This window comes from Cryptomeria japonica, chromosome 1, assembly GCF_030272615.1.
Source record: "Cryptomeria japonica chromosome 1, Sugi_1.0, whole genome shotgun sequence".
NCBI lineage: Eukaryota > Viridiplantae > Streptophyta > Pinopsida > Cupressales > Cupressaceae > Cryptomeria > Cryptomeria japonica.
The window spans coordinates 234,317,108-234,389,196 of record NC_081405.1 but is presented as its reverse complement, the minus strand read 5'-3'; the positions used below and the strand labels follow the sequence as shown (position 1 = coordinate 234,389,196).

Here is a 72,089-nt window from a genome sequence, read left to right as displayed (position 1 = left end):
GGTGTCTCAAATATGCCACCATCATCGCAGGCAATTTCCCCTTCCTCTAATTCCTGAATTAGGGTTTCTTTTTCCTTCCTATCCATTGTATTCCTACTCGAGTCTGATTTATCTATGGTAGCCTCCATCAAAGTATATATGGTGAAGCCCCCTCCTTCAGGATTGAGAGTTAAGACAATCTTATCATTAGGGGGTGATGTTGGACTTCTTTTTCCCGGTTGAGGGTTGGGAAGAGTGAGATCTAGAAGGATAACTTCTTTTGAGACCACTTTGCCTTTAAATAATTCTGGTCTAATCCAATACAAAGAGTGATTTGTTATAATTTTAATAGGCTCAATGTTAACAGTTTTGATTGGCAATTTGACCATCATCCTGATGGTTGCAGAATCTCTAAAATTTTCTTCTAATCCTTCAAAACCCTCAAGTGAGTCACCTATTCTGAAAAGGAAATGATTGTGAATAAGCTCTACTGGGAGGTTAGGTAGCTCTACCCACCTTGGGACAGAATGATCTTCGAAAATCTTAGGGGAAAATTTTGATTGCCATTTAAAAAAGGAGAAACATTAACCTTTAAAGAAACTAGGTTGAAAATTTAGTAATTTATCCCTTAATACTGATGATTTGCAATGAATAAACATATAATTGTCTTCTAGGGTTGTGATACTTACCTTCCCTTTGGTTGTGGAGATCAACCATTGGATAATATCCTGGGTGGAGGCATCGAAACTGCACCATTTGCCAAAGAGACCTCATCTTTTGTAATCCTCCCAAATATCATTTGTGTACTGGTTACTTATGATAATTGTGTTCTGACCAGAGCTGATATGAGAATTGACTTGCTTCTCACTATTATGATTTTGAGACTTGCTTGCTGAGTTAAAAGCCTGAGGAAGGGCCATTGGTGGTTTTGGCAAAGACTCCCCATGAGACCTTTTTTTTCCAAGTTTTATCCTATTTGCACCTGTGGCAATAGAATTTTTAGTAAATCGTGTTAGTCCTTGTGGTGGCCACCAATTGTCCTTCCTTCCCGAGTGGTCCTTGTGGTTTTCCAGTGCCGATCTAGGGTTCCTTTGTTTCCCCAACCAATCAGTATCTACTGTAGCAGATGCAGAGATATCCTTATTTATTATAAATTTAGATTTATTTTGGCTGAATGGGGGGCCACTTGGAACCCTAGCTGCATCCTTGTAAATTTGACTCAGAGTAATTGGGATCGAATTTACTCACGTAGCACAGGATTGCATAGATGAAAGGGCTTCAAATCTGTTCGCTGAACCCACCTTGTTTTTGTGGGCATTCTGAGAAAATGATTTAGCTTGCCTTGGGGATATCCTCTTTGTCCCCTGGATATTTTTAGGGTGAAGGACGGACTTCGCATGTGGATGCGATTTCTTGATCGCAGGATATTGTTTACCACTTGTCGTGGTTTGGGTGAAATTTTGCAGAGCCATCATTTTTATTTATTTTCTAAAAAAAAAAATTTAGATTGTCTCTCTTTTTATTTATGGCATTTAATTATATTGGTTTTGGGTTATTTTATTGAACTTGATTATTTATTGATTGATTGTTTAATTACTAGTAGAGTATTTATGTTTGTTCGTACATTTATTTATTTATTTACCTACCCCTTGTTATGATTGGCCCTCTTGGGAGTTGTGATTGTGAGGATATTATTATTTAATTGTTTATTTAATTATTTATATTATTTGTGGTTTATATTTAATTGGAGCATTTATTTATATTGCCCTTGATTTATTTTATTGGGATTTGATGTATTATTTATTAATGGATATTATATTATTAATATATATCCTCGACCCGTTCATGGGTTCCCCAGGGTTAATCCTGTTAGTGACCGACTGGATAGAGAGATGGTTAAATGGTCAAAAACAAAGAAGGGTGGGTGAAAATAAATTTTGATGGAACATCAAAAGGCAATCCAGCGATCTCAGGAGCGGGATGTGTGGCTTGTGATGATGAAGAAAAGGTCTTGTGCAAAGGGGCTAGAAGACTTCAAGATGACACTAATAATGAGGCAGAATTTCAAGGGGCGCTACTTGCTGTTGATTTAGTAGCTAATTTGAATGTGTTGAAATTACATTTAGAGGGCGATTCCCAAAGTGTTGTCCAGGATTTGGTTAAAGGACATACTCCGTGTTGGAAATTAAACAAATATGTAAATATAATAAGTGAAAAACTGAAAAATGTTCAATAATTATTGCATCTCACATGTGAAAAGAGAGGGAAACGCTCTTCCAGATGAGCTATCAAATGAAGCATGTGGCCTCGAGCCAGGGGAGGTGAGGTGGCGGAATGACAAAAATGAAACTGTTAAATGGAGTTAAGATGCATTGCCAAGTTGGTACGACAACAAATCCAATTCCCTTGTCAAAAGCTGGCTTTTTTCTTGCGCAAGTGTGTTTAATGAGCAGTTATTGCGACATACTCTGAATTAGCGGTGATGGTGGAGAGCCATGCATTAAATGCTAATTTTGTAATGCCGCACTGATAATGAATAGACCTGGAAAGTTGGTGAAACCAGTTTCATGTCTGGTTTTTATCATAAATCTCTATAATTTTTCAGAAAGCTCAAAAATGGAAGCTAATTTCACTTTGGAATCTTTCAAACTGATGTCGGCATTTCATGGTCCTGTTCCGCCAAAGAAACTTGAGAGAATGTTTCTCATTAAAGACACGTTGCTTTTAAAAGCAGTTCAACTAGTTTTAGGTGAAGAGGTGGTTGTCATTGGTCACCGCTACAGGTGCAGAGCAGACATCTACTCGTTGCTCATGGCTTGGGGTCTAGAGATGGGAAACACAGTTGAAGAGGTGTGAAATGTGTTGCAGAGACTAATTCCAGGGGAATATCTGCTAAATTTGGAATCCCTGTTGGAGTGGTCGGTTTCGGCATGAGGATTTAATCTTACAGAAGGTATCTCGAAGGAAAATGAGGTGATGAGGGTGCGTCACTCGCGCATTTAGTTTCTTCGACGCCATGAGGAAGTTAAATTGCGCTTCAAGAATGATGTGAAGAGAGGTTGGGAAGGGCTTTTAATCTTCGTACAAATTATGGAGATAGAAGAAGTGATCAGACAGGAGGGTGGCGAGAGAGCGGTGGAGAACGCGAGCCCTAGGAGGCGGATAACAAGGAGACTATCCGCGAAACTAGCTAAACAAGCGGGAGATGATGCAAAAGGTGGACGGGATGGCAGGGTGGTTTCTCCGAGCCGACGAGGTGCAACAAGTAAGAAGGCAGAAGGAAGAAGGAGGTGACAAATTGTCGGAAGAGGAGGCTCTCACCGTAATTGGCTGGCTGGTGAATTGAGTGCCTCGGCTGCAAGAGGTGTGAAGGAGGAATCATGAATAGGTTATTACAGGCACGATACCCATATGTGCCATTTTTCTTTTCTCTCTTTTTCAATTAATTTTACAGTTGAACTTTAAAATTCAGTTGAAGTGCCTATTTTTTGACAGGCAAGATGTAATAAGTTTTTTCATACTTTTTTAGTATGGGTGGTGGATGTGTGGGTGTTGGTTACTGGTTTTGAAATCTAGTTTTTGGGAGGGTGGTGATGGCAGTGTCATGGATGTCTTGTTTGGGGAATTTTTTGATAGTCCATTCTCTTTCCGAAGTTGTAATGCTTATATCTCAATTAAATACAATATATATTTTACTGATCAAAAATTATATATATATCCTCTTGTTACTAATTGGGAAAAAAAATATTATAGAGTTTACCTACCCTATTATTCTAGTGGATAATTGTGTGGAGGTTTTATGAGCATTCACGGGGGTTGGCTTACGAGAGTTTGCTCAAAATAATTTTGAAGGAATCTTTCTTAGGTTTGGATTTTGGATTGCATTTGAGAGCTTGTTGGATTCATAACTTTTCTTCATCAGATTTCTTTTGCCATTGATTCAAATTTCCAGGTCGGTTTTTTTGGATACCCAATTCTCAGTTTTGCTTTAGGAAAGATTGCTTGCCAGTGTCTGCAAAGACTGTTTTGGGAAATTTGGCAATGAATAATCATTATATTTTTCAATAAATTAGAAAGAATAATTTGGGAAAAGATTTATATCTGATTTTGTGAATTTGAGTGTGTATTGCTAGGAAAATCCCTTTTCAATGTGTTATTGATTTGGAATTTCCTATGAATGCTTTGTGGTCTTGAGTTAAAGTTATTTGATGTGGTTTTTGTCTTGTGTATCATTTTTTAGGACCTCTTTGTATCATTTGATTCTTCTAATTGAAATTTTAGGAAAGGTTTGTGTTTGCATCTCAAATTATGCAATGTATTATCAGTAAATGTTAATTAGTTATTGTATTTGGGTCTCATTGGCCTTAGTGAAACTTTATTTTGATTTAATTTTGTGTTTTTAGACTTTTTGGGTTTATATTATTCCTTTGTGAATTCAGTATTCAATTTTGGGCAAGTTTGAGTCGCTCAAGGTTCCATTTTTTAGTTTTTCGCATCCTATTACAAAAGCACCACTCTATGCTACAATAGCATCATTCTGGTGTCAGTGGGTTTTTTTGTTAGTTTTAGCCTTCCAAAGTTGGTTTATCCGATTGGTTTTGACTCCAAAGGCTTTTTTTATGTGATTGAGTTTTTGGGGCACTGTGTTATTCATATTTGATGTATTTGAAATTCTTTTGAGCTCTAGCAAAAAGTTTTGTACTTATCCATTGAGATTTTGTATTGTTGCTCCAACGAGAGGATATGGTGTGCCTCACTGTAGAGGATTAGGTGGAACTATTGGCATTATATTTGCCTCTATTTATATGCATTTGTCTTTCTTGAGGCTTTTGACTATTGTTGTGATTTGGCAATGTGAGCTAGAAGGCTTGGTTCTTGATGCATAGTTCTTTGTGGATGTTTAAGGCTATCATTCATGGTTTTGGATTAATGTCCATGTGATTTTATTGTTATGATCACCCTAAGGTCTTGGTCCATGGATAGGGAGAGTGGGCTCTTGCATGTGTAGGACCGGGGTCATGAGCAATAGGCTTCTAAGAGGTTCCTAGAGAGGATGCTTAGGGTCTATACTTGTCATGGATCCACATGAAGATTTTATGATTAATTACAAGTGATAACCATAATAATTTATTAGTGGGTTTGGGTAATTAGGAATTCACATAACCAAGATAATGAATATGATGTTGTTATGCCTCACCTCATAGCCCTTGAGTGTTGACTCGGCATGAGCTTGGGAAGACCGTTAGAGTGGTAAATAGATCTCCCTTGATTGGCTCCAAGGTGGAGATGGTTCCACATGTCTATCAAGGTGTGGCGTGTCCCCTTCTTTGTGAGGATATCATGTGATGACACTCTTCCCTACATGTGTCCATTATCCTTATGCCTTTTGTTGATTATGCCTCTAGGATTTTATTGATTTATGATTTGCCTTGTGATGTGATGTAATTATTTGTTATGGTTGTTGTCTTTGTGGATGTCATGTTGAGTCCCTTGGTTGTTAGGTGTTTGCCTATGTCTTGAGTGTGATTTGGAACCCCTTTTCATCTCCTAGCACAGGGGGTGGTTCCTATCTGGTTCCACATAGTCAGGTGGTTTGATGCCCTCTTCTATTGGGATGTTCTTTGTTGGATTATTGCGCGTGTGGATATGGATTTATATTATCTCATCATTTGGATGGATATTTGGAGCATAATTCATGTAATTTGAATTGATATCATGTGTTTCTTGTATCTTGAGAAATATGTAATAGTAAAGAAAACTATGTAATTAATATCTTGTGAACACATGTATCAGGACTTGTAGTAGGTTGATTTTAAAATGAGGTGTAGTGGATGAGATTGTTCTAAATGGATATTCAATGTGTATGCAATTCCATATTAGAAGGAATTAAATTATTGAGTGGTACAATTGGATTATCTTATGTATATCTTGTGGATGGTATTGGATGTGTTAATGATCATATATGCTTTGATTGAAAGATGTTAATCCTTAATGTTAGTTCTCTTTGGATTATGGAAGAAAATGAGTAATTGTATATTTGTATGGGCTCTGTGATTCTTTTTTACGTAGAGCTTATTTCTACGTATTGAGATAGTATATTGATTCATGATGACATTGTAAATGAAAAAGAGGCTATTTACTTGTACCATGTATTCTTATGTAATAGGACATGATGATGAGGTAGTCGAGATTATGATCTTGTAATGGAATAGGATGTTGTATTCATTGTATGATACATGTTGAAAGAATGTTCATTAGGTAGAAAAGAGGTAGAGATCTATATGGAATAAGATTTGAAATGGTTAGCTATGCGTGTCCTTATTGTAGGAAATGGTGTGATTAGATAATCTTGTTATAAGTAATCTCATGTGGTAAGTAACTAGTATTGTTGTATAGACTTGCATGTGGTTGTGTATATGTTATCTTGATGAATGTAAGAATAATTTAATGAGGGAAATGGATTAGATTGTTTATATGTTAGATAGTGCTATTTGGATTCATATTGAGTTAGATTGTTAGTGAAGAGATGGGAATTAGGAACATTTGGATTTGGTGTTTTAAAATGAACTTAGAGAGTTAATGGGGAATATGATAGGATAAGTGTTTGAATCTCATGATAAGAGAGATAGTAATGTAATTATTATAATAGATGTTAATAGTTTTATGATATTGATGTTTTATGTGTGATTGCTAGTAAGTAATGATGTTAAAGTACCCTAGGGAAAGAATGAATAGATGAATGGATGAATGATTATAGGTACGCATTGAGATGATAATTTTTTTAATGTTGTTTCCCCTTGCTTTGTATGAGGTTATGGTTATCTTCATGATGTTTTATGAATTCATGTTATGTTAATCTATGATTTGGAGTAATGATAGTTTACTATGTTGCATTAGTAGATGTTTTTTTAAAAAAATCATCTCTATTTGTTAGTTATTCTAGTTATTTTCTCTAGGGTATTTTGGTGGGCTTTACATTGTAACTGTCATCTTCTCCATTTGACAGTAAAAACAAACCTAGGGTGTTTATATTTGTGTGTGTGAATAATGAACAAGAAAGGGAATGTTTTTGGAAGAGAAGAGTGTTGTACGTGAGGATATTATAGAATGATCTATAAAACATAACAAATGTTCTTTTATGAAATGTAATGATATGTGTGAATGACTATTGCAGATATTGGTTATAAAGGTTAGAGTGATTTAAAGAGAATGAGAATATTGTCGACCAATGAATATGATCAAAAGTGAAGTAATTGTATAAGCTAACATTGCCAATGTTATTTTTTATTTGTTTTATATTTGATACAGTGAGGGTTTGATAGTATGGGTTTTGGTAATAATAGTGTGTGACAGGTAAGCATTGTATATTGTGACTTTTGGATTGATTGTAGAGATAATCATAAAGATGAGAACAAAACAATGATTACCAAAACTTTTTTTTTTAAGAGCAGTTTGTCATTGTAAAAATTACAAAACAAAGATCTAATTTCTGAGACATTTGAATGTGAATGGTTTGAAGAGTGGCAGTATGTCAAATGTTTTGTATAGAAATAGAGTAATCCTCTAAGATATTCATTTTGTGGTTTTGTAAGGAGTGGGTGCTTCTTCACTTTGGAGTTAGTGCTCTTAAAATTGCAAGGGGTTGGTGCTCCTGGGATAGTTGTCCTGAATTCAGCTACTGAGGCTTGGAGTTGGTGCTCCTAATTTGTAACCGGTGATTTTTTTCCAATGAGGCCTAATATAAAACTTGTTCATTGTTTTGTTTTCACCATTTAAGTGTTTTCCACTCAAATACTAGTGTAATGGTGTTAAATTTGTTTCTTGAATCCCTTGGTTGCATTATCCAATGTTGTTGATGATTCCTATGATCTATTGCAAATGTTAATATCTTTAAGTTCAAGTTTTTATTGTTTAAGAGTCTTCTCTTGAAAGGGTTTCAACCACATAAATCACTGTGTTGTGGTATGAATGTTATTTATGTATAATTTATGTAATTTTTGCCAAGATCTTAAAAGTTTTAACATAGCCCTCCTCTCAAGATCAGTACATAGTAAGTTGTTCTACTACCTTAGCTTCCTTGCAATATGAACAAGGAATCCTAGAACCTAATAAATTTTATAGGACTATAACCAAGCATGGATTAGGATTTATATCTCGGTATGGATCTCTTGATAACCTTAATTACTCAAAAAACTATTCATGATGATTTATATGATGTTAATTGTGTTAAAACCATTACTCAACATGACCCTTATGAATATTTTGCTAATACCAACCTCTTTCTATATAATTTTTTTTCCACCATAAGCCTTGAATTTCAATGTCCTAACCTCATTTATAGGGACCAATACAACCATATACCATTAATTAGATAAGGCCCGAATTGATGAGGCTATCTTCAAGTTACTTAGTGCTAGAGATCCTATTCCTCTAAAAGACCATAATAAGGGATTTGATGTTGTTCTTCATAATTCAACATATTTTGAGGAACAAGTAGAATCCTTTTATCCACATAATAGAAAAAAGTCTAAGAAAACATAGAAATAAAAACATAAAATACATATTCAAGCACGAATGATGCATTGTTTGATTATGGGACAAACACGGGGCCTTCACTTAGTGAACCTGGGTTATAGCACATGCATTCATGGCATACTAAAAAATCCCACTATTTTCAAAATATATTGCCCTAAACTACTTTTTTGTCACCCCCTCCCAATACACAGCCTGAATTAAAAGCCCCCTATTTTGCCAAATATTGTATTTTTTCAAAGTTCGAATAAAATCCCCCCCCCCCTATTTTCACTGATAGGCAATATATTGTACTCGTTTTTGAGATATTAAACCCCCCAATATGAATGCATGTGATATAATATTGCCTAGACAGTGAAGCCCTCGAGGAGACAAATCAACTCTCTTAATAGAAGATGTTAGTAACATAAACCTAGGTAATAATCGCAATCAAAATTTACACAAATTCTTGCTAGCATGAACTTAGAAGAATAATAGCTTCATCAGTATATAAATTTGGTATGTGATGTGGCTAGTCCCACTTCCCTCTACTATCATGATATCCATACTTACCTCACTACCCAAACTCTCCCACCTAACTTATCTATTAAAAAAGAAACATACATCCAACATGCTACCCATTTTCCCCTTCTTGGTGTACCTCTATTGTATATTTTTTGATGGTAAAGTATTGTGATGCCTTAACTCAGATGAATCTAATTCAACACTTGTGATGATACTTGAAAAGCTCACATTAATAGTATCACACGTTCATAAAAATAAATTATGAATCTACAAGTTCTCTACACCACATGGCTATGAGAAAAATTAATCCATGATTTTTTATCACTGTCCATAAAAAAAATACCAAAAAAAATTAAATACCAAAAAAATTCAAAAAAATGGCAAAGATAAAATATTACCCTCCCTTGGAAAATCATTTCTTTGACACCTTGGGAAAGCCCATGATGAAAATTTATTTAAAATTTGGCAATACTCATGTATGATATTCCATATTACCCTTATCTATAAGCATTCCTCACACTTAAGGGCATTGGGTTTATCTGTCTGTCCAATTACCACATCCTTAGCCATATGTAACATACAAAACATAACTTGAGATCAATGTTTCAAAAAACTCTTTGGTACAACACATATGTGTTATGGTTATTATGATCTAAATATTTTAACACTATTTTCCTTTGGTCATTCAAGTTTGTAGATATTATCACTTATTTTCTAATAATCAACCTTACCATGTCATACTCCTAGTATCAAATTGAAGAACAATGCTTGCATATTGGTGCCACATTATTACTTTGGTTTAGATGGCCCAACTATCCCTATTTGTATCATGATAGCTAGAGAATAATATATTCCATAGTTATTTTGATTTTCTCATGCTTGGATTGGTTCCCACAACATACTTCCACAATGACATCATAGTTCCTTACACTATGACTTTCTTTTATATATGTTTTTTATCATTTCTTTGATATATTGTTTTGAATTATTCCTTTAAGTATATGACACACCATCATCATGATCATTTATATTATTATGGGTAACAATTATACAAAATAAAATTTATTCTTCGAACACATAAGAATATCCTCATATATACCTAAGCTTGAATACACAAAGAAGATATCATAATCATTTATATCCATCTCCATAATCCTAAGATCTAATATTCCATAGTTATTTTGATTTTCTCACTCTTGGATTGGTTCCCACAACATACTTCCACAATGACATCATAGTTCCTTACACTATGACTATCTCTTGAGGTTATGCTTGCTAGGGCATTTGAGTCTTTTCTTTTATCTATGTTTTTATCATTTCTTTGATATATTGTTTTGAATTATTTCTTTAAGTATATGACACACCATCATCATGATCATTTATATCATTATGTGTAACAATTATACAAAATAAAATTTATTCTTCGAACACATAAGAATATCTTCATATATACCTAAGCTTGAATACACAAAGAAGATATCATAATCATTTATATCCATCTCCATAATCCTAAGATCTAACACACTCATTATCCCATCCACATATTTACCCTCACCCTATTCTTATTGTGTCCCCCATACCTACCATCCTAATTTATGTTCATCATCTTTACTATTCTCCTCCTAGTCTTCATCTCTATATCATCCTACTTCTCTTAATATTCTTCCAACCTTCATAGTATCTTCTCTCATCCTAATCAATCATATATTTCATCACTCCAATCATATTTATTAAACTAAATTCATCCTTGCATCATTGCTATTATTATTGTATCTACTTTCAAAGCACTCATATTCTTCCAACCCAAATACCCTCTTGAGGGGGCATAATCAACTAATTAAATTCAATATAAAAAATAAAATAAATATTTTGAATCTAAAATCTATTCAATCATTGAAGAATCTTTTGATCCAATCATCCAATCAATCAATCAATATGATTTATGCAATAAATCTAACTAATCAACTCTTAACCTTTCATGCTTGGGGTATTATCTCTCATCAATCTTGACACACCCTATGTCCATATCTATTATCTTGGAAATGACATGTTTGCTTCTAATTGCAATGGCATTTCAAAGAGGGACAAAATGTAGATATTGAGATCGAGTATACACTATTTTTTGTAATACCATATCATGTTAACATTTAATGCACTTACCACCTCATATTTCATTAAAATAATTAATATTATCCCAAGTCCATTAATTTATTGTAATTAAATTTATTAAAAATATTATGGTTCAATTAAAGTTTAATTTCAATCTAAATTTAAATTATCTATAATAAATTATTTTAAATATTAAATTGCACCTCATGAGTTAATTATCCAATCAAAATAGCTAACTAAATAATCGATTTATTTAATCCACTCATCAAATCCATGACAAGACAATAAATTTGGCTAACTCAAGATCACAAATTAATCAAAAGGTATATAGTTATCTATTCACCAATCAAATGAGTTGACTACCTAGTCATCTCCATCCATTTTGACATCCAACAATTATGGATCCAACTCATGGTCAAAGAATAAATCATCACTATTCAATCAACTTTAAAAAAATCTTTAAATTGGAGCTTAATCTTTCATTTAACCATCTTGAATCTAGCAAGTAGATGTTGCAACATTGGGTAATGAACATCCTAAATCATTTGAGTGCATCCAATCCATTAACAATGATGGTTTGCATTGACTTGTCATTTATAGTTTGTTTGTTTTGATGCAAATTATTATTGAGCTCAATTGGAAGGTGAGAGTTGACTTTATTTATAATTTGATTTTATCATTTATCCTCCTTTATGTTTCTATTTGATTTCACCTCTCACAAGAAGTTCAAGGTATATATATATATATAAGGAGTATTTGGTGAAATGGAAGGGCAGACATGAAGGAGATTCCAGTTAAATTTCTAAAGCTAATGTAGATCATCTTACTTTCTCTCTAGACACTAAAAAGAGAGATTCACTTTTCAAATTACCCTAAGTGTCTAATATAGGAACATCCTAGGGTGTAAGATAAATCTTACATCATTCAAAAATATTTTATTTCAATTTGTATGTGTGTTTCAAAGCTTATGGTTACATTCCAATCATTAATCAATCATTGCAAATTCTAATACATTTTACTACACTTACACATTTTATGCCATGCTTGAGAATATACACTCTACATTGATCCTACAATTTTGAATTTAATTTCTATAATTTTGTGATCACCACAAACGTCTATATCAACATTTGACCTACTACCAGACATAACATGCAACCAACCAATTCATTATTCATAACCTATGGTAACTTTCTAAATATTGTGATAATAAAGAAGCACATTACGATGTACAATGGACCCAAAAGATTTTATGTTGTGAACCACATCAAAATTCTTCAATCCATAATCATGACATTGATTTTTGGAAATCCTATCATTGTTTGGGTGATTACATGTTTCAAGAGTCATTGATTTCTATGCTACTTAACTTTGACTAAGATCATTCCTAAGGATGGAAGTTGATATATAAACATCCTTGAAGATCATTAAAAGCTAGCAAATATAATGGAAGATAGTTTGGCATGGCATTGTATTGCAATACATTTCTAATTATATTTTTCCAATTTGTAATCAAACATTTAAGGCCTAGCATGTCCAAATTCCAGTTTAGTATAATTGTAGTTATATTGTGACCGCGAATGAATAAATAACATTTTTTTTTTGTTTCATTGTGTTTTATTATGTATTTGTTCATTTGGATGCATTGTTGGATAATCCTTCATTGGATCCATTGGCCATGATTACATCAATAGGAAACCCTTTATTAAACCAAGGTGTGTTGCATGTATATTCTCAATAATAAATAAAGAAATGGACCATATACCATGTAATAATTATAGCATAAATATGCAACAAATTTGCTTCTATATTCATTATTCATTTGCAGACATTAATATAGCCTTGCGTTGATCATTTATAAAATGTATTATCTCCTTTACTCACCAACTTATGACATGAATCTCAAATTCTTAACAATAAATTGGATCGACATGCTTATATAAACCTATAAGACCACCCTTTACTTTCAATTATTTACACCTACTTTATTAAATATTTGTGAATGTAAGAAGCTATGCAAAATCAATTAATGTAAAATATTTACAAGAACGTTTAGCACTAATAGCTTAAATATTTCTTATCTAGCATTCTTGGCCCTTACTACTTTATCATCATCCTCAACATTTAGAGAAATATTAGGGGCATCTTGTTGTCCCTTATCACATGCTTGCATCTATTTTTTTTAGTTGTCACATGATGCTATTTATGACTATTGTTAGATAAATATTCAAATGTCCATAATCATATCTTTTATATGTTACTTTTTATCTTCTCCTTCAATTTCTTGCATCCTTAAAATGCAACCAACTAAAGGGGACATATAGTATCACTAACATTATTTTGATGGATCCTTTGCAACCCTACAACATTTTAGTATGACTATGGTGGCTCCTTTGTAGCCTTGCATTGATCTTTGCTGCTTACGATGGCTCCTTCACAACCCTATATCACTTTCTATTATTGGCTTCTTTGCAACCCCGTATTCCTTTTTTTTTAATTTGAAATCTCCTTCATAACCCCACTTCTTTCACAATCCATCATATTTTTACTTTTACACATAGTTATTTGGAATTGTTAAATAGTTGTTTATGCGTATTTTAAATTGCTATCAAATGATATCATGGAATTTTGTGCTTGTATATTTTAAGATAAAGTTTATCATCACAAGGAGTGTATATCAATCATTATCCATATCTATATTCTTTCAAGTGCTTATCATTTACTTTTGTGTTAGTTTCTTTTTTTAACTTTCGCTTGCAAGATTTATAGTAGTTTTCATGTAAGTCAAAGTGTAGGTAAAATGTAATAGTGAAAAGTGCAACCCTGGCACTTTTTGCCATCCGTTTTGGACTCATTTTGGTTGCTCGTCCCAAATGTATTAACTTAGTGTCAAAATCACATATTTATTTGCAATATTTCACATACAACATCTATCTTATCAAATATTAGATCTTTATCCCTAAGTGGTCTAGGCTCGACCTCCATTTATAGTGTCCTTTATCTTGGATCGAAATCAAGGGTGCAATTCTAAACTTGGTTTAGAACCACAAGTATAGTTTTGAGTCCCTAAAGTTCCAATTTATAATGGGCCCAAGCCAACCAATCTCTTAATTCGTCATTACTCATTGGATCAAGCATAAAATATTTGAATTGTAGTGCTAAAGTGTTATATAAAATACCAACCCTAACTTTGACTTAGATCATTTGATATTCATAAAGAGAATTCACATATCTTAGAGTATTATATAAGGAGTGTCATGATAAAATATGATTAGGAAAACATAGGTATCTACATTTTGCTTGACATGTATTCCAATTTTTTGTAGTCATTAAATTGATCCAAGGATTTGACTAAGGTAAAAGTAAAGAAGAACATCAACTCTCTCTCTAAGCACACCAAGCTCTAAGAGTGTCTTTAGGCACCACCAGGATTACAAGTGGTCATAATTTTAATATGAGTGCAAGGCTCACTTCTAAAAATGTAGCATGAAACATGAACTAAACACAAAACATTTTTCAAAATATTTAAACTATATTATCTCAAGTTTGATAGTAAAAACTGGGATAGATCAATGACTAAAAATTGCAACAAAATATTTTGATATCACAAATGAAACTAAGTACCCTAATCCTCTTTGTAAATTTTAAAAGTGTACTTATGCAGTATTTGTGTCTTGAATAATTAACTTAGGAAAGTACAATTGTATTTGTTTGTTACATTTATTTGATGAATAATGATGAACAACAGATACTCCAACCGGTATTAAGAGGGGGGGTGAATCAGTATAGGCAAAAACTTTCTCAACAACTTATCTGGTTAAAACAATACCAACTAGTTGTCACCATCACTGAACTTAACCACAAAAATACCAGTTAAACATAGTAAGACATCATACACCATAAACTAATAAGTCTGAACACTTCAAATATGATCAATACTTGATATCAACTTCACCCATAAACATATGCATGTGGTATACCAATAATACCATAACCTATTAATTCTGCATGTATAATTATTCAACCAAATAATACATAATCATCACATGAAAAATGCATAACACATAACACACAGATTTTTCACGTGGAAACCCAAATGGGAAAAACCACGGTGGGGATGAATACCCACAAGCTTATTTTTGAACTCTTTTGAAGCTCGCCCTGTTAAGAGCCTAGTCTGGTTAAAGACTATACAATAAGGTTCTGTTAGGAACCGATCCTGTTAGAGATCACCCGGTTAAGGGATGGCTATATACCCTGTTAAAGGTTAAAACCCAGTTAAAGGTTACCTCGCTAGAGGATTTGAAGAACTCAATGATCTTGAGTCACCTGGTTAAAGGTTTTACAATAAGCATGTTAAAGCTACCCGGTAAAGGGATTTTCCAACTATTAAAATGATTAGAAGACAATAGGTAAAACTTTTGATCTGATAACAGCACTACATGTCAAGGCAGATTCTTTTCATTTCCTCTACTCTGCAATCACACTCTGTAGTTTTCCTCTTACTGGTCTGGCAAGTATCTCATCACTCGGATACACACACAACATTTGCCAACAACTTTGCAATAACAAACATCATCGAACTTATAGACATCAGTTTGGTCGGTAGCATAAACCCTAAACCCTAAGCATCTTAGGTTTACAACACAGGCGGTCCAATCCTGACCATCCAAACACATTGCATAGAGTATTATGATTTCAAACAGATCACAAGACAATCTGTATCGTTCATTCTTCACCACACATGGGAATCAGTAACCCATCACGATCTCTTCTCATACCGCCAAGAAGAATGATCATTCTCAAGGTAGACTTCAAACGCAATCGATCTTCTCATGCAAGATCCTCAAGGAAATCCTTCATGCGCACAAGGTTGACGTGGCACCTCAATCTCACTCATATCTCTTAGCTAACTCATCACAGAGTATCACTGGTTGCATCGCACAAGCTGGATTGCCAAACCGATAACCCTAGAGTTCACTTGAACCTATTGACATCAATGACAACATATATTATCATCATATCAGCATGTCGGTTCATCGTATGCCAATAACATCCAACATTATTCACCTAGCCTAAATTAGAAAATAACTTTATTTCTTTTCAAATATGTGGATGCATTTGTCACCTATACCTTTAAGCATAGAATTAAAAGAGGTTGCATGGTGTGAATAAAAAGAAAGGGTGGACATAAATAACTCCATTCATGACATATATTAATTAATCAAAGTCTTTTGATAGTATTATACCCTATTCTCCGTCAACATCTTTAAGAAATCATACACCTAATAGTTTAGAAGATGACTAGGTAAAAAGTACTCACATTAGGAATAAGACCTCTAAATTGACTAAAAATACAATAAGGAAGGATGGAAAATAGAGTATACCAATTAGAATTAAAAGGTTAAGGGATGCTACAAATTTTGACCTTGTAAAGAATGTGAAACACTTGTGTAAAGATCCATATTTAATTAAAAGGCATATGGAACTTGGCCTTTTACTAATCGTATGCCTTCAATTTTAATGATCTATTCTCTTTTTGGAGTCACAAATATGTGGTGCATCCATCAACCATATACAAAGGAAATAAGGGTTTTTTGTATATATTGTTCAAAGAAAATGGACACTCAAATAGGGTTGTTGAGCATGGTATTCATATTTTACCATTTTTAGGTATAGATTATAATTTTAATATTGCATAAATTTAAGTAAATACAACAATTCATAATTCATCATGTCCATGTGTACCATAGGTGTAAACCCAACATCCCTCAAGTATAAAATTGGCATAGAAAAATAGGTGTCAAGGATGCATAATCATATATATGATCATCCTTATGCATTCAATAGTGAGATAGGTATGTCATTCACCTTAAATTATGAATGTTTGAAATTAATTATTTAATGATATTATTTATTACTTGTGAGCCCACATGCAAAAGGGTGATCCACATATAACTTGGTCATTATGTCGTTTGTATGTCTTATCATGACATGAATAATAGTGTGTAAGAAAATATATTGCCATGAAATATGTGTAAGAGCATATTTGACAAAGATAGTGATGTAAGAGATATTAAGACATATAAGTGCATGCTGGTGGGGGAGCTACATTGTTGACTAGGAACCTTAACCAACTTTATGACACAAATTATGATGTGTCGTAGAGAATTATGATGTGTCCTAGAGAATAATTTGAGGGAGATTATGGAGCCAAAATGGAGCACCCAATTTGGTGAGTGGATTATGATGGTTATTGAGAATTATGACAATGTAAGGAGATCTATTGTTATTAGCATGTTGACTCATTATAGATGAAAGCATTGGAATTTGGGTCGTAGATCTGGACACCATGATTGGGTCATGGTTTTGACCCATGGCTTGTGGCTTACTACTTATGATTTATTGTATTGGATCTCATTTATATTGGGTGCTTGGATTGAATCCAAATATGGGGTTGTGTGATTGATTTGAAGGTATTATTATGCTACCAAAATTGGTCCAAAATCTTAATGTTGGTGATATTCTTGTCAAGGTATGATCTAATATTTATATTGTAGCTTCATAGTCATTTAATAATTCAATTTTTTTTTCTCTAAAGTGTGGGGTTTTCTCTCAAAGGGGTTTTTCACATATCATCTTGTTAGGGTATAATCTCTTTGTGTACTCTTTTATGTAACCATATGATTGATTTTTTTTCCCAATGCCTTCTACCAAAGTTTATTTTAGGAAGTGTATTAGACACTAATGTTTCCTTTCATTTGGTATCAAACCTTTATTGTCTCATATTCTAGGTGTTAGGGGTGGATTTATTTCATATGTTGCTAAATATACATGAAGGAGCCACTACAAAATCCCTTTAAAAGAATTTGAGAAAAATTTATCAAGCTAAATCCCTAGCGAGTAAACTTTTCCTAAGAAAGAAATTGTTCACCTTCAAATGGAGGATGGTACTTCTCTAGCCAAGCACATGGACATGTTTAATATGAACATAACCTAGTTGCACTTTTGTTGAATTGAAAATAAAGAGGATAATTCCATGACACTTTTGTGTTATTTGGCAAATTCATAGGATCATCTTTTGATGATCATCAAGACTGCTACCTCTAAGCTCAAGATGGACAAGGTATCGATATCATTACAAAGAAAGGAGATGTAAGGAAAAGCTTCTAAATTAGCTAAGGAGGCCTTGTCAATTAATGAAAGACCAAAGAGAAAGGCAAGAAGAGAGAAAAGTCAAAATCTAAAACTTGTGGGAGATTCAAATCTCCTAGAAATTCCAAGGCTTAGTGTTGGAGTTGCAACACACTTACGCACTATCATAGGGACTACAAAGAGTAGAATAAGAAAACAAGAATGATTTAGAAGTAAGTCTAAGAAGTCATCTTTAGATGATGCGGTTTCCTTTGTTGCAACCTTGGCAATACATGTTGGAACTACAACAACTTAGGCAAAAGGAGGAGAAGAAAAAAAAAACAATAATTTAAATGACAAGTTTGAGAAGTCTTCTTAAGATGATGTAAATGTCTTCGTTGCAACCTTGGAAACACATGTTGGAACTGCAACAAGCTTAGGCAATATTACATATACTTAAAAAAGGAGTAGAAGAAAAAAAAGCAATTTAAATGGTAATTTTTAGAAATTGTCTTAAGATGGCATTGATGTCTTTGTTACATCCTTGACAACACATGTTAGAAGTTGTGTGGTCGACGGACTTAGGTTCTTCCTTCCATATTCAACTTCTCATTAGGAGTGGTTCTCTAAGTATGAAGAATGTGATGGTGGGAAAGTGTACCTTAAAGACAACTCTCACCTAAAGATTATTAGTCATGAATAATGTGGGTGTATAGGTTGTTTTTTCCAATGGAAGGTGTAAGCTGGTGTGAGGAGTTGTGGCACTCACTAAAGGTGTTCACATTGGCACTTTATTTTAGTTGGATGCATGCAATATGCAATGCAATAGTTTCTATATTCTTATAGTCAATAAATTCAAAAATTCTAGATTTCACCATTGGAATCAACAACAAAAAAGAGCCTTGTATTCATAATCATGCTTTTTGAGTACCTAAGTAATTTATTACTTCAAAGAGCCAATTACAAATGGAGAAGACAATGCTATGGCACAAAAGAATGGACCACTTATGTGAGAGGGTCCTCGAGACCAAAAAAATATTGTGAAGGGTTTAGTTTTACTCAAGTACTCACAAAATATCTTGGGTTATTAGATTTAATTTATTCTAATGTATTTGGGCATGTAAATGTACCTTCTATTTTTTTGTACTATGTATCTTTTAAAGATGATTATTCTTAGAAGATGTGGGTGTATTTCCTCATAAGTAACTATGAATTCCCTTGTAGAAAATCAAACTAGTAGAAGATTAAGGCTTTCAAAATTAACAATAGCAATGATATATGTTCAATAAATTTTGACTAATTTTATAAAGAGCATAACATTGGAAGACATGATACAATTCTTTATGCCCCTCAACAAAATGAAGTTGCTTAAAGATTAATGTATGTATTATTAGATGGTAAGTGATTGTTTCCTTGTTATCACATGGTACATAGATGACAAGTTATTCTTTAGTAACAATAAGGAAATGTTTCGTGATTTGAATCTTTATCTTTCAACACTACTTGACATTAAGAACTTGTAAGAAACCAAGTACTGGATATGAAAATTAGAAGAGATATAATGAATAAAAAGCTTTGGTTGGGCTAAAGCAACTATGTGAACTCAATTTGGGAGATAATAAACATGTTAATTTGTTGGCCCTTGAGTGCTCCTATTCTGATGGGGACAAAGTTATGTGTAAACTACTATCCATATACACCTAATGAGATAGAAAACATGGCTCAAGTGTCTTATTCTATTGTTGAAGTTTGATGCATGTTATGGTTTATATAAAACTAAACATTTCCCAAGAGTGGAAAGCCTTGGCCATTAGATGAGATCATTATATAATTAAGAGCATTTTTAGGAATTTGTTGGCTGGCTCCAAGTACTTTGTTTATTATTATGAAGATCCTACAAAGGATCAATACTTTATGGATATTCATGAATTTGTGGATTCAAATTGAGCTACTAATGTCAACAACAAAAGATCCACCGATAGTAACATTTTTAATTTATTTGTTAATATTATCGTAGGATGAATAAACAATAGGTTATGGTCGCTTTGTCCACTACATAGCAACTACTCATCTCTATAAGGTCATTTAGCTTAAGAGATTGTGTTCAAATGTGGGGTGAAGTCAAGGAGCTATCAATGTTCTTTGTAGTAGTTAGAGTGGAATATGTATAGCTATCTATTACATTTTGTTCTTGAAATGGAAGAGGGTGGGAATGTGATGCTAGAAAAAGTTGATACTTAAGCAAATGATCTAGATACATTATCGAAGCCTACGATTACAAAGAAGTTCAAGTGGTGTGACGAGTCTATTGGCCTCACAAACCCTAACTAGTTGACAACATTAGTGTTCCCCTTTGTTCTTAAGAGCTATATGACGAGTGGGAGAATATTTGAATAGTTTTGTCCTACATCTTCTAATTCCAATATTCGAAACTAATTATCTATTTTTATTGATTATTAACTCGCATGGAAAAAATCATCTTGTCTATGACTTGGTCATCATACCATGTGCATGTCCTATTATGACTTGAATAATGGTGTGTAAGAGAATACTTGTCATAAAGGACGAGCAAAAGATAGTTGACAAAGATAGCAAAGATAGCAAAGATAGCAAAAGATAGTTGACAAAGATAGTTGACAAAGATAGCAAAGATAGCAAAAGATAGCAAAGATAGCGATGTAAGAGATATTTAAATGTGTAAAAGCATGATGATGAGGAAGATACATCGCTCTCTGGGAAGCTTGACCAACTTTATTACATATATTACACTATTTTATAAAGCATCTTTTGAGGGAAATTGTGGACCATAATAGAACACCCAATTCGGTAAGTGGATTATGATGATGTCGATGAGCATTATGACAATGTTAGAGCATCTAATATCATTCATGTTAACTCACCATATGGGGGAGTTCAAATTTGAGCCCTGGATTGGGACATTGTATATGGGTCATGTTTCTAACATATGATTTGTGGTTTACCGCTTATAATTTCTCGTATTAGATATTTATATTGGGTACTTAGATTGGTATCAAGTATAGGGTTGTATGATTTGTTTTCATGTTTTGCTATGCTATCATAATTGCTCAACACTATGATTGTTGATGATACTGTTGCAAATGCATAGCCTATAATTTGTAATATAAGTTCATGCTTGTTTAATTATACAAATTATTTTACTTCAAAGTAGGACTTTTCTCCTAAAAAGATTTTACCATGTAAATCATCTTCTTGTGGTATAATATCTTTGCATATGCTTTTCTATAACAACAAGATTAATTGCTTTTGCACATACCTTCTCTCAAAGTTTAATGTTGAAAATATATTACGTACCATTGATTCCTTTAATTTAAGAACATTATATGATTTCCTAACAGCTCCCACAAGCGGCATATAGCTATCCCCAATTGTCAATTTATAAGGTCCATCAATAATTATAAGAATTGTACACCTAAGATGAAAAGATTGTTATTGTTTAAGGTAAAAAAATATTTAAAGGTGGTTGATGAATTGTTAATTGATTTTGTTAATAAAAGATGTGTAACTATTTGCTTATGAATTAAATAAAATATATGCTTAAAGCTATTAAATGTTTGGAAAAGAAAGACAATGAAACATATAGTTTTTATATGATATAAGAATATCATATCTGATTTTGTATAATTATGAGATTTTAATCATATATATCTACAACTATATTGTAACTAATATATTAAAGTTGATACATATGCAATATGCAGTGTGATTATATTATATCATGAATTGTATGTGTTTAGGAATGTTTGATTACAAGTCATAAAATTAAATCAAATTGTAAGTCTTTACGTAAGATTGTCATTGCTTGATATTAAAAAAGTCCTTATTTAACCATGCTACATATACTATTTAAACTCAGAAATCTTTAAGTCACCTCTAACTTTTAGATCGGAATTTGCACAAACCGCTAGTTTTGCACTAAAATTTGTACCAAATTTTGAGCTCTGCACTCAAAATCCACCACCGCTAGTTTTCCACTCACTCAAATTGTACCAAATTTGGAGCTCTGCACTCAAATCCACCACCGCTAATTTTGCACTCAAATTTGTACCAAATTTAGAGCCCTGCACTCAAATCCACCGCGGTCAAAGATTTTCTTCACGAGTAATTGGCTGTGGGAAGTGATTACGAATTCCTTTCAACCTTGTTATATGTGCGTTTTCCTTGTTCCCAACATCTTTGTTTGTGCAGGTTATCTTCCTGCCTTCTACATCATGCACCTTGTCGCCAATGACTGCACATCCAAATTTTCATCCACTCTTTGTGCTCCATTGATGTATTTACTTTCCTAAGAACAAAATAGTAATTAGGAAAACGCTATCATATATAAAGGTATTCCAAACACTAATATGGCACAACCCACGAGGTAAACTATGTCAGAGATTTCATCACAATTATACTATTTCGAGGAAAATTAACGTCAATATTATCATAGGAAGGAATTCTTCCAAACAAATAGAACTCCACAATTTGCGAAAATTTTAACCATTATTTGCAATACGAAATGTGAGAGCCAGGATACAAGTGTGTAATTTGCAGAAATATCAATGTTTAATCACTGTGAATAAATGGTCTCGGCCCTGTAGTATAACTAACATTTTCTCTGCACAAAATAATGTTAAATAAGTTCAACATTCCCTCTTATTGGTAGTTATTCGATGCTAGCTCTTTTCCTTTCTTGATAAGACGGGCAGTTTTGATGGCTTTCTGCTACAACCAGCTAAACAAAATTGAAAACATGATAAAGCTTGCTCTTGTACATATAGTGGATATTCATGTAAGGGTCGTCTACCAAGCATAAAAACTGTTAAAAAAGGATGGAGTGGAATCAAACACCACTCAAGCTTTTGTCATCTTAAGATAAATTGTGTAAAACCTTATCCAAAAAGTTTAGCAAATAGTATGCAAGAACTGAGTAGATGTGGGGATCCACCCGGCAATTCTTCCAGTCAAACCTCTATCTGCTTGATCTTGCTTAGTTTGAGAAAATTTTCTGTTATAGCTATCATCATCACTGCAAAGAACAACAATGCATATAGTAACATCCTAAAAAGTTTTATAAGAACATCAATTTGTTTTTGAATCATAAATACTCACATTCGTATTAATGTCATGCAATAAACATGAGTCATATTCCTTACAAATTAAGTGCTCACTAACCTATAGGGATTCAATTCAGAAGCAGTGGGATACAGAATAACATAGCAAATAAAGATAAACTGATTAACCAGCCCTTTAAATTGTGAACTACAAAAAATTCAGCAGAAGTTTGGATCTTTCACCACAGAGCAAAGAAACCAAATATAACAGTTAATTAGTAATTACAAATGGTTTGAATAGATATTCCCAAATAAGAAATATGCAAACCAGGCTAAGACCAATGACGGCTTATTTATTTTAAAATTTCAATGTGATGACCTCATCTAACCTAAAATTAATGGACACAAACAAACAAGCACATAAATACTTCTGACTGAATCATGATTACCCACAAAGAAGCAGAAACGTGGATTGTCTAACAGAAAACCTGATCATAAATAAGACCAGAAATAATCAAATCCCAGTATAAGTCCAGAGTTAAGGGTTAAGTATTTTCCACATATAGCATACAAGCCTTCGGCATACGATTTGAAAGATCATAAAACATGCCCTCCTGCAGTGTGGATTTTGCAGTGTGAGGTTATTAAAAAACCCATACTGCAGTAATTACAAGTGTTGTTTCAACCTCACAAACCCTAGCATTGATTAAGCTTGGTTTCACATAATCCTTCATATTCAGAGTTTAACAACTTCACAATGACACTGGCTTTTGTAATTTGAAAGATACCCCTCGCACGGCAAAAGTTCAAAAAGCTTTTCTCTTCACATTTCAGAACCCAAGAAGAGAAGATGGTTAAATCCCTCAATTGAAGTCCATATGTGGGATATGGATATGCAAACTATAATATACAAATTTCATGTAATAAAATATTTCCAACTTTTAATTTCAAAATTAAAAATTGTTCACAGATAACAAAGAGAAAGTAAATTTCAAACAATATTCGATACATCATTCAGTTACCTTTTGTGGATTACATTTGTTATTGGTTTATAATATTAAGAACACTAGCCACTGTAATAATCTAGAAACATGAAACAAAGATGTATCTTACCAAGCAGTTGATTTTTGAATCGGTGTAAAAAATTTAAGTCAATGTTATGAACTCCGAAATCATATGGCATTGGCTATGAGACCCATCACTTGGAGAATTACTTGAGTCATCCCTGAGCATGAGCGTAGTTATTGTGCACTTACATGGCCTAGAAAGCCTAAGAAGAAAGAACGAAACCCTTATAAAGCAGTGTGTCTGCCATGAGAGTCATCACAATCAGAAAACCAAGAAAGACAACTATGGTGTGCGTGGTAGGCAAACCTGAGGATTGTGCATTGCTTGTGTAAAGTTCTGGGAAGCAGATATAGAAGTATTTCAAATGTGAATGCTCCCAATAGTTAAATAAGTAATGAAAATGGTTCCAAATTCTTGATTCTCGTGATATTTGTAACTTACTCAAGAACAGCTGTCCAAAGTCATGAAAACTTCTTAGCTTTGCATGGTTTATTATTTAGCATATGCTATTTTTGTTTCTCCAAAGTCTCCTGACCTAGAGGCCAACAAAACAAAAAGATGAGGTGATGTTAGAGTAAAATAGGAAAATCATCTAATTAACTTATTAATCCTCTTTTACTTTATTACACTTAAGAGCTCAATTTATAAGTGTTTTTCTATTTTTAGGTCATGTGCTTTTATGTCTCATAACATAAAATGAAGATACTTGTCATGAACTAATTTAATCCTCACCTAGAGTTTCATATAGGGTTGCTTTTTTGCTTCTTCCTCTTATAAGGATTCATTATTCATCATTGTAATCATTCACTCTAATCCATTTAATACAGGTGCATATTCAGATACATTTTTGCATTGAATTAATTCTCAAGGTTGCATAACACACTATATGATTTTTTTCTCTTCATATGATAAGTGTTTTGGTTGCATGTGATTTATGGGAGCTCTGGAATTCAACAATCAACTCCAATATAATATCTGTTGGATATTTTGTCATTTATGTCAAAGGATGACGACCAAGGTTGTGTATATTTTGGAGGATTACTCGAAGTAATATGCAACCATGTTTGGCATTCTTGAAAAGAATTAGAATGAGATGTGTTTCAAGCTGCTGATTATTCACTAGATATTCACCAATTGTTTAGTCGAGCTACTTGGTTATCTACTTTAGCTGGTCGCTTACTTGCTCGAGCTACTTGGTTATCTACTTTAGCTAGTCACTTACTTGCTCAAGCTACTTGGTTGCCTGGTTGAGCTACTTGGTTGTCTGGTTAAGCTACCTATCTGTGTGTTTGAGCTACTTGGTTGTCAGCTTGAGCTGGCTGCTTGTCCAAGTCAGCTGCTTACTTGCCTATTTTTGTGCCAAGTTAGATTATCATGTCATCAGTTGTCTTTTTTTTCAAAAGTTGCAACAAGCATTCGCTGTTTTTACACAACGTTTTTTATTGCTTCAGGAAGTTGTGCTTGGCAGTTTCAATTGAAATGAACTTCATTAAGTTTTTTCTCTATATTGCTGCGGCGGCTTTGTTCCCTTTCCATAATGTCATGAGCGGATTATGAGCTGTGTCAAGATTCTTTCTGAGTGCTCTTTAATCACCGACCAAACTCTTAAATGAGCATAATGGGCTTGTTTCTTCAATTCTTTCCCATCCTCTATTGGATGTCAGCTATTTTAGAAGCTGAGTCAATTTCTTTCTGAAAACTTTAATTTGTTGTCAGTGTGACTTTGAATTGTAGATTCGGGTTGGTGTGTATTCTTTTCGAGCATAAGACATTGTATGTTCGTGGAGGAATGCAAGTATCATTCTATTCATACTACCAATTAATGGGTGGTGTGGTAATCTCATACTCAGCGTGAGACTTACATTCTGAGCGGAGCTTTCTCTGCATCTAGTGCATCTTAAAATAATTGAGTTGTGGCTTTGAAAAATATCACAGATATTAATAAAAGGGGTGATTTAATATTTCTGGTTGCCACAAATATTAGTTGATGCTCTGGCCATTCGTGGAATAGTGTTGCTCTGTGTGAGAAGCTTGAAGTTGAAATAAGACTGATGCTGAGTTGTTTTGCAGAAGTGACTCCCAGCACTGAAGCAAAATATATCTTGAAACAGGTGTCCAAAACTATCACTACGGGTTGCCTTGCAGATCATAATTAACTGTGCTTGATCATTATTTACCCTTGTTGTGGATGCGAGCTGCTCAGAATTTCTGTGAGCTGATTGTATATTGATGATTTTGTGTATTGGCTGCTGCATCGATTAAGGAGTTGGTCCGATGTTGAAAGCTTCATCAATCTGGTGCAAATGTATGTGCGCTGTGTAAGACATCTGAGCTTGTGAAGTGGCAAAAATAAGGAGGGTGTGGAGTCTATGTATGAGAAATACTTAATGGAGATGCATACGTGGATATGATAAGAGTTTTTGTGAAGATCTTTTAAAAGTTTCAGTAATTTCTGTGTAAGACATCTGAGCTTGTGAAGTGGTGAAAATAGGGTGTGGAGTCTATGTATGAGAAATACTTAAGGGAGCTGCATACGTGGATATGATAAGACTTTTTGTGAAGATCTTTTAAAAATTTCAGTAATTTTTTAGTATAAAAAGGACTGAAGTAAGTGCTTCAGCAGATTGAAGTTGGTGCTTCAAGGGGAGTAATTTTTAAATTCTAGTTAGTTACTTGGACATCTTGGCACGTAAAAATGTTCGATTTGCATGAAATAATTTTATTTGAGGTGTTTTATATGCATTGAGATTATTGGCCTTTGATTTTGGGGCACAGCGACAAGCATGCAAATTTGGGTACGTGGACAAAACTATAGTCGCACAAGATTATATACTCCTACCCAACAACTTATCATTTGAGCAGGTATCTGTTGAAAACCGATAGCTAGATCGGATTATATGAGCAAATAAATATGAACAAATGTATCTACATTGGGCTGGGCCCAAAATTGTTTATTGTAACTTGTAGATAAGGTAGGCCCAATTTGGGCGGTAAAATCAAATATGTATTTGAGCGATCATTTATGTAATTGGGCTGGTCCCAAACTCATGTAGCTTGTGGTAAAGGCAATCAAGCAATAACGTCTTAATAGGTCAAGACCTATTTGAGCAATATACATAATATTATTATTAAATAAAAAAGGCGGGCTGACTTGAGACTTGACACCACAAGTCAAGTATATAAGCAAGTCATTTGCATGGCATAATCAATCAATAATATCATGCGAATTACATCAACTAAGTCAGCCAACTTGTAGTGAGTTTCAAGTCAGCGCAATTGTTATCTCAAGCTTATTGAAGGGTCAGCGCTCATCTCTCTCCATTGGCTGTCTGATCTGCAAGTTGTCAAGTCTGCAATAGTCATCTTAAGTCTGAGACAGACTTCTGGAAGGGCAGCGATCATCTCCATGCAAGTGAATTCCTTCTACAGATCTGTACATCACATCTCCAAGACAGCAAGGCAGAATTGATACATCTCGGTCAAGCGAATTCACTGAAGACTGTTTTAGCAGCAAACTGATCTGATGTTGGAGATAAGTTTCATGTCTTGTAATTGTCTTCATATTTGACATAATATAATTGGATTTTAAGGCTGGGTTTTTCACCTCCAAGAGGGAAGTTTTCCCAGGGTATTTCTGTGTTGTGTTTATGAGCATTGTGTTTTCATTACATTTTCAGTTTAAATTGAATTTTGTTATTATATCTGATTAGTAAAATTAACAGTATCATGGGCTTTTTTGTTCGTCCTTTGTGGTAATCCTGAAAAAGGATAAATATGAGTCTTGGCATAACGGTATTGTAACACATCTCGGTTGGCTTAATCTTTTGTCTTATCTTTACAGAATCATATTGGAACCAGACACACTAACGAGTAGATCAACATGGGTAACATCAATGGTCATGTTGTTGAACTGATTTATTTTAGTGTTGATCATGACACACTGTTGTATTGAACATTGATTGTCCCCACACTTTGTACTAGGCTTTAGTAGATCCATGGAAATCCTCATATCTCTCAATTCCTAAAGAATCCTACTATAGATTGTCTCATTCCCCTTGATGATATAGATAACATATCCTTTTATGATGACAATTTAGAGGAGTTTGAGTATATCATAGGTCTTGCATCTTTCCATGGTTAGGGTATAATTGAAAAACGTACCAAAAACTCACAAAAACCACAAGCCAAAAGCCTTAGCGTGTTACTCGCAGTTTTTTGAAAAACTTGCCACCATTTTTAATATAAAAATGTCAAAAACTCACGCCTAAATTGTTAGACACAATGCACCACTGAGAGGAGGGTGAATCAGTGGTTCTCAAACTTTTCTCTTTTGCTGTCCTCTTTGAGCATACCAGTTAATAGATCTAACTCTATGTAGACTTGCCGGTTTGTAGGGAGACATACACGAGCAATCACACAAGGGACATCACATAACACCAATATATACGAGGAAAACCCAAGATGGGAAAAACCTCGGTAAGCAATGTTGCTGGAGACTACTGCTCCAATCCAGCCTCACAATGAAAACACTGTTACAAAGTTTAGGGCACCAACCCAAGGAGCACCAACCCCTAACTTTATGGACTACAACCCAAAGGTGCACCAACCCTTGACTTTATGGACTACAACCCAAAGGTGCACCAACCCTTGACTTTAGGGCACCTACCCAAGGAGCACCAACCCCTGCACCGAGCTACAACTCAATGTTCTTAAGGAAACTTCAAATACAAAAGTAGTTATCTTGTTACAAGTGAATCTTGCAACCATTTCATATACCTTACTCTGTCGGTGAGATACCTTCACTGCAACACCGACTCACTTCTCTTGCTCTTCTCTGTTGGTAATCCCTACGGGTACAACCTCTTCTGCTCTTCTTCTTTGCAGGATCTCCTCCTCACTGCTCTGCACTTTACCAGTGCTAAACTCTACCGATCCACTGTCTGCCTTCTCTGCAGCTCTCTTCACTTTTGCTCTGCCAGTATAACCACTACCAGTTCTTCTCTTCACTCTCCCTCTTGTCTCAGATACTCTCTGAGCACTCAGCTGATTTTCTCTCACATGCAGAAATAACGCTTAGTCACTTTGCAATAGCACAATATATTTCTTCTCTTCAGCAGCAGCACCTAACAATGTCTTTTGCCTTCATATTTATGGACTGGTTTTCCCGCCGAAAGCCAATTCAAATTCTAGGCGGTTAAGGTTTCTTCACCATCCTCGGGGCAAAACAAATCCAATCAAATCCTGTCTGATCTGATCTTCCAAATTGCCAGCTACGCAACTCCGCCATTTATGCGCCTCCTAGATCACGCCTTCCATCTCTAGCGATCTGCTTTTTACCCTATTGGCTGGTCTCTTGGTTAAACACCAAGATTTGGTTCTACTGTTTCCTTCATCCGCCTCGATCTCCTCAATCACTCTTAGCTGGCTCGTAGTTGTCCTCCAGTCCTTGAGCCTCAAACCCCTGCAACAACTCTGCAACATGTCCCATGATTTGTGGGACCTTCCATTAATGTCGACCAACCCACCATGTCGGTGTACATTCCATCTTTATCCAAATGCAGGTTCGCCACCTTGATTCCAAGTGGCATCCATGTCGACCAACTGCCAACTTGGCTCTTCATGTCAGTCCAGATAGGATCACCGACCAAATGCTTCTACCGGTTTCTCTTCTTTGTCGGTATACAAACCCTGTCGGCATCTCACACTCTACCGGTTAACTCATCATGTCTGCTCTCTGTTGAACTGTCGGTGGAACACCTTGACCGGTCGTCAGACATGTCTCTCTTGAGCATGCTCATTCCCACAAGGTGGGAAAACATCTGCATCTGCACCTTGCACATATTACTAGTGGACTTACATACCGGTAAACCTTCTTGATGACACTCTGTCATCAACCTTCACCAGACACCATCTTCAGTCAGGCCACTTCCTTTGTTTGCATCTGCTCAACCTTGCCTTCTCCTTGATCAACTAGGATCATATCACAACCGGTTTGTCAAGATGACAAACACATCACATTCCTTTTGTACCAGCATTTCAACATGCCTTTACCTCTTCTCTCTTATCTCAAAGAATCATGATGCACACCATGCATACCTGGAGATAAGTTCCACTTACCGATGGAGTGGCATCTTGACATCTACATTCTGCAATGTACTCATGTGACTTCCCTGTTTGTGTAGCATATCTTCAAACATGCACATGCGCTCCGGTGATGGCACTTTCACTGTGAGTCATTGCTTCTCATGATGACTGCATCTTCATCCGGTGGGAGTCCTGTTGTTCTGCAACCTCACAGCATACCGGTGACCCGTTCATTCTTCTCCTCCAGTGTTAATGTGATTCAGGTAACATTTTGCCTCTTCATCACAAACAAACACTCAAACACCTTGCCCATCCTGCTTGTACACAGGTCATGACCTTTGCAGATTGACAACCACTCACTTCGTTGATCTGACTTCCCCATGTCAACACATCACTTACTAGTTGACATCCTTTCCTTACCGGTGATATAGTGTACCGGTATTGATCACCTTACCATCTCATCCACACAAGTCAAGCACTAACTCGTGTACCGGTGACTCCTGAGGCCATCTTCCTTGCCTTACTAGTGTTTTGCAACACAAGGTGATATCCAAGATATCTCAACCTGTACTCCTCCTTGACAGTGTTGCACATACATCTCTCATACCAGTGGTCATCCCATACCGGTTGACATCAATGACAACACAATGCCAACATAAATGAGTATAATTTTGTTTTTTTATGCAATCTTAAAAGCTTTATGTGATTTTTAAAGCACATTAATAAACAACAAAGCACTAAACACCTAATTTCACTCTTAGGTGATTAAGTCGTGAAAATGATGCTATGGTGTTAACCCTAGACCCCCATGAGGGGTCACCCTATTGGGGGCAATGCCCCTCAACCCCATTAGGGTCTATGATATGTAATAAACTCTAAATTTGATTTTTATATAATGGAAATAAATAATATGTTCTACAAATTCTGTAATATGTGCTTTTTAATATGTTTAAAATTTATGTTTTTTCAAATGTTTGGTAAAATTGCCTAGTTATTGCCAATTTTTTTCCCAAGTTTTAAAAAAATTGGGCATGCCAAGATTTTGCCGAGTTTGAGTTTTACAACTATGGTTTAGAGCAAAGAAGCATTAATCATTTAGGGAATTAATCAGCAAAACATAAGTATAAGATTTTTTGAAAAAATGGGGAAAAAATCGGATTTACAAAAAACATAAAAAATTGTAGAAAATAAATAAAAAACTAAATTTTTTTTTGTATTTAAGGGCATTTCCATAGCATAGAGATATTGTAGGAAAATAAAATAGACGCTTCAACATATGAATTGTAGAAAATAGATTCATATTGCTGATTACTTCGTGTTTTCTAGTAAGGAGTAAGACTATAAGGTTGTGCATGTTTTACCTTCTTGTTACCCTTAAAATAGCTACTTAAGAAATTTTATGTTTGATGCTATGTAGAGACTAATACAGTAATACTAATAGTTAACTGTATTCATATTTTACTAATACTAATATGAAATATGAATATAATACTTAACAGTAATACTAATGCTAATACTTAACAATAATACTAATACTAATACTTAACAGTTAACAGTAATACTAATACTAATACTAATACTGTTAACTGTTAAGTATTAATATTAACAGTATTAGTAAAAATATACGAATACAGTAATACTAATACTAATACAGTTAAATGGCTTTCACATAGACAAATATTGTTGTTTATAACTTTATATTCATACTGTTCAATAGTAATACAATTAAGTATTACTGTATTACTGTATTAGTATTAAGTTAATACTAATACAGTAATAGAGTAATACTTAACTGTATTACTGTATTACTATTGTGTTATCTATTCTAATCAATAGTAACGGTAATAAATAATAACAGTAACAGTAATACATAATAAATATAATGAAATACTAACTAATATCATTATAATGAAATGAAATGCTAACTAATCAATAGTAACATTAATAAATAATGAAATGCTAACTAATACGATTATAATATAATGAAATGCTAATTAATACGATTACATACCTCGTATTCGCCGAACTATGGCCAAATTTGCAGCCTACAGGAACTCGTCGCGCGATTTTCCTCGCGCGATTTTCCCAGTTTGCGATTTTCGTCACAGGATTTTTCGTCTCGCGATTTTCGTCACGGGATTCAAAGGAACTATGGCCAAGTTTGCAGTTTGCAGGGTTTTTTTCCCAGTTTGTGTTTTTTTTTGGTCTTAGCGTCGATTTTAGGGCTTTTTTTTTCGCGATTTTTATACTTTATTAATCGAATTGTTTAATTGTGATTAAACGCTGAAGAAATCGTTGAAAGTCGTTGACCAAAAAATACACGATTTTTTCAAAAAATCGGCAACCTAGGCGATTCTCGATTAATCAAGTATAATCACAATTTTTTGACGATTGTTGCTTCACTTGAACTTTAGAAACTTGTCCCCTTACTAGTACGACTAATTTTCAAAAATAGGAGAGGGGGTACTTGGAGATGCCAATTTTTTTTATTAAATAATATTTAATAATTTCCAAAACATATCATGACAGAGAACTGTTGTGATGTATTCACACATCGCCCCATTGCAAATGGGGACCCCTACTTTTTTGCTTTCTGGGGTTTGTTTTTCTAGGCTTTAGAGTTTTGTCTGTTAGCCTTTGCTTTTCGAGTGTCGCCAGGAGGATCACCTGGATAGCAAGCTTTGCTTGAGCTAGGTCAAGTTGGTGAGTGATGAAGTCTGGAATGTCATCCTGATCTTCAAATGTCCTGAAATTTGGCTAAGTCTGGAACGTCCTGATCCTAAAATTTGACTAAGTCTGGAAAACTAAAGAATCCTCCAAAAACTAGATTTTGCAATATAACTCCTGGAGGTCCGAAACCACTCTCAAACATCCTGACAGTATATATATCTTTCTTCTTTCTTATACTTAAATGTTATATTCCATAAAATGATCCTGACGGAGAGACCAAAATGTCAAATTTCGCTCCTAACCCTTCCAAAAGGTCCAAAGCGAATTTCGCTCCTGACCCTTCCAAAGGGTCTAGAGCGAAATTCTCCATAAGACATTCTACTTTGACCAAAACCTAGAATAACGCATTCCTAGGCTTGAATGAAGGCAAAAGCACTTGTTTGAATGAAGAAATGCGAAAAAATGAAGTCAGGATCATGGCCTAAGGTGAATTTCGCTCCTGACCCTTCCAAAGGGTCTAGAGCAAAATTCATATTTCCTCTATTTTTCTCCTTAGCTTGACCAAGTTTGTAGACTTTTGAGGCATAATTGAGAAGGTTTGATGCAATTTTGCCTTGGAGAGGAGATTTTAGACCTTGGGATGATGGATTCTAGCCTGGGAGAGGAATTTCGCTCCTGACCCTTCCAAAGGGTCCAGAGCGAAATCCTCCATTTAGCCTTCTTTTGGCCAAAAAAAGACCTAGTTTGACTTTGCCTGGGGCCAGTTGAGTGATGGGTTGCCTTGATTAGGGTGAAAGAGGTTGGTTTGATCAAGCTTGAGGGAGGATTGGATGGATAAAGTGCTAAATCAGCCTGGAAACATGATTTTTGCTCCTGACCCTTCCAAAGGGTCCAGAGCGAAAATCCTTATAACCCTCATTTTCCTTCCTTGTTTTGGATAGGAGTTGGTTTATTAGGCATTGTGTGTGAGTCTTGATGTGTTCTTGCCTTGAGAAGTGTTTTGAAAAGTGAGGATCTTGTCCAAAAATAGGAATTTCGCTCCTGACCCTTCCAAAGGGTCCAAAGCGAAATTCTTCATAAGCCTCATTTGCTCCCTTGTTTTGGATACCAACCTTGTTCCATGGGCGAATTTGGGAAGGAAATAACATGTCTCTGCCTTTTGAGGTGATGGAATGTAGAAATGTGAAGGATTTTGGCCAAGATTAGGAATTTCACTCCTAACCCTTCCAAAGGGTCCAGAGCGAAAATCCTTATGCACCTCAATTTATCACTTGTCAAGACCAATTTCATAGTTCCTTAGGCATGTTTGGGAGATTTTTGACATGTTCTGACCTTAGGAGGTGAGTAAAGGTGGATGAGATGAAGATTTTAGCCAAGAATAGGAATTTCGCTCTTGACCCTTCCAAAGGGTCCAGAGTGAAATTTACTATAATCCTCATTTGTTACCTTGAATGGGCTTAAAACCTGGTTCCTCAAGTGGAAAACAATCTATATTTGCCTCCAGGAGAAGATTGAAGTTTGAAAAATGAGCAATTAAAGCCTAAATCAAGATTTTCGCTCCTGACCCTTCCAAAGGGTCCAGAGCGAAAATCAACCTAAGACTCATTTCTTGCCTTATTTGACCAAATTTTGATTTGTAAGGCATCTTGAAGGGAAGAGTGGACATGTTTGGATGTTAGAAATGTTTGAAAGCTTTGAAAAAATGAAGGATTCTAGCCAAGAAGGTGAATTTCGCTCCTAACCCTTCCAAAGGGTCCAGAGCGAAATTCCTTGCAAGCCTATTCTTTTGACCTTGTTTTGGCTTAAGACCTTATCCCTTGGGTGAAGAATGATGTCTAGTTGTCTTCTAGAGTGGATTGGAGTTGAAGAAATGGAGAATCAAGCCGAGAATGAGATTTTCGCTCCTGACCCTTCCAAAGGGTCCAAAGCGAAAATCTTAAAATCACCTTATTTTCCTTACAAAATCAAGTCAACTTTGAGTCTTTATAGTTTGGATGAGTGTGAGGAGAGGTGTTCTTGCCCTATTGAAGTTGATTGAGGTCAAATGATGGAAGAGATAGCTCAAACCAAGGATTTCGCTCTTGACCCTTCCAAAGGGTCCAGAGCGAAATTCCTAAAAACACCTACTTTCCATAGAAAGGAGGTCAAGTCCTTGGTCTTTTATGGCGTGGATGGAAGTAAGATAGCTTGTCTTTGCCTCTTGAAGTTGTTTTGAATTGGAGAAATGAAGAATTTAGCCTAAATCAAGATTTTCGCTCCTAACCCTTCCAAAGGGTCCAGAGCGAAAATCTTCCTAAGATGCATTTCTTTCCTTGTTTGGCTAAAATTTGATGTCCAAGGCATGATGAAAAGGAGAATGAACATGATCTAGCCTTTGGGAGTGTTTGGTAGTTATGAAAATGAAGGATTTTAGCCAGGAAAGGAAATTTTGCTCTTGACCCTTCCAAAGGGTCCAGAGCGAAAATCCTAAAATCTACCTATTCCTTTCAAATTTATGCTAAGCTATGCCTAGACCAAGGTGAGAGATGCCCTTAAGATTGCCCTTGAGTTGATTGTTGTCTCCAGGAATGATGATTTTAGGCCAGAGGAGGAAATTCGCTCCTGACCCTTCCAAAGGATCCAGGGCGAAAATCCTTCAATCACCTATTTTGCCTTGCAAAATCAAGTTAAACTTAGGTTGGATGAAAGGAGTGAAGTGTTTCCTTGCCTTGTGAGGTGGATTGAAGTTGAAATGATGACGAAGTGAACTACAAGCAAGAAATTCGCTCCTGACCCTTCCAAAGGCTCCAGAGCGAAATTCATCAAAATCCTTATTTTCTCCTTGTGTCAAGTCAAGACTTTGAGTCCTAAGGCGTAGTTGAGGTTGAAATGATGTTTCTTTGCCCTGTAGGATGAATTGAAGTGAAGGAGATGAGGAATTAAGACCTAAAGCTTGAATTTCGCTCCTGACCCTTCCAAAGGGTCCAAAGCGAAATTCTTAAAACCTCCATTTTTGCCCCAAATTTACATCAAGCTTGGTGTTGGTTGAGAATGAGGACGTCCTTGGACATGTATCTAAGCAAGTATGATCACAAGGTGAGAAGAATTTGAGCCAGGAATGCAAAATTCGCTCCTAACCCTTCCAAAGGGTCCAGGGTGAAATTCTTATGGAGCCTGTCCTTGGAAAGAATCTTAAGCAAACTTCATTTTGATATCTTCTTGTTGATGATTTAAGGTAGGAAATGCTATGTTGAAATGAATTTATTATGTGTCCTTAATCATCTCTTGATTTGTTTTGCAGATGAAAGAAGAGCAGACATCATCAAGGACGACCTCCTCCAGTCCAGCATCATCAAGGACGACCTCCTCCGGCCCAGCATCGACAGGGACGACCTTTTCCAGCCTAGTATTTTAAGGGAAGGTACACCATCCATCCTGCACATCAAAGACAAAAGAGGATCAAAGCAAGGGTCCGTTGGAGAAGCAGATAGTTTCAGAAGAGTTAATTAAAGTTAGCTTCTCAGCATCACCAAATTGAGCATCAACCAAGTATCAGACAAGGTGGCATCCCAGTCATCACTCCTCCAGTCGGGTTGGTCCACTTCAGCATCTAGATTCAATGTACCTGACTCATCAAAAGATGGCACTAACTTCGATGTACCTACCCCGACTATCCATTGGTCGAATATTCCAGAGAGGACATGTGTCCAAATAATGCAATTATTTCATTGGTCAGAATTAAGTTTGTTGTAACAAACCCTAATTAGGGTTTTCATTGTAAAATCTCGGCCATTGATCTCAAATTGATCTAAGCCATTGAATTGTATTGTGGGCACTATATAAGCCCTGGCTCTTCATTTGTAAAGGCTAATAGTTAGTCAATAATAATAGCTAATAGTTAATAGTTAGTAATAGAGGCCAGAATAGTAGAATAGCAATTAGAGTAGATTAAGAAGAGAAGGCAAGACATTGTTGCCTTAATTGTAAAGACTTCTTTTCATTGAAGATATGGTGGAATATGTTGTTTCTTTGCAATGTGCATGGTCTCTTGTTGAATCTTCATTTTGATGATAGATGATTAGATTGAGTGAAGAAAATTGTTGAATGCACCTGTGTGGAACCTGTCTAGTCCATACCACTAGCCTCTTACTGATGGTAAGTGTGCCATGTGTGGTCAACTGGCATAAAATGAGCTCAATCTTAAGTCGTTACACGTCAATTGTTCATGCATTATCTTGAATGGTGATCATTGTAGGATGGTGTGCGATTTGAACGTATTGGAAGCATCCCTTAGAAGATCGCACTGAGTTGATGTTGGATTGTTCAAGCCTGATGATGAGACTCAGCCCAGTAGGACTCCACCTAGTCGTTCATCCATCTTCTCGCATTCTAGGTAGTAGAGTAGACTTCCTGAACCCTGCATCTTTTGCCATTAGTTTGTCTTCCAATCAGTGAATAGGATTTGTGATTCCAACAAATTAGACGTTCAGGTCATCAAGTGTAGGTCCCCTTGTGATTCCAGCAAAATCACATCATACCACAGAGAGTTTATCCACGAGTAGAGAACCTACATACAAGAACCTTGAAGTCCTTCATATTGAAATTGCGATATCTTCAGCATTCAGAGACTTTACTCAAGAGAGGACAAGATACCTCTGGGTATTTTATTCTGTGTTTGGTCGTGTACAAAATACACATCAACAAGAACTTTGAAAACAAGAAAAGTGGTAAAGTTTAACGTTAACTTTAAAATTGAAATTAAAATTGCTTATATTGTTGATACCATAGCCAGAGTGAAAGTAAGGTAATATAGATGTTGAGCACATTGAATATTGTCGCCTAAATAGTAAAGGAAATTTCTCTTTAGACTATTACAATGATAGGAAATCAGTCCTCTCAAAATGTATACACTGTGAATAGATTCGATCACTATAACTTTGCATGAATTTTTGTCTTCCTGTGAAATAGTTTCCTTATTATTCATTTCCCTCCGACTTTGCTTTGTTGTAAGCTTATCTTATTTGTTTGCTTTATTTTTTTTTGCCTTTTTACTGAATTTTGCCCTAAGTTTTCTAGGAGGAGACGTCAATGTTTAGTCAAGAGACGTCGGAGATGGCTGGAGACGACTAGAGACTGCAATCAAAAGCACCTTATGCGTCAAGAAGTTTCCAGAGAAGTATCTAGTACCGAAGACACGTCTCCGGTACTGATACGGATCTCCAGGGGTAGGAGACGGGTCTCCTAGTAACTATGTATATTACAAATTTGGAGGACTATTTTAGGTAAATTCATCTCCTCTTTCATAACAGCCCCATCATTGTTAGCCCATCATTATTGTCTTTGGAGCTTGTTCTACATCAGTCTTCACAAAATTTTGGATTGGTATCACCTAACACCATCATGCGGACATTTGAGCAGTTTTTAGAGACACTTGGATTTGGATTCCCCATTCATCCAACTTATGGGAATGGCTTCTCCAATCACCAATGGATCTATTTCTTCCTAAGGGGAGAAATATTTTTTGTAGGCAATGTATCATGTTTTGTCTTCAAGCTTTCATCATTGGCACAAGAACTACTTTATAAGGGGAATTCCTATCCTCATTTCTCTCCTATTGGGGGGACATTGTTTGTACTTATGTGATTGTTGATCTTGGGGGTACATATTGAGTTGTCCTTTCCTTCTTTCACTCGTATGAATTTATTTCATTTTCAATTTTGGAGAGGAATTTTTTCTCATGAGGTTTTCTCCTTTTCTTCAATTATGAAAGATATATTTGTTTTTACATGGGTACCTCATCAAGCCTTGTAGTCAGGACCCATCCATTTGTGCATTCATCATTAGGTTTTCAGCTTAGTGTTAGAATACAATAGGAATATCACCTAATTAATTAATTAGAACCCCTTTTATTTTATTAAATTTAAGCTAAACTTAGGAGCCTTTTTCTATTTTTTGCTCATGTTCTTTTTTGTCTCATAGGATGATAACACTTGTCATGATATAATTTAATCCTCACCTCGGATTTCATCTAGGGTTGTTTTTCTACTTTTTGCATTTGTAAGGATTCATTATTCATCGTTGCAATCATCCAATCCATTCAATACAAATGCATATTCAGATGCTTCTTTGGATCAAATCAATTCTCAAGGTTGCATAGCACACTATCTACTCTCTCTCTCTCCATGTGATAGGCTTTTTGGTTCCAAGTGATTTTTGGAAGTTGTGGGGTTCAACAATCAACTCCAACAAGGCCCCCCATATAGTTCTAATACCCAGAGGTATGGAAGCACATACATGTGAAGCTCACCATTGTCAATGATTAATTTACATATAAGGTTTGTAAATACTAGGAAGACAAAAAACATACAAGAAGTTTAAAAACAACCGAACATGCTACCAAAGGCTAGGGTAATTATTTTTTACTAAAGTATCTTCCATGTATGAAAATTTATGGTTTCTCTAGCAAGCCCTACCATCTCCCTAAATTTATTGATGGAAGGATTTTTTAAATAAGAAACGATCGGGTAAGTACATAACTAATCCTTAAAATTCTGCTTAAAAAGCATCCTTCATATTTTACACTTCAATTTTGAATTTACACAATTTCATAAAAAACTCTTGTATTTCCATCCAAGTTGGAGTTTACATCATCCTTTAATAGGGTACATTAAGCAAGTGAAAGGCAATGGAGTAAGTCCTGATTATTTGCAAGATGATGTCATTTCAAGAACCAAAAATATTATGACTTTGTTGGAGTGAAAGAAGAGGTGATTCGACAACTCCTTCCCTTCCTCATATCAGGAGGGCTCCGATTCTCCTTTTAAATCATTTTCTCACTAGTTCAAGACATAGACATGGCATAATTTTCAGCTACCCCTCCAGCAAATGCATATATCATGCTATTTGGATCAATGCTCTTCAAAAGCTGTTGGCATACCCTCTAATACTCAAAAAACTTCTAATCAACTAGAAAGATTGGAAGAAATGAGCAAGCTCAAACAAGTAAACCATCTCCCAAATTACAAAGGTATCATTGGGTTCAAGGATATAGGTGATGATGTTCATGATGGCAAGAGGAATGATAGGAGGATGAGAGAAAATTTCCACCGGTGGCAAGTATAATCCCAAGTCAAAAACAAGCAGAGCTCAAGATAATTAGAATTCATATAACCACAAATCCCAGGGAAAAGGATATGTTTTAGATCATAAATTCATAATCAGATATTGACTCTTGGACTTCCGTTGTTGACTTCTAATGTTGACGTCTAAGTTTTAATCTAATGTTAATATGTCGCGACTCTCACATTTCTCATGTTGATATCTAAGTTACACTAGTTGCTGGTATTACTGCTGGAGGAGAGGAGATACCCTGATTGTGGCCTCCCTTGGGTTGGGCCAGCCTAAAAATCCCAACTTACCCATCAAAAACTATTTATATACATATACATACGAATGCCCACCTTAATCCTCCATAGATCAATGGAAACTGGGTGAGATGATGGCAGGCAAGCAGAGAGGTTGGTTATTTTGAATCAGTCAATGGTTCAACCTTTTTCAGAAAACCCTTCATGCCTTTAGAACCCAATGACAACTCACAAAGGGAGGGGAAAGGAGAAGAGAACGACCCGACAAGCCAACCAACCATGCTTCAATCTAATCAACAACAGTAGCAGTAGGGGAATGCTTGTCCTGGAGATTCAATTGCACACACTAGTTATTGTCTAGTGATCTGATAATGATATGTGGAATGAGAAGCATACCCTCACTGAGCATAAGCTCTATATCTAATCGAATAACAGCCTGCCTATAGCTAGAGCATTGAGTGGTGAATAAGCCAACCCCTAGGCTGACGAGTACAAAGACATTTGTCATGTCTTCAATAAACAAGATTCAAGATTGCACATGCTACACACAAATTAGTTCGTTACCTCTTCTACTTTCCATTCTATCTATATGTATATAGAACACTGAGTTTGTATTCTTATGTATACCTCCGTTTAGATGCTATGTCTGTGGGGTCCAATATTTTAAAATATCAAACAGTTGCCAGCAAGTTATTGGCTTGTGAGTTCTAGTTTTTGTAATTCAGAGAAAAATTTACAAACCTGCAATGTGATGTAGAGAAAAAACAAGCAGATGATGACTGGTGAAACAGATAAAACATGCCCCAAAAATGAACAAAAATCGGAAGAATAAGGACATTCAACCCAAAAAATGAAATCCATACCTAAAAATACCATATGGAACTATCTTTAAATAAATGGAAACCTTTAAGCTGAATCTGATCTTTGCCTGTATGCAAAGGAAACCATGCATGACAATTTAATTAATTGCACGCATATGCATGCATCACTCAGATTTATCAACTTATGCTACAAGTTGGAAGTTAACCAGTATGGCAGTAACCCAAGCGTAGGCCATATCTACAGAATAGTTTAACTATCAAAACATACTGACAGGTTCATACTACCTTGCCAATTATTTCTACTATTTCTTGCAATATCTGCACCATTATTGTAGCATTCAACAATCAACATATAAAGAAAGTTATAATTTAAAAATTTACAGCAAATCTTTTCACTTCATAATTATTAAATAAATATTGGGAAAGAAAATTTCCACTATTAAAAGTCAGTATAAGTAAAATTGAAAAGGAAAACTTGCAAAGAACTCATAAAGCAAGCATGCATTTACATTTGGAATTACCTTGCATATAAAATTTTGTTTACTATGAAATCCATTTTGCAAATAAATTTTGTTTTACCATGAAATCGCATGGACTTTATAGGCTGCAAAAGTGTTCACAATTAGACTTGAAGAAAATTTGGAAGCCGAAGTGAATTCTGCTCCTATCTAGATGAGCTAAATCCATCCGCCAGAGATCTAGTAGTGAATTGGAGCAGTTGCTGCATAAGGGACCTGGGTTCAATTTGGAGCTCACAAACACCCCTTGAACATTTGCAACCGATGCCACATGTGAGGCCAAGGAAACTTGATGGCCAAAGGTTGCAGCAAAACTATTTATGTTATTCCACCAGCCACAGCTAAATCAGTGCATGTTCCACAAAGAAGAAAAAAGAAAAGAAATTATAGAACTAAAGCACCATTTGAGAAAATGTGAATTCAGATTGTAAAGATGGAAAACAAAAGCACCACCGTGGCCACTTTACCGAAAAAAAATTCCTCTTGTAGATGATCCATGTAAAGAAATAGCTTTCTTGTTATCAAGGGTCAGTGGTGTTGTTAAGCATTTGTGGACATTCAACAGACTCTGATGAATTCTCCAGTGTTTTCAACTCAGTCAGTAATCTGTCTTTGTGTGCTTCTATAGCTGCCTGGAAGTCTTCAGCTATAAAACTGTCTTTAAACTTCAGTGCAAAGGTTCCAAGGCCTTCTTTGGCTTCCCCAGCACTGTTGAAGCAAGCAAAAGTAAAACCCCGTTTCTCCATTCCAGTCAATTTCGTATCCGGATACATATTGGCGTTAAGGATTAATCTATAGTTACCTCTGGCCCTCATCACAAGCCTTGCTCTTCCAACATCTGCTGTTGGAATGTTCAACCTAAGTTCACCTTTGCCACGTTCCTTCCATCCCCCATTTATATACTGGAATAGGGCAGCATCAGCAGTAAATACTGAGTTTTCTTTCTCTTCACCAGTCTCAATGGATACTTCCTGAGTTGTCCCCATGCCACTTCCAATTCTTGGAATGGTGTCAGCTGCTGCTGTTCCAAATAGCTGGAGAGGACCAGAACTATTGCATGTATCCCCAGAAGCAGCAGATGGACCCAAATCATCACTGCTTAATTTTGTCCCAAACGAACCTGTGCCACCCACAGACACCGTGCTGGATGCAGAACCAAAAGCAGATCCTGTGCTAAAAGAACCAAACTTTGGGGTTGATCCGAAAGGCATTATTTTAGTATCAAAGGAAAAAGAGGAGCAAGAAAATCCAGTTCCTGAAATTCCTGTGAAAGCATTCTGTGCAGTAGAAAGCTGTTGAAATGTTTTGACGGCGGCAGGTTGTTTTCGTTCAAAAGTTTTCCTTTTTGTCTTCTCCTCACCTTCTGCTCCCTCCTCTTTCTCAGTTTCCTCCTTGTTTGAGTATCCTGTGTCTGTTTCCTCTGTGTTAAGATCTGTATGCTTGAAATTTGTGGATTCTCCTTGCAATTCCTTCTTCCCACTGGTGGGTTCTCCCGAGTTTAGACCTGTGGAATTGAGGTCTATTAATCCTGCTTCCGAGTTCTCCTTTTCATCAACTTCCCTCAAAGCAAACTCTCCAACCTCAATGGCCTCTCTCTCGAGTGATATCTCAGCCTGATTACTAAATTCATTTGCGTCTTTAGAAGCCTCTTCTACTTGTGGAGCAGCACTAGGAATAGCCAATTTTACAGCTGAAAATGGACTAGAGGCTCCTTCAGAAGAGGATTGGGATCGACAGACTTTAAAAAAATTCCTAGTAGCCAAGACATCCTCACTTGCCCTTTGAAAATCTTTTGTTTCTTGCCCACAAAGACCACCATCCTCATTCTCAGCATCAAAATCAACATCTTTTGTGAGTTGAGTTCGTGCTGCTCTCTTCTTTGAGGCAGTGACTGAAATTTCGCCATCACCCATTAAAGCTATTGAAATAGACAGCAGAACAGAGGCCCAGGGGAGCCCACCAAACCCACTACTTTAGACCCTTTGCCTCAGAAGCACACAAGGAGGCACAGCCACCTACCTTCCCACTTCTTGTTGCTTTGGGTTATATTGGATTCTGTCGAAAGCTTTTACTTGAGGACTCAGACTAGCTACTTCCTACAAGCATAATCATTTTGGACCAAGAGCAGCAGTACAAAAATAGGTCAGACTAATACAGATAGCAGCAAAACAAAATTAGTTATTATAAGATAAAGAAATAGCAGCAAAACAAAATTAGTTAAAAACATATAGAAGAGGCGGCAAAACAAAAATGAATATTCAAATGAGAAGCAAAAAAAATGGGTGACCACACTAAACAGAAATAACAGAAAAATGATAGGTATCCAAACTAACATAACAGATGGTAGACCTAGCATTAACCATTTGCAGTATGGCATTTGTATAAGGATATATTTTTGTTGTGAGATATGATCTTGGTGAGAGCCAAGAAGACTGCAGCAAAATAGGAATGTGGAAACCTGTGTTGAGGGACCATACAATAGACAAGTGAAATGTAATCTTGAAGTATGTTGCTAGCATAGTTGCAAGTGCAAGGAAGAAAAGAGGCAAGGTGCAGATTTGCTAGGCCTTTGGATTTATTTTGTCTTGTCTCACAAATAAAATTTAAAACAAATTTTGCTTTATTAATTGCCTAGTGCAATGGGTAGATCAATTGGCAAAATGTTTATTTTCATACCTATAGGCTAAGGTTCAAACCCACTTTGCATTTTTGTGCTTTATAAGATGTGTCATATATATGTAATCGAAGTTAGCATAATTCACAATTATTTTCTGTAAATGGAGATATAAGGCATTTATTATAAAGCTGCACTTTCAGTTGAAACCAACCAGTACAAATTAAAAGATATCCATGTCACCTAGTGCTTGTGGGGCTTTCAAAGATTGTATGGTCATCAGAGATTTTAATGCTACATTTGGCAAATAAGGACTAACAGAGTCAAAGAGGAAGCTGGAGGATACAAGATGTTCAAGGAAATTATCAATCCTGAGCTAGCACCACCACATTTGTGTCCCTTCTAGGAGCACGAGGGGTGGGGGTTGGGGAAGGGAGGGGGAGGTCTTGGCAATTTTTGGTAATATTTGTTGATAGCAAATCACTGTAAAAGGTGTGGTTAGTGTATCTACATTTACTAGTTTTTTTAACAGTGTATCTATTTTTATTGGTTTTGTTCTTGTTGTATAGTGGAGGAGAGAAGTGTTCCCTTTTTAGCATTGGAGGGGAATTTTGACATTCTTAGGGGGCAGGGTGGGTGGGGCCTCTCAAAGCAGAGTTGTTCACTCATCATGTGAGCACTAGAGGAGGGATTTGGAAACTCTCAAAAGAGGGCGGACTCTCAAAGCAGAGTTGTTGCTCATTATGTGAGAACTCGAGGAGGGAATTCAAAACTCTCAAAGAAGTGTGGACTCTTAAAAAGACTTGTTATCTCACTGTACATGAAGGTTGAGTTCACTCATGTAGTACAAAGGATTTGCAAAGTCCAGCAGTCAGGACATCCATTGACGCAATCAATTTGGAGTGTTCTCGGTGAGTAAGGAGATTTGGTGAGCCCACTTAATAAAATTTCTATAAATGCTTGCTATGTTTAGTCCATGCAATGTTCCATACTTTGTTCGGATTGATGTAATGGGGGGTGGGTAATGTTCAAATTATTGCATTGCATCTATAGCTTAGTATAGTTTATATATTAAAAAAAACAATTAGAATGATAGTTTATAAGTGCTGTTAGTAATTAATATTAGGTTAGATATTCAGAAGTTACTTTCCTATATGGAGGTCGCTTAGAGTAGTTTGGTTGATTAATGAGAAAAGGCTTTCATAAAGCCAACGCTATGATTTCCGAGAATAATAACATCACAGAGCATTTGTGTCTGTACAATCATGCTTTAGCTATCTGCAATTCTTATTTGCTTTATCATTTCAACAGCAATATGCCAGAGAGCAGACATTTTTATATATTTCTGGGCAGGAATTTTCAGAGGTTGATTGTAGACTCCATTTCAAGCATCTAAGCCCATTCGGTAATGGAAGTTGCAGATCTAGATCTAACAGACAATATATCAGTTCAGCAACAGGAGTAAACACTTTCTAATGGATCTGAGCGAGTTCAGCCATTCTGCTCCCGACTTTGGAGAATCTGGAATTAGGTTTCTGAATGTTGCACAAAACTGTCCAATGGTTCAGTTAAATGATTCCAAAGCGGAATTGAATAGATCAGCTCTGTTTTCTCTGGCTGTCATGAGCATTTGTGGCAGAAAATACCAAGTCCCATATTCAAGCTTGGGCAAAAGAGACCTGGTCCGCTGATTATTCTATCTCTTGTCTCCCTCAAAGATCTTTTGTAGCTACGTTTTTGTCTCATAAGCAGCAAAGGAAGTTTTCAATTCAGTTCTTCCAGATCTGAATGGTTTCAAAATAGAGATATAGAGTTGGAATCCTAGTTAACAATGTGATATATGGGTCAGACTCCATAGTCACCCTCTAGAGTATTGGGTCCCAAAAGCTGGAAAATATTGGTCAAAGCCTCAGATACTTCATGGAGATTGACCCCTCATCTCTGGATTTAACTCAAGCTTTCCTTGCCAGGGTGAAGGTTGGGGAGAAACTGCATCTGCCACTCCCTAAGCACATCAGTCTATCCACCGCTACTGACAAATTCAATCAAGAGATTGACTATGAGGAGGACCTTCCCTTCCAGTGCTACTCTTGTCATAGGGTTAGTCGTCTGGCTAACAATAGGCAATGGAGTTTTGGGAAGTGCCCTTGCAAACTTACAGGTGCAGCATTTTCAGGTAGTTGAACATGGAGGGTAAAACAGGTTTCTAGGTCAAGAAAAAGAGTATTTATACCTCAGGAATTGTCTACGGTTCTTCTCTGAGAAGAATGTTCCTCCGAAATGGGCAGCCTTAAAAGAACCTACTAAAGCAAAAGGGAAATCCATATGGCTGGAATCCCCCTCTCTACCTTTGGCAGGTCCCAGCTGCATTCCCTCAGAAGATGTGATTTTAAAGAATTGTCCTGATAAGTTTCCATCTACCCAGATGGTGGAACCGAATTTAGAAGATCACACACTGGGAGTTATCCCCTTTATCAATGACCAAAATCGCTTGAGGTGGTTGATGTCCCCTTGGAAGATGATCTCCAGCTGGACATTATTAAAGAAAAAGAAATTCTAGAAAGAATAGTTGGTTTTTGCTCAGAGAAGCTTGGTATTGGACAAGGATAATCAGTCAATCAAGAGAAGAGGCTGTTAAACAGATGCAGAAGTCTTGCAGGAAACTTCTAGAGCAGATGTTGAAGCAAGCTCCCAACAAACAATAGATGAATATATCACATAGAGGAGGTGCAATATCCCTCCTCAGAATGAGCACTTCTAACAAATGGCATTGGTAATACAACATCTAAGATTTTAAAAAAGGATATTACTTTTATTCAAGAAACCAAGTTATATTGTTATATTGTCAAATCCTGCTGGAATCGCTCTCTCAAACTTGGAGATCCTGGAGAGAGATGCTGATGGATGCTATTGGTGCCTCTGTGCGGGCTCTGTAATATGTGGCAGTAACATCAATCTCTTGGCATTCTCATCCGATTAATTATCACGCGAGTTCAAATCTTATATGGAGGATATTTCAAGATATTGTGTAAATATATATGGTCCCAAATTCCAATAACCCTGTTAAGAAGCAAAGAGTTTGGAGGTCTTGGAGGTGATTGGATTTTGGTCCAGTCTTTGTCCATGGAGGTGACTTTAACACTCTCACTGGCCCCATGAACAAGCAATGTGGGCAGAGTGGATATACCAAATCTGAATTGGACTTCAAGAAGTTTATTTCTAAGCACTCTCTCTTTGATTTGATCCCCAAGGAAGGTAGGATTTCCCAATGTTTGCATAGGTTCCAATTCTCCCAGGTTGTGCTTATCAATCAACGTGTCTCCCCAATTCTTAATATCTTGGATTCTGTTCATAGTCTATTTCAGCTTGACATTAAAATTGATTCATCTACAGTCAAATGCACTTTTAAGTGCCAATCCATGCTGCTGCTTCACCCAAATCTCTTTGATCGGTTTGGGATATGGTGGAAGACCTGCCCTAGATTTGATGGCTTTAAGACGTATGAGTTTCCATGCAAGTTGAGGTTTATCAAATCATGCATAAAGGTGTGAAATCAATAAGTGTTTGGGAATAAATAAGTGTTGTAGAATATGCAGAGTTTTCCTTTGGCAAGGGAACTCAGAGATGAGGAAATATCTGCTTTTATGGTGAGAAAAAGTATGCTATTCAAAATCTCTAGGGAATAAAGGTTTAGGATCTAAACCATTGTTTCATGGGGACATGTCCCCACTTAAATCCCACATTTCAGAAAACAGGATGTCTTGAGGACTTGAGGATGGCAACAAAATGTCCCCTTGGTGCACCCCCACTGCCACCAACAAGGTGGGGATGTTTCTGTGATGCCCTACTAGAGCAAGGGACACCTCCCTTGTTGGGTAATGCCTCAACGTCCCCAAGATGACCTAGGGACTTCTAAAAGTCCCTCAATCATCTTGGAGACACCTAGAAGTCCCCCTCTTGGGTAGCAAAAATGTCGATTCTAAAAAATCCTAACCCTAAAGTGTTGTGGGATCGCACACACATACCAAACCCTCAAAAACATTATAAATATACATGCCCACCCTCAATCCAAATCACCATCAACAATTTGTTGTTGCATCAAGGGAAAAACAAGACTTCAATCATCTTCATCAATCAAACACTCAAAAGTATTCACCAAACCTTCCAAGTAACAGTTCAAAAATTCATTCATTCCCCCTTTTTGTATTAAGAAGTAAATGATGCATTGTTAACGACATTTTTTACATTTTTGTTGTTAAATGTTAATGTTAAGTTTTATTTTTTCCAAATTTAATATTCAATATTCATGTATGCAAATTATTCGTAAGCCTGATAAATTACTAAATACTATTTTTAGGGTTGTATAACTGCTGATTGCACTATTCAGGGTTTTATATTAGCTGTTTCGAGTACTTAATATTGTTTTAACTATTTAGTACTTTAGAGTTTGTTTGTTTTTTATTCCTAAACGTTTACAAATATTCTGCTCATACAAGCATCAACATGAGACCAATACAAGCTTTTGCAAGCACAACTATGAGACTATTATCAGCTTCTTTCAAGCAACCATGCTAGAAACCACTTATGGAAGACCAAGAGTCACAACTTAGAAATCTACTTATTTAGAAAACACCTCCACACTAGAAGCCAACTATGGAAAAACACGAGTCACAACTTATAATTACACATCAGATGTCCCTTTGGGAGTTGAACTTGGCTCTCCACAATGAGAACTCAAAGCTTTAACCAATTAAGCTCAATCCCTTGGGCATTTTAATTTTTTTCTCTGTTTATTTGCATAAAGATATAGCTGATTTTCTTACTTTCATTTGACTTTTGTGTATCCTCTTCTTCAATGTCTCGTGCAATTAGAAATCCTTTCTTAGTTTTAAAGTGTGTTGAACTATACTATTTAATTTTTAGTTTTTCAATTTCTTTTTAAATGTTATTATTAATAGTCAAATTAGGATTGCAACTTTTGTGCATCCTTCACTTTTGCACTTCTTGTGATGTTAAGTAAGAAAGACAAAAGTGAAATTCCTGTTTAACAAAGATTGAGAAAACAAGGATTCTAATTTTTGTGTGTCCCTTGCTTATGTGTTTCATGTCACTTGAAGTCAAAAAAACAAAAGAATTATTGTCCTTTATAGTTTCCATAAACTTAAAGCAGTAAAGATAGACAATAAATTTCATATCTTTTAGCATCACTATGATTTCTAATAACATGAGTGACCATGAGAAGACTCAAAGCCCTAAAATTGAAAGCCAAAGTCAAAATCAAATACAGAACATACGTGAGTGAGGAATGAGAAACTTGTTCGATGGGGGTGCTTCCCATTTCAATTGACATTCCAAATTATTAGAAGACCTTGCCAAGGGTCCCTTCAATAATGAGGCCCCTCTTAAATGATTTGCTACTAAATTTCCAATGAGCAAATTTGGTATTTTAGGGAGGACAAAACTATGGAAATGTCATTTTTGCGGCTTAAAATTCTATGGAAAACTTACTAGAGTTAACACACATCTTCACATCACCAACAAGGGTGTTGAAACATGTTAAAAATGATCATTCAAGCAATAGGAAAAGATACAAAAGTTGTCTGGTGGAGGTGATAAGTAGTACATAGTCACATCCCGTATTGCCAATGGGTAGTAGCACTTCTTGATAGGCACGGGCAATGGCACAAGTTCCTCTTTTTTCATTAATGTAGCAAAGTATTAAGGGAAAACATATGGCGACAAGTTCTTCTCCCAACTTAATTGTGAAGATGTTTAACATTCAAATGAAAGGTATGGCAAATTCCTCTTTACTAGTGGCATTCTATTCCATGTTGCTCATTTTCCTTATTATAAGGAGGTAGTGGCTAAGATTATAAGAGCAAGACCTTTATATGTGCCATCAAGGGAGGTGAAATTGAGGATCATCATCTTGGATAAAAACTATTCAAAGATTAGCATTCTTAAGGAGAAAATAAGGGTTACATGGGCCACAACTAGATGCAACATTGTCACGGTTGGGAGGATGGACATTAGGCATCATCCACTCATCAATACCATAACGCTATGGATATAAAGCCTTTACTTCCTTAAGGTTGTTGATTGTTAAGAACACTAAAAAAAAAAATAGTTTCACATCATCATGGATGCTATTGAAGAGATTGGCCATGAGACAATGGCACAAGTTGTGACAAATGCCGCCTACGAGTGTAGAGTAGCTAGGAAGTTGGATGATACAACCTACAAACATAAAGACTCCTTGTTGTGTGCATACCACGAACAGTGCATTCAAGGATATAGGGAAGATACAATGAATCAAATCGGTAATTCTTGAAGCAAACAAGTGCAAATGTTTAGCTACAATCCCCACACGTGCATAGTTTCAAACCTTACCCAAGAAAAAATTTCTCAGATTTGTTGAGACTAAATATGACCTAGACTTCATTCTATTGAAGAGGATGATTGAATTGCAAGAGCAACTGCAACTACTTGTCATGACACACAAGTTGAATTAATTCAAGTCCAACTTAGAGCGGGGGAGAAGATGAAGTGGTGACAAGTGACAGTTTTTGGTTTGATGCCAAATATATTGTCTCAAACATATCTGCAAATTTTGTGGTCATTATATATGGAGATTCTAATGCTCCAAACATTGGAGCAGGTGGATGAGTGCACTAGTAGCAAGCTTGGCCAAATGAAAGTCATAAAAATGAAAGACCCCACATTGCCATTATATTATGAACTCAATCAACCTATCCTTCATTGGAGATGCCAAAAACTCAACACTCTTTGCAAATGGCAGCCTATGCATTAAACCTAAAGTGGTATGTGTAAAGACCTGGAAAGGTTGTCTTTATGGAAAATGTTAAGAAAGGCTACCTAAAGGCAACTTGGAAGATGTATAGTGTTGAGGAAGCCACCACAATTTGTCATGAATGTACCAAATTTGCCACACTTACGAGATATATAGTAGATGCAAAGTTGGATGGAGAGACTATGTCATAGGATGACCCAGTTGATCGAATTTTTGTTTGAGATCAGAGGACAATTTTGCATGTAGGCAAGGTTCTAACCAAGCTTGAGAAATAGGCTTATTTCCAATCGAAAGTTGCGAAAGCATTGCTATATAATGTTGTCACTAAAGCTAAACAGAGACATGATATATGCATGAAGAATATTGTCATGTATTCATTGGCATTGCATGTATACATTCTAAAAATAGAGCTATGGTAGGAAGCAAAGTTTGGTGATCAAGAAAAGAGAGACTTTGTGCACCTCTTTTGCCAAAACACCTTGGAGACGCACAACCCATATCAATGACAACTTTGTAAGGCTATATATGTTAGAGCTATAATAGACCGTACTTTGTATTGAGAGTTGGAAACCCTCTACCTAGACTATTTACAAATGTTGTAATTATATAGAATAAAGGTTGATAGATGCCATGCACATATGGTGCACTTTATATAGATAAGTGAGTGACAAATGTTAGACACATATGGTATCAAATGGATGGTTGTTTTACATGATTTTATGCATTGCCACATGTATAAAACGTAATCTACCAAACTGTCATGCTGGAGCTGATGCATGTGCAATAATTATGTGCATTTTGAAGTAGTATTGTAGGATCAAACTATGTTTTGTTGTAACTTCGAGTGTCAAACCTTGGAATTGCGAAATTGAAGGGTGTGCACATGGTTGTCTTCCACAAAATTGAATGGAGTTGTTTAGAATTCATGCTTTTGCAGATGTGCACAAAACCATTCTACCTATTCCATCCACAAAACATCTTGGCACTGTGTTGAACGTGCAAGAGAATATTGCAACATGAAACAACATTATGTTGAACCATTGTGTTGGAGCCCTGGCTGTGTGGAAATGCACACAAATCATTCACTCTTTCTCATAGAGCAATAACCTCCATTGTGTTTAGGGAATTGGTGGTAAACAAATTTGTCATTTTGAAATACAAAAAACTGTGACTCACCCAAGAAACTTGTCACAAACATGCCTACAATAGTTGCAGAGATCATTATTGCATTGTTCATCTTCCTCTACGTTTGAGAGGGGCAACTCCCTCATATGACAAGGATTTTAGGTTTTCCCGGGTATGCTTTCAACCAAAAAGCAAGAAAGGAAAAACAACTTAAAAAAAAAAATTAAACTAATTGATTTTGAAACTATGTTTTAGGTTTTGAAATAAATTCAAATATTTATCTATAAATGCATTTTCAGTGTAAAGATGCAACTAGGTTTTATAAGTAGGAAACTTTATTCAAATTTTTTTAAAAATCGTTAAATAGAACTTATAATGCACTGATTAGAGAGGATCATTTCAATTCCAGACACAAATTTGCAAAAGATTTATAAAATAACAAGACACGCCATATTATAGAAAGAAATCAGAAGGTGGTTGCCATATCAACATAAGAAGAAACAAATCTTAGAAATCTATAACTAGCACGCAGACCAGCAAATATAAATTTCTGTATTGATATCAAAATTACAGAGCTCAATGACTCTTTCCTTTTACAAAACTGTATATCCAATCTTTCTTGAAAAACTATTTCCCCCCTTTCTTTACATCCAAGGGGGTATATACAGTGTTGCTATTTGTAACAAATTCTTTTAATCATAATGGACACATAGAGTGTTCGTCAAACCCAAAAAAAATTAATTAAATCAGCAGAAAACTAGGCAACTTAAAAAATACTAAATTTTCTTTTAAAATTTTGTTTCAACCATGTTTGGATCCAAGTTTTTGACAGGGGATGTGGAGTGGGTTGCCCTATAAACTAGAATAACGATCGAGTATTGTGTGAGAGCGCTATGTAACAGATTTAGACAAATAGAATCAATTCAATTCAATCATTTAACATTCTAAAAAAATTATGTTTACAAATTTAAATACTTTAAAAGAGAGAGAGAGAGAGAGAGAGAGAGAGAGAGAGAGAGAGAGAGAGAGAGAGAGTAACTTGTTGCAGATCCGAAATTCTGGAAATTTCTTCTTCAAATCACCTAAAAAATCCTCCCAATATGCTATTAAAATTGTGCTTTCTGCTAGTGTTCAATGGAGGGGTAAGTGCAGGATTTTTAAGGGAAAAAACGATGTGAAAACATGTTTTAACCCACATTTTACCTGCATAGACACAAATTTTCCTTACAAATAAGTTAGGAGGTTGGACTCGTTGAGTTTTGGTGAATACTCGCCAAAAAACCTGGTAATTTTTTGTCTGCAACCCATCCCTAGAGACTTGTGAGTTAAACTTACAACTACTCGCATGGTTGAAAAATCTGCAAGTACTTGACAACTCAACAAAGGCCTCACAGGGTTTGCAAACTTTGCTTTTAATTACCCATAAACAAAAAAAGGTTATAAATTTTTAAATATTTCAAAAACCATACTTCCTTTTAAAACCTCTTAGAGTCTTTCCAAAATAACAATTCATTAGATAAGGAAAAAGATTAAGCTAAGTAGTAGTTTCCAATGGAACTATATATTCTTCTATCTCCTCTTTATCCTTTTTTTGAATTGATTATTAATTACCAAAGAAATGTAGGTTACACTATGAGTTCACGACCCAAACCTTGACACAATGAGCATTCGGTATCAACACCTAGATACCCAACATCAAAACATAGCAAAAAACAAGATTGTTTCTGCTACAGATATCAAAAGATAATTACAGAATTACATAGATCCATAATAACATAGTATGCAATGGAGACCAAAAAGAAATCAATATAACATCCAGAATACTGCCAGTTTCAGTCAATAGCTGATGCATACTAAAATATTCTAACATTCACTGCCTCTGTCCCACTCAAATAAGCCAATAGGAAGGGAGATCTCAGACAAGTTCTTGTCATTTAATTCCACCACTTCCAAATCAACATCCAATAAGTATAATTGTTGCAGTGTCTATTCTGAAAACCCATGTAATCTTTGACAAATTTATCCTTTCCTTCTTTTGCATAGGTCCAATACTTGGCAAATTTGATCTCTGCTTTTTTAATATTTGTTTGTCCAATGTCAAGCAATACTCTGAACTTCTCATTAGATATCTCTAATGTAAGAGAAACATGCATGGCAATATAAAACATGGTGAGTCTCCTGGAGGACACGGTAATCTGCCTCCTCTTTCCCTGGAATACATCTTCATTTCTCATTTTCCACGAGGACCAAAGCACCTTTGTAGTAAATACAAACCAAAAGATATTGTAGTTAACATTAAACCATCCGCATAACCAAATAAAACTTCATGCCAAGAAGTATTACCAGACCTTTCCCATGCAATGTAAGAGAAACATGCATGGCAATATAAAACATGGTGAGTCTCCTGGAGGACTCAGTCATCTGCCTCCTCTTTCCCTGGAATACATCTTCATTTCTCATTTTCCACAAGGATCAAAGAACCTTCGTGGTAAATCGAAACCAAAAGATATTGTAGTTAACATTATACCATCCACATAATCAAATAAAACCTCATGCCAAGAATTCTTGCTAGACCTTTCCCAACCACCAAAGTTACCAGAGAAAAGACTCCAAACATCCTTGGCAAATACACAGTCAAAGAAAAGATGCTCAACAGATTCTACACAATTACAAAGAGAGTAACAGTTGTTACCATTTCTAAGAAAGGACAAATTAACAACAAGCCACTTGAGCAGCAAAAGCCACCTAGAACAAGACTTCTTAGCTTCAATGACAGGAGACCAACATCTTTTGAAGGCCTTAGACCATTGGCACTGACTAAGGAAAACATTCCAACAGCTATTCAAGTGATTAAAGAGATCCAAGGGGTAGATAAGGGAATGACAGATCTTTTTAATATTGACTTTCTTAATAGTAGTTTTGTCCCACAGTTCAAAATTCCTAAAGGTCTCTGTACTAAAGGTGAGCAGAAGAGGAAATTGAAAAATTTGACAAGCTTTTTGTAATGTAGAAAAAGTCCTTTGAGTTTGGGGATTCAGAGCTGATGTTATGCCAGCTTTTGAGTTGATTGTTAACAAGAATGTGACTGAAATGAAAAATCCCCTTATTAAACCAAGCCTTAGTAGAACAGCTTTTAAGTAATTTCAAAGGCATATTCTTCCATTAAAGATTCCACCAAATGAACCTAAAGCTGCAAACATTATTACATCCATGATTTATCTAAATATCTCCTTTGATACAACCTCTCCAATCTCCAAGACTTTCAAATACTCTTAAAGACCTTAGAACCAAATGGAATGACAGGGAACTTACCAAAATAAAAGTTATGAGGATGTAATCCCTTCCACTGATTGGCCTTCTTAAAGACGGCCAACTAAACATTGTTTCTGATCAAAACATTCCAAGGCTCATTCCCACAAAAGGATGTAAGAATCCATTTGACAACAAGGACAATTTCTTGAGATCTTAAATCTTTAAGGCCCAAAGCCCCTCTACACTTTTCAAGACAGCACCACTTCCAACTGACTGCAACCCTTTCTTTTGTGCAGTTCCCATCAGACCATATGAATCTTCTTAGGCTTTTAGGAAAATAATTGATTTGATAACAGTTCAAAAACCACAGAGGCATAATAGATGCTATAGGAGGATAGAATTTTTTGGCAAATTAGCACTCACTCCAAATTTTTCTTCTCATTTTAACAAAAATCCAGATCCATGTCTTTAAGTGAGTGATTAACAGCAAATGGGATGCCCAGGATCTGACTTGTTCACTAGGCCTCCCCATTGATAACCAAATTTACTAAGTCCAAAAGGAGTGTTAACTGTTATCTTTCCAATTGAGGATGATAGATTTACTCTTTGAAACTTTTGCCCCAAATGCATTGCAAAAAATATTCAAAGCATGAATAAAATTCTCAAAGTTCTTTTCCTTCATTTTTACAAATAAAGTTGTATTATCTGCAGATTGATTCGGAAGATTCTCATTGTTACGTAGAGAAATACCTTTTTATGAAATCATTTCTAAAAGAGGACCTCAAGAGATAGTGCAGAGCATCAACAACAATTACAACTAATGAAGGGGCCAAAGGATATCCTTAGCTAATGGATCTCTGAAGAGGGATAAGGATCAGAAAGGGAGCCATTAATATCAAACTACGTACTAGCATCTTTGAACAGGGTATTAACCATATTATAGAATTTTTTTGGAAAACCGAAGGCATCAAGTATCAAAAAGATGAAGAGTCATTCAATCATGTCATGAGCTTTTTCGAAATCAATGAGAAACATTCCAACATCTTGCTTAGAATATCTAGCCCATTCCATTGCTTTCCAACAAGTCATTCATTATATTCTCAAGAATATATTTACCTTTTATAAAACCAGTTTGGGTGTAGTTGATAAACTTAGGCAAGATCCCTTTTAATCTCAATACTAGCAACTTTGCCAAAATCTTCTACGAGACATTTAGGAGGGTAATATACCACCAAATTTTGTTAGGGATCTATCCCCTTCTTTAGGCACAAGTTTGATAACTCCTCTACTGATCTCACTACCTAGGGTTTTGTTGATGTGTTTTTTATGACACCTTGAACACAGAATAAAATACTAAGTATTCTATCCTCTCTTGAACAAGGAAACCTCATATGCTAAACTTTGTGATCAAATAAGGCAACCCCAAGGTTTATAATGCGAACAATCAACTTTATATGATGTGATATTGCTGGTAACACAGAGACTTACGTTTTGCTGGAATGTGGAAACTAACTAATTTAAACTCAAACAAAAGACAAGAGAGAAAGAATTAAGGGAAATCTAATCTAACACCTACAATGCAGGAAATGATTGTTGACTTAGTGAAACCAAACCAAGCTTTCCTTTGCCATGAGGAAACAACTACACAAAGATGGTGCAATCTCCTAAGGGTACGCAAATGGTTTTCATATCACTTATGCACATCAACACCATGAACAATGAGCATAGAGCAAATGAAGTTATGCTTTCAATTGTTCGGACTAACCATGAATTGCAGTTTGCAATCAACAAATTCCAAAAGGTATGAACATACAAGCTTCACCATTAATCAACAATAAGATCTTCCATTCAACTAATCAACTCCATGTAAACAAGTCTAAAACTTGATTTGTAGAAACAACACATAAAATCCACCATATCTTCAATGAAATCATATGTTTATTCCAACATAGTCTTGGCAAAAAATTTGGTCTCCTCCTCCTACTCTACTCTAAATCTATATTCTATTAACCTTTAAAAATGAAAAGACAAAGCCTTATATAGAGGTCGTGAATACAAATAAAGGGCCAAGATTGATTTGAAATCGACGGCCAAGATAATTCTATGAAACCCTAATTAGAGTAGTTACAACTATCACCTACATACATTCAATATCAACCAATGAGATCATTACAACATTTTGTACACATGTCCTTCCTTGAATTCAAACCAATGAGAAATGAGGTTAGGTACATTGAATAATATTTGATGTAGTGGCACATGTCACTTGCTCCTCCTTTGATGAGTTAGGTTCAATGCACCTAGACATGCTGACTTGGCATCACCGAATTGGTTAATGATGATTGGGCACCACCTCAACTTGCACGTATCCCTAGCAATATCTCTTGATACTCAACATCATCCTATTGCTTGATGTAATGGTTCATATTCCCAAATTGCATCATCTTGATGATCAAGTTTCTAACTTTGATTAACTCTTCTGAAACTATCATTCATTCTTGATCACGTTTCACTTTTCCATCTTCATGTCTAGGAATCTTCCTCTTTGTGATGCTTTTTCATCCTCAACTCCGAAATCTTGAATTACTTCCCTCCTTGACGCTCTTTGATCTTGAAATTCCTTGCCTTGGACTTGGATTCTCTGATGTAGTTCTTGACTTCATGTTGTAGTGTCTTTCCTTTGAAATATCTTGAATGTTCTTTGACCTTGATTCTCTCATGTTCTTGAGCTTGTCTCCTTCATGTTCACAGTAATCCCTCTTCATGCCTTGAGCTAGTCCTCATCTTGATGTCATCTTGACTTATCCTTGCATGACTTGATATTGGCAATCACTCCTTAGATGTCTTGATATTCTTTGAATGTCTTGATGAAATGCAAGTCTTGATGTTGTAAGTCCTTTGTTCCATTCTTGAGCTTGTATTGTCTTTTGCACTTGCATCTTCATCATGTCTTGAGCTTGCCTTTCCTTGGTGTTCCTCTTGAATTATTCTTGAAATTGTTTTCCTTGTCCTTTGCATTTCTGTCCTCCTTGTATCCGCTTTCTTGAACTTGAACACCTTGACTCCTCCATGTGGTTGAGTCCTCATTTCACTTTTCATCCTTGCATCAAACCTAGAAAAGGAAACATTTTGAATTAAGAAGAATGTGACAATAAAATATTGCCACAAACAAAGGCTAAAGACTACAAAATTATTGCCAAGCTAAAACTAAGCTAGAAAGCGAAAAAGTGGGGGTCCCCATTTGCAATGGGGCATGTGTGTTTACAACACAATAGGTTCCTTTCTCAGTAGCCTCCTTGTAAACAACCGACAAATCTTGGCCAATCCAACTATTGTTACAAAATGTTTTTGCGATGCACAATCAAATCTAGAAACATTTTGTAACATTTTCATGGATTGTGGAAATCTGCTATCTTCAATCCAGCTACTATTTTTCTTATAAAATTCTAGAAGTAAACCATCAATACCAGTGGATTTATCATTTTGAAAGGCGATAATGACCATCATAATTTCTTCTTGATTGAAGTTCTTACTCAGTTCTTCGACATCTTCCTTCTCAATCACCTTAGGAATATTTTTCTTGCAAATCTCCTAAGCTTCCTTATATGAATTACCTTTATCTTCAGCCAAAACGAGGTTTTGATAAAATCTATGGAATTCCTTTTAATATTTTCTAAATCGACAATTTGTGCATTGTTAATGATATTGGGTCCAATCTCTTCATTTACATTCTTGGCTTTTATGTAATTGAAAAAGAATCTGGACCATGTTCCCTTCCTCAATCCATTTCAATTAAGCCCTAGTTTTCAAACCTTGGATTTTCTTTACTCATGTTTAGCAATATTTAATCTTTCAACAAGAGTGTCATTATTAGGACCTTCTTGTAAGAGTCTCTCACAAGATAGAAGTTCCTCTTGGAGCTTGTTTTCCTTAATCCAACTGTCCAAAGCCAATTTCTTCCCAAATGTTTGGACTGGGAATTTCCAACTATTCACATTATTGTTCCATTGATCAATAGAGGACATCTTATTCAACAGCCTTTTGTTTATTTCTCTAATAGTGAAATCCCATCATTACAATCCTAATCATTAAGAAGACTGGGATTCAATTTAAAGATATTGGATCTCCTAATTCTCTTTGCCCCTATATATTTCTACAATCTTATCCTAGCATCAATAGGGTAGTGGCTAGAGAGGGTACTACGAATAACATTAATGCAATTTCCATCAATCTCTTTTTCAAAATAAAAGGAATCCTTATTGGCATAGAATTTGTCCAACCTATAGTAGATCCTTCTTCCATTCTTTTGAAAATTATACTAGTATAACATATACACCTTTACTTATGTCTTTAACTCTATCCACCAAAGGGTCAACAAAGTCCAAATTGTTTTTCACTCTATTCCAAAAGAATTGCACATTACTCTTCTAATTCAAATCAAATACTCCAATTTTATCTTCTCTATCCTCTACCATACTAAAATTACCCCCTATCACCCAAGTGATCTATGGTAAAGATGAGAGCCAATTCCAAAGGCGAGCCCTCTCATTACACTCATTGAGGGCAGAGACCAAGCAAATGCCAAATTTAAACTCATTCTTTTCTAGGATCAACCAAACACTCCTATTGTAAGTAGAAACACCAAAGTCCTTATCATAATTGGCCCACTTACTATCTACTGGGATGTCCCTTCTCGCAAGAATGTTGGCAATGGTTATGTGCCAAACTAGGATGGATCACGGCTTTGCCGAATGACATCATCAGCTTATTTAAAAGTTGGTCGATCAAGATGGGATCGGGTCTCTTAGGGTGCTTGTAGATCATTTGCCCCACCATACTAATTTGGGAAATCTGGAAGGAGCAGAATCGGAGGATCTTCAGAGATAAAGATATGTCCATTGTGTCTTTCCTGAACAAAGTTGAGGCGGCTCCGGTTGAAGTTGCCAACAACAAAAGCAAAGTTTACACAAACAAGAAAAGTAAATTCACTAACTGGGATGGGAAAATGAGGTTCAAGTGGAATGGTCTACGTATTTCCCCCATTCATCGAGGCAAGTGATTCTGAGACAATCAATGCAAGGAATCAAGCAAAATGGCAACCTTCGAAACATGGGTGGTATAAACTCAACTTCAATAGAGCTTCACAAGGGAACTTGGGGCCCTTAGGTGCTCGATGCATCATTAGATTGTGGGATGGGGAACTAGTTGGAAGATTGGCGGTCCCCTTGGAAGAGGACACAAATAATGTAACAGAATTGAATGCCCTAATATTAGAATAATATCTTAGTTATTAATTATTAATGGTCAATATTGTATGATATTGTAAATATTAGGAGTTTCTAATTTTGTTTCTGTTATCGTTTGTTTCTTAATAGAAACATCGATCTCTTGTAATTCTATAAATGATCTTTCGATCATTCATTTAATCTATTCATTTTTTACCAATTACCTGTGTAATACCTAACCCAAGGGCTTCTATTCTACAAAGACCTGAATATTGCCAGAATTGAGATCGAGGGTGACTCGGCTTTGGCCATCAATGCAGTAAGGAAGGGCTCAACGTCCAATTGGTGACTAAAGGCTTTAGTGGATAGGATCGTGGAGCTCTTGAATCTCTTTGAGGAATATACTCTAAACCATGTGTATAGAGAGGCGAATATGGAAGCTGACATTATGGACAATTGGGCTGCTGATGGGAAGGAATATGGGTCAATTGGACCATTTGTCATAGGGAATTGAAAATTGTATACAGACATCTCTTTCATTGGATGGCAGCTATATTAATAACAGATTTGACACTCAAAAGATGAAATGGGCCTCGAACTTGAGAATCCTAACATTTCCCTTTTGGGTCCCTATACATTTGTATTGAGAATAAATGGATGATGAGGTTGGTATCCTCGAGAATTCGCACGACCATGGATTGTTAGTACCCACTCAACATTCACCAATGGCTACAAGCTTGCCCAATGAAGATTATAGTACGAGGTGCACTTACTCTTGCATTGTGGCAAAACCATCGTGGCTCTTTGGTGGATTGGCATAGGGTTGGTGGTGTACAAAATCAATCCCATCAAACCTCAAAAGATGATCTTGCTTCCGATGTTGAGACAGATTGAAGGTTGGTGTGGTTTCTTCCCCGTGCAAACATCAATGCCCTTTGTCGTGCCAACGTGATGGCTTGATATTTGAGCCAACAAACCGCTATAAGTATCACCCTAGCCATAACTTGGTTCAATTTTAGACGACACCATGGAGACTCCAATTCGTCTGCATAGCAAAAAAAGACAAATGTCCTTCCTGGGGTATATTTATGATCAACGACTTCAATCAATATGCTCTACACCTACAGTCTTTACTATGGAGGCCATTCAGATGGTTGTGTGCAGGGAGTTCTTGACCACTGCTAATTGGCATAGGGTCAATATGGACTATTCTTCTCGGTTCCTTGCGTCACTACTTGGCCTAGGTGAACCTAATGTCCAAACTCTACTAGTCCTGCACCTCATCTTCAAAGCCGAAGTATTGGTTGACAATATTGATGTTTTGATCACATAGCCTGGAGTTGGCATTCCTTGGGCGGATGACATTCCGCAATTGTTTGAGCCTAATGCAGAGGTGGCTTACTAGCCTTTCATTCTTGGTCTAGATGCATAGAGCTTGGAGCATCACCCTAAGTGGGCAATGACGGGATGAGATTTCCTGTGACAGGTGGTGAAGATTGAGCATGATGATTTGCCCTAGCTCGAGGAATTTGCCAAGGCGGTCAGTGTCAAGGCCTTCCATGAAGGTGAGTGAGCTTTGGTTATGAGGCCTCTTCAATTTTGTGTTTCATTGACACCCATGGCAAGATATGTATGGGGTGTCTTGTTCGAGGGACATCAGTTATTTATATGCTGCCTTGTTTGGGTGTATGATCAGCTTCTGTTACAGAGAGTGTTAGATGCTATGGCCATTCCTGATGACTTCAGCCAAACACTTTGTAAACTTTTTGTAATGTGCAGTGCCCTTTTTTGCCACCTAGGAGGGTAGGTAGGTTGTAATGGGGCTTCCTTTTTGGGTTTTTTTTCTTATGTGGCCAGACTGGCTCCTTGTAGATGTATATAGGTATGGGACATTTTGTTTCTCCGGTTACGCCTGAAGGCTCTGGGCAGTTGCAGACGATAGAAGTCATGTAAATATTCCTACATATTAATAAAATTTCTGCGTCGGCGCATTATACAGCAAAAAAAAAAACAGATTAAACTAGTGAATCACTGCCACCCTCATGCCCTTACTTTTCCATAGGACTTTCATTTTTTTAAAGGAAGGATTCACCATAGTAATTAATATATTTTCTTATTTTTTGTCAAGATTTGCCAAGATTTTCTACAAATTTCTATTGATTTTAAAAATTCACCAATAAAACAACTACTTTTTTTCAAAAAGAGGAAAGATTCGCCAATATAATTTTTTTATTTTTTTTCCAAAAAAATGAAAGTCACCAGAATTTTATATCTTTATTCAAAGGGTTTCTTAAAGTTATCGCTGCTTAGTTCTATTGGAAGGGAGCTTCCCCTAGTCTGAAAATAAAGTTTACCCAGATTATATAAATTAAATTAGAAATAGGAGTAGAACAGAAATGAGTACTCGGAGTCCAGACTAAGAATAATAGTATCGGGGGAAGACAGGACGGCACAGGGAGATATAAGGGTGTTATTGCCGAACAAACATGATGATGAGGCCCCTCAAAAATGTGGTCTCACTGGTTCATTGCTTCAATCAAAAGCTAATACCACTTTGGCTGTGATTGATCAAAAAAAAAGAGAATAATAGTAGCAAAAAGAAGGATATCAGACTAAAATAAAAGTAGCAAAAAGAAGGATATCAGACAAAAATAAAAATAGCAGAAAAAAAAAAGATACCCAAACTGAGTGAAATAATACCAAACAAATTTGGATCTTTGAGCTGAGAAATAACTGTAACACAGCTGTAGCCTACATGTCCAGGCTGAGAAATAGCAGCAAAACAAAAGAAATGGATACTCGTACTAAGAGACTGAAGGAAAATATAATTGGGTGTCCATAGTACAAGATATAGCAGAAAAACAAAACTGCGTCTTCACACCAAGAGAACTGGCAGAAGGCAACATTAGGTATCCAAATTAAGATTAATAGCAAGAAAAAATGGTTATTCAAACTACGAGAAACTGTAACTTTAACAAGGATATTCATGCTAAGAGAAACAACTGCCTGAAAGCTTGGATGATTGTGTACTAAAAGAAATAGCAACAAAACAACTGGGTCTCCAAGCAGAGGATAAAATAGCAACAACTAAGTAGCGTTCTTCGCACTAGGAGACATAGCAGCATAATAAGAGTGGTATTACAACTGAAAGATAAGACTGACAAAAACAAAAGTGGTACTAAAGCATTCAACTAAAGGAATGCTCTAAAACCCACCAAAAAAATTGGTGAAGTAGAACACAGTAAAAGTGGTTTTACAACTGAAAGATAAGCCTGGGCAAAACAAAAGTGATATTGCATCATTCAATCAGGGAATGATCTAAAAGACACAAAAAAAAAGCCCTGATCACACAAAAAGTGAAGGAAAAGAAAGGATATAACAAAACCATACAGTGACCTTACGGATGATAGGAAATATTTATCTAAAAACCTTAAAAAACCAATGATCAAGAACTCAACCGCCTCTTTTACAAAATAAAATCCGAACCTGAGCAAAAATTCTTGAGCAATAAATCTGATAAAGCAGATAAAATAAGAAAAATAATTATTTCAAAAGAAAAACAGTTGCTATTCTGAATTTAGTTCCTCGCAATCAAATTAAAAGTGAACATATATCTACAGATATTTGGAGATGCCCACCTGACTTGAGCTGTCATAGAAGCTGTGCTGGTGCAAAATTTCACAGATCCAATCGATTTGCTTAAAATCTGGTGAGACTTCTAACTTGTTATGATGATCGTGGAAAGGCCAGAAGTGCGCAGAAAGCTTTCTCACTCCAAGGGAATGCTATATTAAGTTTAACATCTTTCTGTTTTGGCTGGAGAAAAAAAGACCAATTTATCTTGAACTAGGTAAGCAGCATTAGTTTCTGGAGGGGATTTGGTTTGTCATTTTCCCGTTCATCCAAAAACTGGAAAACAAACCCTCCTATTAGTTTTAATTGAACTTTTGAGGTGGCATTTGTCTCGGTTCATACATCATCACTCTTTCTAACTGAACTTTAAAATAATGATTTAAAACATAATGTTATTCTTAAGAATAAATTAGAAAGTATTATTGTGGTGAAATTAGTAATTTAATTTTGTGTTAATCTAGGAAGAATGTCTTGACTCTTTAAGGAACATAAATTTATAAATTTGAATTAATAAATAAACATATTCAAATATGATGATTGAATTTGTTTATTTTTATTAATTTTAGGTTATTTTGATGGGATGTGAATTATATAATTTTGTATAAAGTTGAGCTTTCTAATTTACACATCTTATTATATATTTAACAAGAGACGCATTGTGTCAAGTTCCTACTTATAAATGTTATAGTAGTTTTGATTAAGTAAAAGCAGGTATTTGAAAGGTACCCGAACCTTTTACAAGCCAGGAAAACAGAACTGCTAAAAAAAGTGCCTAAACACTTCAAAAAGACAAAATGAACCCACCGAAAGGGATCTACTTAACACAACATTACATTAAAACTCGGTATAGATAGCAAAAGGAAAGCACAAAGACAGCATAGAGACCAAAACAAGGACAGCAACTGAAACTAAATACTATTCATGATTTCCTCAGCGTGAACAACCATTTGTTTCATGTTGTTCGCTGAGGTCTTCAGATCCTCCAGCTCACGACCTTTGATGTCGCACTTATTCTTTGTGTTAGCTCTGGTCCTCATTTCATGACCCTTCTTGTTCAGTTGCTCTTTATCTCCATCCTTCTCTGCATTATTCTCGAACCTGTTGATAAGGATGTTCATGTTGTCCACTGAAGATTTGAGGATTTGGAAGTTTTGATCAGCAATCTTCTTGACGTTGAGCTCCAGCCTGTCAATTCTGCTGCTAAAATCTTTCATTTTGTTTTCCATTTCCTTTCTATCTCCCATTTCATTGACCTTATTTTCTGTTGCTATGATTTTACCAACCATACATTCTATAGCTTCAGCATTATGCAGAACGGTCACTAACTCTTTAACATGCTCGGCCAAGGGCTTGTCACCAACTGTAATTCTTGTCATGGCCTGTGTGTCGGTTTTCAGACTGTTAATATCCTTCACCATAGTAGCAATGGTCTCACAGAAGGCCTTAACAGTATCTTTGTCGCCATTGTCACTTTTATCCCCTTTTTCTTGCTTATGCAGACTAGTGGTGTTCACGGTCTCCAAATTGTCCAAAACCGGGTTACCCTCCCCTCCTTTGTCCTGACTATCAAACATCTTGTTTTCTTCAGCCTCCTCGGATTCAACCAGAATAAAGTTTAAATCAGAACTGCTACCCTTTTTAGTATTCTTTTTCTGAGCCTTCTTTCCAGTGGCTTTCCTTTCCCTTTCCCCTTTTTAATAGATTTTTCCTCAAGGGATTCAGTTTCAGCATCCGACATTTCAAATTCCACAATAATCCTCCTCTTCTTGACCCTATTCCTCCCTTTTTTGCTAGTTTCTTCTGACTCTCCCTCGGTCTCTGAATCAAAATTAAAACCACTATCTTTACTTTTCGTAGTCTCATCTCTTGCATTTTTGCCTTTGATAGGCTTTTCAATGCATTTCCCCTTTAGCATTTTATAAACCAAGAGCATGAGCCCTGGTGGAGGGCATGATCACCTTTAGGGTCCTTCTGGATCTCCTTTATAGTATGATTCATAGAACAGGCAAGGTAATAGGGGAGGCTAATCCTTTCTCCATGATGAAAATGATTGAGTATAACGAAATGATGTCCGTAGGCCCTGGTAAACCTACCATCTAAGGTAATGTATTCAATAGAAGCAAATAAAACAAACCTCCATGGCCTGCAAATTCTCTTCGGGGAGTGGTAGGAGTTGTCGATTTTGATCATCTTTCTCCTCTCTCCATCTGTTACAGGAAACTTGTTTGCTACTTTATCTGATATTCCTTTGTCCCTGTAAAATTTCATGCCCTCGGTAGACATCCCCGTGGCCTCCGCGATAACCTCTTCGTCGACATTCATCATCTGTGATCCAATCAGAATTTTTCCATTTTTCCAGTTCTTGATGAAATAGCTAGTGATTGTGGGGTCTTTCCCACTTAGTCGTTCCATGAAAACATTCAGACCCCCTTGCTAAAGGATATCCCAGACTTCTTCATTCTTTCTCCAGTCAGAGCACGAAGCAAGTTCAAATCTTTTCTTGTTACCTCCCATTTTTCCAGCACCTTCCTTGCAATGCCTTCTCTCGTTTTGATAACTTCTCCTCTGGTTTCTATGGTTATTCTGTAAGAATGCCCAGAATCCGTGCCAAATAATGATGATAAGACACCTATTTAAAAGCTCATTATCTTCAAGCAAGCCCTGCATCAAAAAAGGCGAAAAGGTCATTAGAAATAATTATTAAAAGTACCACGTTGCCTTGTATAGCTTTGGTCCTGATTGAGCAAGGATTTCATTTCACTTGCAATCTCCATTTCACCATAACTAGTAATGATGTCTCCCGATTGGCAAGCCAGGTTGGCTGCCCAGTCAGCGCAAAAGTTGGCCTCCCTGTATACATGTGTAAAAACACACATTTCAAACTCTTCGCTGATTTTCCTAGTAGCTTTAATAGCATTACTAATTGACCAAGACGACGGGAATTTCATATTTAAACAATTGATAATGTTTAAGGAATCTCCTTCACACCAAACTTTAGTGCACTTGGCTTCCTTGGCAAGGATCATCCCATGATAAGCCGCCATGGCTTCAGCAACATGATTGGTCTGATTTCCTATGGGTATACATTTTATGATTTTACATATTCCCCATTCATCCCTTAGGACCACTCCACATCCTGCAACCCCCGGGTTTCCCTTAGAGGCCCCGTTAAAATTGATTTTCATCCATCCCCTAGGCGGACTAATCCATATCACTCCCTCTCAAGGATTGTTCTGGATGCTCTCTTGAGCCTTTAATCTCCACTTTTTATAGATAAATTGATCCTCCTTAGTGTGAGGATTATCAATTCCACCTATAATATTCATGTTTTCCACTATACTTCTTCTTATTTTTTCAAACACAATTTTAGCCTTAGTAGTCTTTTCTCTGAAAACTCTATCATTTCTTTCTTTCCATAGACCCCAGCACATGTGAGGTAAGGCAATTTTCCATAATAAGGTTGTGGTTTTGTTTTTTGAAGGATGATACCATGACTTGAAAATCTCCTGAATCGAGTTGGGGAAACTCCAACTGATATTGAATTGATCCATACAGCTTCCCCAAACATCAGCAGAGAAGGGACAGTGAAAGAGCATATGATTTATAGTCTCCTCATTCTCCTTGCAAAGAATACGGAAACTAGGAATGCTAATACCTCATTTTCTGATATTCTCAATTGTAAGAATTTTGTCTTGAAGAGCTATCCAAAAGAAAATGTTGATCTTGGGGGTAAGGCCTTTCACCCAAGCTTTAGCCCAGCAAGGACTTTCCATGTTATTGAACTGTTGATGATATAGAGAAGCCACTATAAAAGTACCACTAGTTGTGAGTTTCCAAATTAGATGATCTTCTTCTTCAATCCTCACCATAGAGTTCATAACTTTGTTCAGACTACCCAAAGACTGATCCACTTGAGATAAGTCTTTCCACTGTCCATCTTTCCAGTAATCCTCCACCTTGGTTCCAAATCTTTCCTTGCATTGGTTCTAATATCTGTTCCACTCAAGGTTTTCATTTAGAGGGGACTCCAAAAGCCAAGGGTCCTCCTAGAACTGAATAAGATTCCCTTTCCCCAACTTCCATTTTGTACCTTTGATAATTAAGTCTCTAGTCCTAGAGACATTTTTCCAAATATTGGATCCAATTGGGATAATCTCCGCTTTGAGGAAACTTTGAAGATTCGGACATTGGCTTTTATATTTGTTGTCCCATATTTTTTTCCACTCTCCTTGATTTTTGTATCCTCTCCAAATCTGCTTGGCCATGAGGTAGTCATTTATGTCTCTTATTCTTCTAAGTCCCAGACCTCCTTTGTTCATAGGCTTACAGACCTTCTCCCATGCAATTAAGTTCATTCTCTTCTTCTCCTCAACCCCTGTCCATAAAAAGGATCTCTAAATTTTTTCAATGGCCTCAGCATACTTAGCAGGAATCCTAAATAGACTGATGGCATAAAGAGGGATACTTTGAAGAGTGGTTTTTAGCAATTGAACCTTACCTGCTTGACTAAGAAGAGCTCCCTTCCATCCAGACAGCTTTTTGTGGAATTTATCCACCAAGGCTCCCCAAAAGGTATCCGGAGGATCTTGGCCTAAGGGGAGCCCCAAGTAAGAACCAGGCAGACTACCCATTTGGCCACCCAGAATGTTACTGATTTTAAACCTCCTTCTCTCCGGGGTGTTGAAAAAATAGTAGTTATTGTTAGGTAGAGTAGTTGATTATTGTAGTTAGATTAGTTACATGTCCATTGTTAATCATCTAGCTAATTGTTCTTTTTGGATGCTCTATATTAGTTACATGGCTTATTAGGTTTGAAATTGCATGTGCTCGAGGTTATTTGTAGCATCTTGCACCCTTCTTTACAAACCACAACTATGTATTTCAATAAATATCCTATTGATTCCATATATGAAACTGTAAGCATCTAAAAATGGTCAATGCTCATGGTGTCATACTTTAACATGTTCGTGCGACCTTATTTTAGGGTTTTCGCATCTTATTAACATTTCTTCTATGTCGTGCACTTGATCTTTATCATTTGTCGACATCTTGTCATTCTTTTGCACTTCTTTCCCCTTCGATTGCGTTTTTTGCATTTGTAATTAGGTCTTGTCAATATCATTTTCAAATTTCAATCTTCAGTTGTGATCATCTTATCATGTCAATTAGACATCGTTAATCCTAATTGATGTCAAATTAGGGTTTTGTCCTCGATCTTTATCATTTTCAACCATCTTTGATCAATTATCATCATTTTCGATCCTTTTGGATCTCTTGTCAATTGTCAATTGTCGATCCCTTATCAATTTGTGATCGGTTTGTCATTGATCTTTTGTTATTCAACCTTCATCAAGTCAACCTTTTATCAATCTTTGATCGATTTGTCATCGGTCTCAATCAATCATCATTTCTCGTAAATTTTGGATCGATTAGATCATTGATCCTTATCAATTGCCGTTTATCAATTTGATTCCCTTTTGTCAATTATTGATCAATTTGTCATTGATCTTTGTCAATCAATATCAGTCTTTTATCAATCATCAAGTCTCTGTCATTTAATCATGATCGACCCTATATCAATTGCTTTAGTCTTGTCATGACCTAATTGATATCCTTTCATTTCTAATCTATCTCCTAGGGTTTTATGATTTAATCATTTAATCCTAATTAGCATTCCCCTCTAGGTTAAATAAATCAATTTATTTATTCTAGGTCTCTCTTGTAACAATTAAATATTTCATTTGATTGGCTAATTATGTCCCCTTTGTGAATTAATTAATAAATGAAAATTTATTAATTAATGTCACCTAATTTCCTAATTTCCTCATTTATAATTTCCTAATTCACTAATTTCTCTTTTCCACCTATTTACTAATTAGTTTCAAATCTAATTTCCACCTTATTATCCCTCTCTAGTTTCCCCTATTTTTGTGCTTCACTTGTCATACTTTGGAAGCATGATTCTCTCATTCATCATAAGTGTTGACATAGCAACATGTCATAGCTCTTGACATAACAACTTGTCCTCACACCTTGCATGGGAAATTCATCATAGTCATGACATAGAAGGTGTCATAACCCTTCCCTTTTCGAATCAAATTACATCTTTCATCTCTTTAATACAAATTTCATTCTCTTACCAATTTGCCTATAAATTGGTCTATTTCATCAATCTTTTTCAACTGCATCTCGAATATCCTTACGCTGTCATTTTCGCTTTGCAATCTTGCTTCCATCACACTTGCAACCTTGTAGGGGATAGCCACAACACTTTTGAAGGAGAAAGAAAAACAATGGAGAGATATGGAGGAGATATCTACGTTTTGTAATGGTTTGCATTTAGTTTGGTTATCTTGTCTTCATAGCTCTGTTGAAAGAATCAGGATCAATTTCATAGCTTGTTATGTTCTGTGGTTGCATAACTCTAGGCCTTGATATGTTTTCTCATTTTCCTAGTTACAGAAACATCTTCTACATTAAAATAATTATTAAAGTAAATTAAGTATAATTAGTAAAAAGTTGTTCTTAATTAGATGGATAGATATGAATGACATCACAAATATCATTTAAGGAGACAACATGATGTTAAAGTCAACAATGTACTTTTTATGATGGTGTATACAATATTTTATATGTCATTCGAGTCATTAATTGAACTCATGATTTTTATAAAAAAAATGATTTTTACAATGACTATCCCCACATGAACCAATAGAGAGAAAGATAAATGGCATTTTTAAAAATATTAAATGAAAAAATAACTATAGACTATTGAATTGTAGTTCAAAATTTTTAATTTTATGCAATGATTGGTTGAACTAATTAAAAAGTTGGATGCAATGAATGCATTAGTATCCTACCTATGGGAGGAACTAAATATACATATATATTTTTAACCGGTCCAAAAATATATACATATATTTGTATGCATTTGTCATTTATTACATCTATTCTTACATTTATTGTAGACACATCAAGTCATCCACGTCCTAATCATACTTAATTTCATCTCTTTCTAATATTAATTAAACAAGGTTGTGTTTGGATAGGACAATATTGATCTTTGATATGTAAACAAATGGAGAGGAACACGAGTCCAATTGAATTGGAATAAGGCATAGAATGATTGATTATTTTGTAATGTGTTGTGAAATCCTCTTTGCTAGCATTTGTAATTCTTCTATTAATTGGGAAAGATGGTCCTTAATTCAATCTAAAATCTTTTTTAATTTGTCTTGCACATATTAAGGTGTTATTAGGCCTCCCTTCATAAGTGATTGTTCTTATGGACGTGTGAATTGTATATCATTCGTTGTAACTCAAAGTTAATTGAAAATATTAACAATATTGATATTTATTACTTTTAATATGTTTTTGTATGCTTATTGATTATCATACCAAGAATAATAAATAAATATAGCAATTATATATTGCTTTGGTCAAATGTATACATGGACTTGTAAGGAGAATAGATACACTGTATAAATATATTTTTCAAAATAGCGAGAATTAAATTGATAATAAGAGAATGACTTAAAACCATAAATAATGGTTAAATATTTCATGAAATATTAAATGCTTCATAATTGTAA

At 35.7% G+C, this 72,089-nt stretch overlaps 1 protein-coding gene across 4 annotated transcripts; it reads right to left on the bottom strand.

Moving 5' to 3' along the window:
* Positions 1-21,984: 21,984 nt before the first annotated feature.
* On the bottom strand, positions 21,985-64,811 carry LOC131042259 (nuclear pore complex protein NUP50A). Of its 4 annotated transcripts, XR_009105155.2 has the most exons (4): positions 64,503-64,811; positions 41,899-43,933; positions 24,843-24,936; positions 21,985-22,582 (listed from the first exon to the last, which is right to left on the bottom strand). XR_009105155.2 is itself a non-coding variant. In XM_057975599.2 (2 exons), the coding sequence occupies exon 2, from the start codon at positions 43,748-43,750 to the stop codon at positions 42,359-42,361; it is 1,392 nt and encodes a 463-aa protein (XP_057831582.1). In that variant the 5' UTR covers positions 43,751-43,933; positions 64,503-64,811; the 3' UTR covers positions 41,802-42,358. The 4 variants fall into 4 exon arrangements, 1 of the variants encoding a protein (XP_057831582.1); XR_009105153.2 differs by lacking the exon at positions 24,843-24,936; XR_009105156.2 differs by lacking the exons at positions 21,985-22,582; positions 24,843-24,936 and having other exon boundaries at positions 41,802-42,151; positions 42,305-43,933.
* Positions 64,812-72,089: the final 7,278 nt, after the last annotated feature.

What these genes read in the sequence shown, in the direction of transcription:
- LOC131042259 (XM_057975599.2), bottom strand. Translation starts at nt 43,750, where the DNA reads ATGGGTGATGGCGAAATTTCAGTCACTGCCTCAAAGAAGAGAGCAGCA.